The sequence below is a fragment of the Hibiscus syriacus genome, unplaced genomic scaffold (assembly GCF_006381635.1).
Source record: "Hibiscus syriacus cultivar Baekdansim isolate YM2019G1 unplaced genomic scaffold, ASM638163v2 tig00110532_pilon, whole genome shotgun sequence".
NCBI lineage: Eukaryota > Viridiplantae > Streptophyta > Magnoliopsida > Malvales > Malvaceae > Hibiscus > Hibiscus syriacus.
Genome location: NW_024062771.1, coordinates 869,798 through 941,886, shown reverse-complemented (window position 1 = coordinate 941,886; position 72,089 = coordinate 869,798). Strand labels below are relative to the sequence as shown.

The following is a 72,089-nucleotide window of genomic DNA, read 5'->3' as shown; positions in this document are numbered from 1 at the left end:
ATTTAGAACATAAAGAATGAATTACCTAACTTGTATGATGTCGTTGACGGAATTCGTTACGCAAGTTGGAGACTTCATCACACAATGATAAAATATCGGCTCGCATTTTCCTGAGATGGTAATTAATGTGCCCCACACGAGAATCAAAATGCCCCTAGAAATTAACCATGTACTCCATCACTGACTTCATTATAATATCCTCTTCAACCCTAGCGTCATTCATCGGTTGTTGGTCGTCATTGTCAATGGGGTCCAATTGCTCTTTCTCTTTTTCTACTCCAATGCCATCTTTTTTACTCCAACTGACATTTTTAATAAATTAGTATCCAACTTTAGTCATGGATAACATGTCAATCTTTCGGGATAAAGTGAATAGGGTAGTAAAGTGAAATATCCACTTCATTCTTCTTCAACATATGGGAAATGACACATCCATATAGCAGTGAAGTTATAATAGATTCACCCTTTCTCACTAAATTAACAAGTGTCCCAAATATTAGTTGTTCAATGTTTGAAGCAGTTTTTGAGTTATACTTCACTAACCACCAATAATCGATATCTCGAATTATGGAAACATTTCCACCAGAAGGCCAAATAAACAAAGTGAGAATTTTGTGAAACACTCTGGCCTCCACATCTAGGAGAATGGGGTTGTTACTATCCACACGTTAATTGTAGGATCTAAATCAGTTTCAACGGAATACCCTTTATTCTCGACACCTATACCCATAACAATAGATTCTGGAGATATATATTTATATTCTTCCCCATTACATGAGTATTAATTCTGATGATGTTGTTCCTATTAGGCTCATGGTGGAATGAAGCATTATTATAGAACACTCAAACATGGTTTGGGAAATATTTTGGTTCTACTACACCAAGAAATTCAAGCCAACCCCAATATAAATATATGTTTAAAATCAAATTTATATTTTTCATCGAATAAGAAATCCATGTCAATAACACATTAGGTACGAATCTTTCTTGCTTCCAAATGTCGATAAAATTTTTCTTTCTCTTCATCGATTCTAAAGTTGTTTATACGAAACAACCTGATTTGGTCAGAAGCCCTTACTTGAGAAGAAGAGCTTGGTTGAGAAGAAGGTTTTGGTTCACAAGAACCGCATCTCAGATGTTTTAGATCCATTTTTAAGAGTGGATATAGAGGTTGTTACATGGAACACAAACACATTAAAAAAACATACTATTAATTCTCTAAATCACTAGAACCCTAATTTAGGGAAATTTTTTAATAAATTTACCTACAAATCTTATTGTAATAGTTTCAAGAAATGTGCCCAGTGAAAGGGATATTTTAGGGGGATTTTCAGGAAGCTTGATTGGTGCAATTTTTCTGAATGGTGGTATTCGTCAGAGTGGCAGAGATCACTTTTGCCTTTTGGGGAAGCGACGTTTCGATTACAAGTATGGAGGATAGATACTTTTTTAAATAAATAAGATGAAAAAACACGCCTAGTGAATAAAAAAGAGGCGCGACCTAATATTTGAACATCGATATCGGTTTGTTTATAGGTTAATAGTATTGTAACCTGTAAAATATTGTTAACCTAACCGGTTAATTGGTTTAATATCGATAATTGTGTTGAAAGTATCAGTTTTTTATATCGAAAGTATCGATATCTATACAAAAAGTATCGATACTTTATGTTTACGCCTATTATCATTAAATCGGTAGATTTTTACCGTTTACATTGTAAATTTACCTATTACTTTAAAGTAATAGGTTTTGAAATTAACAGTATCGATACTTATGATACGTGTATCGATACTTTCTGGGTGTAAATTGTTTGCAAAGCATACTGGACTAAAAGTAGCGATACTATACATTTACGCCTATTATCATTAAACCGGTAGACTTTTACCGTTGACATTGTAAATTTACCTATAACTTTAAAGTAATCGTTTCAAAATTATAAGTATTGATACTTGTTATACATGTATCGAAACTTTGTCCATGCAAATTGTTGAGAAGCATACTGGACTAAAAGTATCGATACATGTACAAATCGTATCAATACTTTATGTTTACGCCTATTATCATTAAACCGATAAATTTTTACCGTTTACATTGTAAATTTACCTATTACTTTAAAGTAATAGGTTTCAAAATTATAAGTATTGATACTTGTGATACGTGTATCGATACTTTTCCGTGCAAATTGTTTGTGCTGAATATTGGAATACAAGTATCGATACTTATATAATAAGTATCGATACATTATGTTTACACATATTATCATTAAACCGATAGATTTTTTATCATTTTCATTGTAAATTTACCTTTTTCTTTAAAGAAATAGGTTTCAAAATTATAAGTATTGATACCTGCTATACGTGTATCGATACTTTTTGTGTGCAAATGGTTTGAGATGCATATTGGATTAAAAGTATCGATACATATTTATATGTATCGATACTTTATTTTTACGCCTATTATTATTCAACCGGTAGATTTTTACGTTATGAACATATATTTACCTATTATTTTAAAGTAATAGGTTTCAAAATTACAAGTATCGATACTTTATATATGGGTATAGATACTTTGTTGTGGGCAAATTTTTTTATATCCATATTAGAATAAAAGTATCGATGCATATATCAAAAGTATCAAAATTGGACATTTTCATACTTTGCATACATTGTTTTGAAATTATAAAAATTGATACTTTAATAATTGTATAAAATACTTACAAGCATACTGTAATAAAAGTATCGATATCGGCACAAGTATCCATACTTACAGAAAACATGTATAAACTTATAATCAAAGTATCGATATTTACATTAGTGGTATCGATACGTCCAATTTAATTTATTGAATTTGGTACTTATTAATTTATAGACCTAAATATGTCCTAAGAAATAAATGTTGTACCCACCCTTCAACTACCACCTCCTAATATAATTGAGCATATTTTCCTAAAACAAGCATACTTTTTTCATACTTTTGAACCATTATTTATGAACCATACTGCATCAGACGATGTTAAGCCAAGAAAGGAATGCCATGAAGTACTTATTGTTGATGAATCTGAAAGATTGGTTTGTTAGCTCTTCTCTTCATATGAGGAAGATTGGGACTTCTACAAGGAATACACATGGAATCATGGTTTTAGTGCACATCGGGGAATAACACGCCTTGATAGAGAAGGGAAAGTGAAGACACAAGAATTTGTTTGTTCAAAAGAAAGGTTTTGGTTATCCAAAGTCAATATTATTGATCGTCAACGTGCTTATAAGCTAGTCACAAGAACCGGATACAAGGCAAAAGTCTTGATGACAGCAACAAATACAAACGATCAATTGGTTCTAAGTAAGTCTTTTCATGAACATAATCATGCGTTGTGCACAACTTTTACGACACCATTTATGTGTTCAAATAGAGTTGTGAGTAAGGATGATGTGGATGTGGAAACAACATTTAAAGATGTTTGTTTTGGGACATCACAAGTAGTGAATTATTTCACACATCAGGCAGGGGGTTATCACAATGTTGGATTTACACATAATGACTTCTACAATGCACTTCAAAGAGGTAAAGCAAAGGAAATTATCAATGGGGATGTCAATGTACTAATTGCTTACTTTGATTATAAGAAACATTATGATCCTAGGTTTTTTATGACATACTCAGTAGATGAATCAGGGGCATTGTATAATCTTATTTGGGCTGATTCAACATCGAGATCAGATTACACGTGCTTCGGTGATGTAATTGTGTTCGACACAACGTAAAAATATAATTTGTATGATCGACCAATTATGCCTATTATCGGTGTCAATAATCACCATAGTACAATAATATTTGTTACTTCCATCATCGCTGATGAAACGTCCCAATCTTTTGAGTTGGTGCTGAATTTTTTACAAGCCATGATGAATAAAACACTTATTTGAGTTTCACCGATGGAGATAGGGAAATGCAGAGGGCTATCAAATATATTATCCCTTTTACTAAGCACAGCTTATGTTCTTGCATCTGTCTTGCAATTCACAAGCTAAGGTTGGTGATCACAAATTTACAACAACATTTTCTACATGCATGGCTTCCTGGTGGACAACAGAAGAATTTGATATTCAATGGTGTTCAATTGTTTCAGAATTCAATGTCAAAAAACATCCATGGGTGATTGAGAAGGGAAATACTCGGCACTTATGGGTACAAGCCTTTTTCCAATATTCGCTCTACACAAAGGTGAGAGTCTATGAATGTTTCACTCCCGATTGCACTGAAAAATATGAAGACATATTTAGATGTTGTTCGTGCAATTGAAGAAGGAATTAGTAAAATATGTATCAACAAGTTGAAAGCGGATTACTTAAGTTCCCATACAAAGCCCTTTCAAGTCACAAAATTAATTGACCTAGAAAGCCATGCTTCTTAAATTTATATGCGTGAATCATTTCGTTCCATGAAGAACTTCATTGGGAGACCTTGTATGACTTTAGGAACAGATTCAGTCATTATCAAATGAATGTCAAAATTATATTTTGACAAAGTACAAAGAAAAACAAGAGATTTGAAATTAGTTTTGATGTCGGTACGGAAATCCTAACATGCTTGTATAAAAAATTTGAGACTGTGGAATTTCATGTCGCCATCAACTTCACGTTTTGAAGAACTTGGATTACACATCTATTCCCAAGTCTTTGATTCTAAGTAGGTGGACTAAGTATGTGAAGGCTTGTGCACCAAGTTTTATTGACTTCAATGTATCTCCAGAATTTATGCAAATAGTACGGTTCACTTATCTACGTGCAATATCAAGTTGTTATACTACATTGCATCAAAGAGATATGTGTCTTTCATAACCGTAAGAGATGAGATGAAAAGACTAACGACTAAATTTGAATACTCATTTGGTTTGAAAGATTCAGTCAACCAAAGCAATGTAGTAAACAACATTCGACCCTAAAAGAAAACAAGGAAAGCGAAAAGAAGTACAAAAGAATAAGGTCGACAAAAAAAATTAGGTGATGTGGGTTTTGCAACGGTGAAGGGCATAACAAACTAACATGTCCTCAAGTAAAGCTCAGTTTGGAAACAAGCACAGATCCTACATCAACAGATGTTTTTGAAGACGGAATGGAATGGTAATACGGTCCCGCAAATGATGATAATGATATGAGTTACTATGACTATTTTACTATAATGTCTTAAATTTTCCATGATTTGTTTATAATTTCAATCTGTATATTACGTCTCAGGAAAACGAGGACATTTAGAAAATTGCAAGTACCAATCTACATATATTGTAAATATCATAACACCGCGTATGTATAACAAACATGTACAACAACCTATTGCTAACTTTGCTCATCACATACATAATTTCATTCACATACAAAATTTGGCTTACATCATCACATATGTTTTTCCATTTGTCTCATGCAAGCAATTGCCAACGCATATCTCCTTTTATTTTGATATTGACTTATGAGATCGTTTAATATTCTTACACGATCTCAATCCCAACAAACTATATTCAAATTCTAAGTATGTTAACCACATCATTCAATCTACGATTTTTAACATTTTAACCGCAAAGTAATTTTTATTCCACTTATAAAATCATCTATTGACCCTCTAGCAACGATCTCTTCCATCCACATCATCATATAAATGTTTCAATAATGTCTATTAAAAAAATTGAATACCACAAATATCAAATATTAAACCCTTATAAATTGTGCATTCAATTTACGCTCAAATTCCATAACCATTCAATTGTGTATTCATTTAATGCTCCACAAAGTTGAAACCTTTCAATGGGACCTTCAGCTTCCCACGTTCATTTACAAATATCTCATCCTTATTATATTTATCTATTACAGTTATCTGTGTGAAAAAATTTCAAGTTATATTACAAACAAATTATGCATTATAAATTATTGTTTCCTTGCATACATACCAATTTCCTCACATCTTGGACTCCCTTTTTGGCCCTTGGCATTCTAAATAGACTATCATAAACCATTACAACACGAGAAACCATATCCAACACCAACAGATACCAATGGCTCTGACTGTCATTTATTGTAATAAAGATCTACAATAAATGTCACACCCAATTTAACAAAATTCAACATTTCTTTATAAATATTTAAATACAAAACACCATTTGCAAATCATATGGTATCTTATCGAGTCATAATTGGTTAATTTCGAATAGTCTTTCAATATACACTCCAAAAACCCCTCAACATCATCAACATTTGGCTTGTGTTCTAACACCATTGTCTACATTTCCTCAACAATCATTATTAATTGACCATTCATAACACTATTTTCAACATTTATTAATTTAACTCACCGCAAAATTGTATGGAAGGTAGGCAATATTTCGCTTCCTCGGTATCTTCTTCAAATCGTTAACCAACACTCAGCTGACCAAATCAATAAACTAACAAAATTAATTACACAATTACAACGTATTCACTAGGTTTAAACAATTTATACTTTCTACTTACCACACCGCTAACCCATGACATAGGTTTTAACGTTGCAACGTCGGATACTGCGGCGAATTGATTTCCCAATTCGATTACAATATCGTTGTATAATAAATTTGGATTAATATTTTATCATGAAATATTTAAATATCACTCATAAAGCAATATATATTACTGACCTCAATGGTAACCCACTATTTCATACATATTCCACTTTCAAATGCACCAATTTCTTTTGGTATTTTCACTTTTTCAACCTATAATTTTGATTACAAATATTAGTCACAACACAATAATAAAAAATCAAATTCAATTTTCTCTTATTCATCTTATCTTTTGCTTCTTCTTAGGTGCAGGACATTCTGAATCCAGTTCAACATCGATTACATTCTCTGGTGTCCGCATAACATTAACATCCTTCCTCTTTACTGCATCCAACTTTTCTTCTTCATCTTTTTTAAATTCATCATATTTGTTCTCCACATAAGTCTTCATATCTTTTATTTAGCCTTTATTTTCCCCCTTCATCGATATTTTTAACCTCTCTCATCACCCCCTTAAATTCACCCCTCAATTCCACCACTTCTTTCACCACTCCATCAATTTTTCCACCCACTTCCCCCTTAAGGCTCCCAATTGCATCTTCAATTTTGGATTGTCTTTGTAAATAATCATAAATGACTTTTTTTAGCTACACTAACTCAGACATCAAAATGTAAATTTACTTGAACTACCTTGACCATAATCCCCTACTACATTCTCTTATACCTTCTCTTCTTCCTCATCTTTCTCTTCTTTCTCCTCTACCTCCTTGCCAATAACCTTCAAAATTAAATTACAATATTAATACATTTTTTATATTCTTAATATTATATAATTACTTTTATTACCCTTTCTTGCTTGCTCGATCTTTCCAACTTCAATTTTTCCATCACTCGAAGTACTTCTTCCTTCCCCATACACGGATGCGTGCCACTCCGGTTCTTTGGAATGCCGTCACACTTGCACAATCAAACCAAAAATCAAACAATACAACCTGCATTTGTAATGAGATTTATCATTTTCTATAATAACTATACTTAAAAGTTTTCTAACCCAACACAACCTTCAACTCATTTACCTCTAAGATTGCTATGCCCTTTGAGGTATGTCTGGCTTTGGCCCTTCTGAAAGCTAATTATTGATTCAATCAAACTTTCATGGACATATTCAGCCCAATTCAATTCACTTTCAACCCTTCATCTCAAATCAACTTGATATTGTCCTTGTTCAGGGATTTATAACCCGTTGGACAAAGAAAGATTCCGACAAGGTACAATAATACTCGGGCCTTTATTTCTTCGCAAGTATTTTCCAGTTCTTCGTCTTAATGACTTCTTCAATACTATTGCCTTTATCTTCTATCCCTAATACGGCTATAACACATGGGACCCCCTAGAGGAAATGAATAATCACCATATTGAACTTTACATTTTTCTACATCAAATTCCTCCATCAATGATCGACATGATTCCCTCTGAATTGGTTGATCCCTCACTTTGATCGAAGATCCAAACCCCATTTCTTCTAGCACATGACCTTTATTCTTCTCATCCAGGTGTTCAATTATGGAGTTCACTCTTTTGATGCTAAACCTTATCGATACTTCCTACATTTTTTAAAAATATCTAATGTTAGTGTTATTATATATCATTTTATCACAGTATTCACAAGTTTAATGAATACCTTCTTTTCATGTGCTTCCTCCAAGGTTTATATTAGTGTCTATCCTTTTTGGACAGTGTCAGATACGGTTCCTTTTCATCATCACTCATCGACTTCATTTCTCCAAAACCTCATGTTTCACCTGAAATTAAGCATAAATGTTTCTTAATCAATAAATTGACACTAAATAATACTCAATGTCAATTTCAGTTTACATACCAAATCGATGTTGTAATTATCAGCTTCCTTCATCCTTTGGCTTCAGTCATACTATCAAGATTTGAAATTTGTAATCAATTTAAAGTTCTTAAATACTTTAATATAATTACCATTTCAACAACAATTACACAAATACAATGATACTTACTAGAAGTACATATATCCACCCAGTGGTTTTTTTCGATTTACTTCATTGTTGATACTCTCGGGCTCTATTTCAATGTCATCTTCGCGAACAACAATTGCAAGATCCATTGACTTCATTTTTCCTTCATATATCAGTTTATGAACATTCAAGAATTAAATTAACTCAAATCAAATCAAATACAAGTTACATATTTATTCAATATATAAGTATCGATAATTAATCTATAGTAACCGAGTTTCCTTCAAAGGAATGGGAATACTCTCTACTACAAGTATTGGTACCTTTATACAACCTACAAATCATTTTCTACCTATAATATTATATATAAGTATCGATATTTATTTTCTACCTATAATATCACTTCCTACTGTAATCGATTCGAATCCTTCTTTACTTCGAAAACCCCAAACCCATAAACCTAATCCCTATTTTTTAATACTGTAATACTAAAAAACTAGGGTTTCGACAGCATACCTTTCAATTCGATTGCAGCAACAAACAGACAACTGCGCATTAAAAACGCCTTGCTTCTATTTCGCATCAACGAATACGCTTCGATTTCAAAAACTACGGTCGTCTTCTATTTATTTCTCTGTAGCAATGCCTTTGATATTTTAATCGGTTATGTTATTTATATTTAATTGATACCATTACCCAAGTCTCGATACTTTTGTGTAAGGTATCGGTACTTTCAATATGTTTTCATTTTTTTTCATTTTTTTCAATTCCTAAAGTATCGATACTATGATACATATACTTATAAAAGTATTGATACCGTCAACATATCCGGTAGCGCTTTACCGGTTTTGTCAAATTTTAACCTGTTATATTGTCATATATCGATACATGTGCCTAAGGATCAATACTTTATAGGGGCTATTATTGCAATTCTTTTAAATTCCTAAAGTACCTATACTTTAATGCATATACTTATAAAAGTATCGATACAAATGTCAACCATTCTGGTATCTCTTTACCGGTTTGTCAAACTAAAACCGTTTTGTCAAACTTCAACTGTTATATTTTCATGTATCGATACATTGTGTAAGCTATCGATACTTTCGAGACATTTTCCTTTTTTCATTTCTTTTAAATTCCTATAGTACCGATACTTTGGTACATATACTTATACACGTATCGATACAAATTTCAATAATTCTGATAGCTCTTTACCGATTTTCTCAAATTGAAACCGTTTTGTCAATTTCCAATCAAGTTTGTCAAATTCGTTACTTGTTTTGTCAAATTGAAATCGGATTTGTCAAATTTCAACATGTTATATTATCATGTATCAATTCATGTGTGTAAGGTATCGAAACTTTATAGGCACTTTTATTGCAATTCTTTTAAATCACTAAAGTACTGATACTTTTTATACATATACATATACATATAAAGATATCGATACATGTCTACTTTTAACCAGTTTTCATCACTTTCTTATATATTACTATATATATCGATACTTTTGTGCACGGTATCGATACCTACCGATAAGCTAAGTTTGCCGATTGTCAAATTTTTTTAATATTTCTTCATGTTTTCCACTTACAACATTATTATTACTCAACATTTCCGGTAGCGCTAAACCAACTTTGTTAAGTATCTTATTAAATTTCCGGTCACGCCGTTTCTTAGCCGTTTCTTAATCCACCTTTCGTGAGACAATCCCTCTTTTACGACAAAAATAGTTCAACCAAAAGAAAATGATTTTGAGTTCGAAAGCTTTAGGACAAAAGTTAAATTTGAATTTCAAGTTACGAACAATATAGGTAGTATAGCTAAGGTACTTCTTTCGCGGAAAAGGTTGTTATTAGAAGAATATTTTTTTTTCAGAATTACATATACACATTTGATTTAAGAATATTTTCTTCAGAGATAATGGAGTATTTTTTACTATGTCGCTTTTTTAGGTTCTTCCCGGGAATATTATTCTCCTATATTCTTTAAGTATTTAACAATTCTCATCAATTTAGATAAAATTACCTTAAAACAAAGGAATTATTTTAAAGTCAGCTATCTATTTATTCTTTAAACCCTAAGCTTTCAAAATTATGATAAATGTTCTAGGCTTTCAAGAAATGATTTCATCCCGCTGCTCCCTCATGTGTTAAAATGTTATGATATTAAATTACAACTCCATATATAAAGTTTGATAATGACTTTAAAAGTTTACTAATTTGATGCATATAATAAAAAAACTTTTTAAATTATATTTTTTATGTAATTTTGTAAAATAATTATATATAATATCTCGTTTTAGAACTCATACATATAACATAAATAAAATAAAAAATGTAGCACTAAATGTATGCTTACGGTACTTAAAAATAAATATATAACTATATTAGTGAAAGCATGTTTCTTTATTTTTAAAGAAATAAAAAAATTAAAATAATAAAAAATATATATTAAGTTATTTGTGTATAATTTTATTAAAATATATTTAAATTTAAAATATGAAAAAACTATATTTTTTATGAGTTTTCATGTAAATATTTTAACTTTAATATTGAGAATTTAACTTATCCAAAAATAATATACCTCCAAAACAATTTACTAAAATATATATTTTTATTTTATATTCTTTTAATTAAATATATAATCTTACATTATTATTGAACAAACCAAACAAAATAATATTATATTTTTAATAATACATTAAATAATATAACATTTCAATATCCGTATTATTAACAATAATTTTATATTCCGCCATATTGATGTACGTTATAAATTGATACTCCCAGTGGTCCAACAACACATCAACCCACCATGTGCACATGTTGGAACTTTCAAATAAAAAAAAATAAGGGTAAAGTGTAGTAATGATCATTAAACTTTTCTAAAGCTTTCATTTAGGTCCTCCAACTTTTAAAACTTACAATACAGTCCCCCAATATTTAGTCTGTTTGCAATATGATCCCCCAACATTTAGTCCATTTGCAATATGGTCCCCGACCATTTGACGCCGTTATACTGCAGTTAGTACGTTTGCAACATGGTCACTAAACTTTTCAGGCGATTGCTTTATATCCCCCAACTTTTAAAACTTGCAACACAGTCCTCAATTTCATTCTAAACCCCACTTTTCGATCTCGAATTTCCTTTTTCTCTTCTCTCTTCTCATTTCAGCGCAACTTTTCAATCGGGGATGCATGGAAAATTCTAATCTAACTTTGAATTATGTGGAGGTGTTGACTTGAATAAGGTCCATTGAGAGAAGATCCGACCAAGGGACTATCGGGACCATCAATGATTCAAGGTGTAATGTTAGATACATGTCATCTCAGGTGAAGCGTAGATGTTCGATGAAATGCTTGTGAGAAAAAAATGGGATTAGAAATGTAGAGTTGACAAATACTACTAAGATGAACTAAGTATCATTGTTGAAAGTCATCAACAAAGCTGGAATTATTTTGTATAAATGACATATAATAATTTCTTCGTTTAATCCTTGTGGTTAAAGATTTTTCAACAGATGATCAAATATAATGAAATCTCAAACAGCGCATTCACCTCTCAATCTCTTTCGCAACTCGAAAGGCATCATGACAGGGTCAAGTTCCAAATATACTACCCTGTCAAGATGCCTTTCGAGTTGCGTGCATGCAGAATTATCTTCTAAAGCTATAATTCAATACAATTCAACTGTAAAATTTCCAAAACATGTAAAAAAATCCAATTCGTTCACGATATATCAGTCTCATAATCAAATGAACTTATTAAAAAGAATACGAGCTCACATGACGCCAAAAACCACAGGTCAGATCAATATAATTCCCAGTAAACTAGTACCAGTAGTCTCTTGGATTGAGCTTGGCGATTTCACTATGTCGACACTCAACCAATTCTCTGATTTAAACAAAAACCAAACAAGAAAATAAAATAAAAATTTTCCTATGACCCTATTTCACTTCTATTCTGATGGACTGAATATATTTCATAAGGAGTACTAAAAGTTTTGATTAAGAAGAAAGAAAGAAAATTAGATGGTTTTGGTTCAAAACTAACACCGAATATCTAGATCATTGACATTAAGTTCCAGAAACATAAAAATTTCAACAAAAAACACACAATGCGAGCTGAAAATAGGAAAGTGCGAAAGAGAAAAATCTTACTTCTAGATAGCCCAAAAGAGAAAATAAATACCTTCTTGCAAGTGAGGGAAGAGGCTAAGAAATAAACACAATCGTGTTGCATTCCAGCAATTCTTCCTCCATTTTTTCTTTGTAAATAAAAAGCTGAAAGACAGATCACAGCTTGGGTTTACAATTTTACATGGAGGAAAATTGAAGAACAAAAACCAAACGAGAGTGCATGTGAGTGAAAGAGACTGAGAGGTGAATGTGCTGTTTGGGATTTCATTATATTTGATCATCTGAGTGAAAGAGACTGAGAGGTGAATGTGCTGTTTGGGATTTCATAATTTTTGATCATCTGTTCGAAAATCTTTAACACAAGAAATTATTATATGTCATTTATACAAAATAATTTCAGCTTTATTGGTGACTTTCAACAATGATATTTAGTCCATCTTAGTAGTATTTGTCAACTCTGCATTTCTAAACCCATTTTTTCTCACAAGTATTTCATCGAACATCTATGCTTCACCTGAGATGATTTGTATCTAACATTACACCTTGAATCGTTGATGGTCCCGATAGTCCCTTGGTTGGGTTTCTCTCAATGGACCCTTATTCAAGTCAACACCTCCACATAATTCAAAGTTATATTAGAATTTTCCATGCATCCCCGACTGAAAAGTTACGCTGGAAATGAGAAACGTGAAGCGAAAAAGGAAATTCGAGATCGGAAATGAATTTGAGGTTTAGAATGAAATTGAGGACTGTGCTGCAAGTTTTAAAAGTTGGGGGACCTAAAAGCAAGTGCCTGAAAAGTTCAGTGATCATATTACAAATGTACAAATGGCAGTGTAACGGCGTCAAACGGCCGGGGAGCATATTGCAAACAGACTAAATGTTGGGGGACCATATTGCAAACGAACTAAATATTGGGGCTTGTATTGTAAGTTTTAAAAGTTGGGGACCTAAATGAAAGCTTTAGATAAATTAGTGACCATTACTATACTTTACCCTAAAAATATTTTTTAATACTTTGTTTAAATAGAATAAGACAAACTATTATTTTTCAGTCCGACGATGGAAAATAACCATCTCCTATTACATTCCTCCCCTCCCCATGAAAATAGAGAATTTTGAAAGTGCTAATGCCCCTACCGGGACTTCGATAGATAACCTCGACGAAGAGTAAAAACAAAGAAAATTACTTATGGTTTCACATAATTAGTTTGGATCCATGCAATAAGGCTATCTTTACTGCCACTTCCCCCTATCAACCAAGAAGAAGAACCTACAACTTATTCCAAACCCCTAAGCTAATGCCAAAACTGCCATAATTTAACTTATATTTTATCAAAATATCACAAAATGTTTTGCTTAATTCAATGGTGGGATGTTATTCACAAACACACACCCCTAGAAGATTTTGAGTTAGAAATCCAGCCAAAACCAGACATCATGCTCATCCTCTACATTTTTTATATAGTCAAACGAATTAATATTATTTCAAGCAGAATGAATCACTTTGTAAAAATCAAGAAAAAACTTACAAGAATGGTTTATCTAACTTCGCTCATCCGATTTTCTGTCAAAATACAATTAAACAATTTCATTTCATTTCTTTACTTTAATTATTTGTTTAATTTGCTTCGTTGGATTATATAATAATATTTGTTTATTATTATTATTTTATGTCTTGGATTAATATTTTGCCTAACAATTTTAAGACATAATTCTTTTTTATATATTTTTTTAATCCGAGATTAAGCGTGGTATGGTGTTGGCTATGCGTTTGGGCAAAGCTCTCTTTTCACATGTCCATCAACTTGCTATGAAAGGGTAAAAATGGTGTTCCAAATGGACTGCAACAGACGTGCTTTCCAATTTAATGGATGGCAACGTGGCTTGTAATCCTGTGCAAAGGCTCTAATATGCATCTCCTTATCCCTATGCGTTTCGATAAGGTCATGCAACTCGTATTAGGGTTTGATTTATTTTCTGGTTCGATATTCCTGTTCGATTCAATAAATAAAATAATCTGTAATTTAGTGTTTACTGTTATTTTATATATTCTAGGATTACTAATAATTGGTGGAGTTGCAGAGTTTATTTTTTATTTTAATCCGAGACGAACAGTAACTAAAGTGGATTGTGTTTACTGTTTCAGGAATTTGTTCCTACCGTTTAACAGAATTTAACTTGTTTTGATTTTCAAATAGAACTACTGAATAATTCTATTTCAGAATTTAATTAAAATCTTTTAATCTCAACCGAAATTAGTTGATTAATTCTGTTTCAGGATTCAATTCGACTTTCTAAGCTCAAACGGAGATGAATTGGATATTCTGTTTCATAACAGAATCTATCGATTATTTGTTCGTAACAGAAATCGTTTGAATGTAACTCAATTGTTATTGAGTATCGATTGTGATTCTGTGAAACAGAATTATTCTACTGTTTAACATAATCGAATGATAAAAATACATTAAATGATGTTTACATAGATACGAACCAAGATTCAACTGAGCATTTGGGTCAAAAAGAAAGCGTCGGAATTGTTTTACAATATGCGTGAAATATCCAGGGGGCAGAAACAAACATGGAATGGCTGCCCGGCATGTTCAATTCAAACTTCAATTCCGTCATTCCTTGTTTTTATAAAGGAAAATCTTTTTCCTTACGTTTGTGTTTTATAATGCACTTAATGAAAAGTGGAAATTCGTACTTCGATACGTGGCACTTCGGTGCAGTACTCTGGTACATCCTGACACTTCGGTTACTTTGGTACATTGAGACACTTCGATTCTTTACTAAAAACTTTCGATGCTAGTGGCAATGAATCAATCCTGAAAGATGATCCTCCTAAAGTTAAAGGGAATGAGGTAGATGTTACTACCGTCTTGAAATTGAATGATGACCTCTTATGGTTAGAGAAGATCCTTTCACTGTTGCTGAGGCATAAAAAAATCTTTGAATTTTATGTCGTAATTACATTCTTAATGTCTTAATTTGATACATGATCTGAAGTGTACAAAATTAAGAAAACTGCCAAAGAATGTGGGGTCTTTGGACCATAAATATAAAATTAAAGATGTTGGTATTAAGAAATTCTTAGTTACCAATGGTTGAGAATTAGAAACTTCAATTAATCATTCACGATATTCTCACAGAAGGGATGTTTACTAGTGAATCTTTTCAGGTGGCAATAATTTGAAAATAAGATGAGGCATATGACATTTGATTGTAGGCCTCAAAAGAGAGACATAACAAATAGGTAAATTTTGTGGTTTCTGAAGTCAACATGGTTGACTTAAAACCAAGAGAATAGTGGCTTGATATTGGTGCCACATGACACTTTTGTTGTGTTAAAGACTATTTAGTCGAGTTGGTTTCTTGTGAGAACAAAAAGAAGTTTTGGGTTGTCACAGGACATGTGGGGAAAGTCTTATGAGTTAATTACCTTTTAAATAAGGTGTCCAACAAGACAACAGACAAGACTCCATATGAATTATGGAAAGGTAGAAAACTTTCAAACAAAATGTGAGGTGTCTTGCAAAGTTTGTGCATAAAATATGAATATATTTTGAAGCATTCTCTGAATGACTAAAGTATGTGCCCAAAATATGTATATATTGTGATAACCAAGCAACATTTGATAGAGCACAAAATGTAATGTATAATGACAAGTCGAGATATACATCGTCGACACAATACTATTAGACAACTGCTCTAAATTGAAGTTATCTCTATCGATTTGTAAAATCAAAAGATAAAATTACGGATCCGCTAACCAAAGGGTTGAATCAAGATCAAGTTAATAAAATATCTAAAGGAATGTGACTAAAACCTATTAATATATAAGGCTCTATACGAAGGAAAACCCAACTTAGTTGACTAGAGATCCCAATATCTAAGTTCAATGGGAAAACCTACTTGCATAGACCTTGTGAGGTCATTGTGGGGTTTCCTATCCCAAGTTCATTCCTATGATGAAAACAACGACTAAATATGGAAAAGGTTAAGCAATGCTTTTAATGACCACTATGTGTTTCGTAACGTAAGTCACATATGTGAGAGTGAAGTGGAGCCACTTCAAGGAGACTATTGGGGCATAGTTCTCTAAGCTCTTGCAGAACCAGAAGATGGCCGCGACTATATGGACATAACCATGAGAACCAAATTCTTGTCAGGGAGATATTTGTATGAGGTATGCCATCGCTTAAACAACGGTAGGACAATTCAAGGACATCACGTCTACTGGACAGCCAGTAAGGTAAACATATTTTTACAATGTAAGGTTCAAAGGGGGACGTCTACCTATCCTATGCAAATAACAAATATAGAATCTATCACAACATCAAGTCAATGTTTGAAATCATCAATTTCATTCATGTGGGGGATTGTTGGAAAAATTAAATTAATTGAATAAAATTGATGTTATTTTATAATAAGTCATGTCCATTCATTTATACCTATTAGTTTTTCAACAAATACCTTCATCAAAAGGTCTTAAGTCTTCATCGAAATGTAATACCCCAAACATCAGGTCAGTTACTAAAATGTAAAGATTTAAAATTTAGAGGTTAAATTTGATAAATTGAAAAGTTCAAGGACTAATTCTATAAATTTTTATCTAGGACTTATTATCAAAGATTGAATAGTGGAAGGGCATTATGGTATTTTAGCAAGAAAAGAATTTAAAATTCATTTTAAAGGATATTAAAGCATGTGGGAAATAAAGATAAGGAAAAGTCTGAAAACTTTGATTATCTTCTCTTCTTTCTCCCACCGTGACTTCATTGCTAAGGTGAGATATGTTTCAAGTTGGTTGTTTCTTGAATTATTGTGTTGGTTTTGAACCTTTGGTTGGTATAGAAGATTAAAGAAGCTTAAAGATGAAGAGAAACTAAGTGATTAAATGAATTAATGGTGAATTAATAAAATGGGTTTTTGAGTGAATGGATGAAATTTGGTTAGTAATTAGATTCTAAAGGCATATTTGACTTGTCAAAGGTCTGATTAAGGTATTTGAAGTATTAAAAATTATTGAGAACATGTTTGAATATTTGGTATGATTTTAGTTTTAAGTGTTCCATAGAGAAATTTGGATGTTAAAAGGTAATTAATGGATAGAAGTTGGTTGTGATAAATGTTAGTAAGTTTAAGGGTTTGATTGGAGCTAAGAGTATGAGATTTAGGTGAATTGTGGGGAAAATTCGAAGTGAAATAGGTAAATTTTGGGCAAGGGTATCGGTACTGGAAGAACAGTACCGATACTATAAGGTTAAATTGAAGGAAACAGTATGAATCGGATGAACAATATCGATACTGATTGAAGTAGTATCGATATTGATGTGGAGGTATCGATACAAGGTTGAGGTATCAAGACTATAATTGAAGATGAAATTCCAGAATGACAAAATGGTATAGATACTAAAGTGGGTATCGATACCATAGAAGAAAAGTATCGGTAATGTAGGAAGGGTACCGATACTATTCAGTTTGAAATTTAAATTAGGAGTTTTCATTCCATTTATATAAGTGGTAATTGGTTACCCGTTAATGGAAATTCGATATTGATATTGGACATGTTGATGTGTAGATTTGGATTGAAAGCGTATCAGACAAATCAACGTAGTAAGAGATTGAACGAAAGTTAAAAACGATTTTGTTTAGGACTTACGTGAGGAAAAGGGGAGTGCAATTTATTTCTTTTATATTAGATATAAGGAATGTAATACCCCAAATATCAGGTCGGTGAACATAGTGAAAGGATTTAAATTTAGTGGGTTAACTTGAATAAATTGAAAAGTTTAGGGAATGATTTAGGAAATTGTGTTTGAGATTTATTAATGAGTATGAAAGAATAAAGGGGCATTATGGTCCTTTAATAGGGAAATGAATTTAATATTCATTTTATTAATGATTAAGTAAGGAAAAAGAGGATAAGTCTCGAATAGTTCTCTGCTCTTCTTCTTCTTCCCCTTGTCCCGTGCCCTCCATAGTTAAGGTAAGGATTCTTCAATGTTGGTTTTTCCTTTTGTTTTCGGGTTTTTTGAAACTTTAAGTGATATAGATGCTTAAGAAAAATTAAAACTAAGAGACAAAGGTTTTATGTGAGATTTAATAAAATGTGTTTTTAAATGATTTGATGAAATATGGTTAGTTATGGAAGTTTAAAGGCATTTTTAACTTGTCAAAGAAGTGAATAAGAGATTTAGAGCCTTAGAAGTGATTAAAAACATGTTTGAAAAATTGATGTGATTCTTAGTTTTGAGTGTTCTTTGGAGATTTTAGATGTTATAAGAAGATTTATGGATGTAAGTTGGTTGGATTAAGTAATGATGTGTTTAATGGTATGGTTGGGAATAAAAATAAGTGATTTAGGCAAAAATGTGCTAAAATTCGCAGTGAAATATGTAAATTCTGGGTAAAGGTATCTGTATTAGAAGAATAGTACCGATACTATAGTGTTAAATTTGAGGAAAGAGGATGAACACGATGAACAATATCGATACTTATGCAAGTAGTATCGGTACTGAAGTGGGGTATCGATACCAAGAGAAAGGTATCGATACTATTATTGAGAAATAGATTCCAGAATACAAAAATTGTATCGATACTGAATGGAGTATCGGTACCATAGTATAGAATTATCGATACCATAGAAGGGGTACCAATACTAATCAGCATGGAATTTAAAGTTAGGATAAACTTTAATAGAATTCGAGAATAATAGTACTTTTGAGTATTATTATTTTGTATAAGTGTTTGAAAGTATACTAACATTTGTATTGTAAGTGTGATTATGGATTCTTGTGTAGATCGTAGTCAAGCTCCTGAAACAAGCAAACAAAAAGGCAAGGATAAAGTTGTCGAATAGTCGGACATTTAGTAAGGCATAATAGTGAGGCTTACCAGGTGAGTGCATTTATTATGTACTTATATGTTATGATAGTTATAAATGCATATTGATTAATATATATGTTGTAAATTTTTGTATTGGCACTATGTGTGCAACCTCACGAAATTCATAATGAGTTTATGAATTTCCATATTGGCACTATATGTGCAACCTCACGAAATTCATAATGATTTTATGAATTTTCGTATTGGCATTATGTGTACAAAACCATGGAAATTATAATGAGTTGTAATATTCAAATTTTATTTGGATAGTTATGAAATACTTATGTTTAAAAATTCACCTCATTATTATTATGCCTCACTAAGTGATTACTTAGCGTGTGTTGATTTCACGCGTAGGTATTAGTACGAGCGGAGTAAGGAGTGTATCTGACATCACCAATCAAATGTCACCTCATCAGTAACTTACGACAAATATGTATACTTTTGATGTTATTAACTAGCATGTAATATACTTATGATAATGCCCTGAACAGTATTGGACTTAGAATGTTGTAATATTTTACATTTTCAAACTCTAAGAATTTCTTACATATTAGAAATTAATGAATGTTTTAGTATTATAAAATAAAACATTTTATAAATAGGAGCAAATTTTTTTACTGGTTTTTCACAAAAGTGAAATGTTTTAAAAGTTATGTGACATTTGTGACTTGTGTACAGAAACTTATACGGGAAACATGTGTTACATTTATTGGTATCAAAATTACAGATTTAGCCAATTCTTGGCTGAAACTAGGTGTATTTACTTTTAAAAGAGTTTACATGCCACTAATATGTCAAGGTTACTTATATGGTATAGTTAGAATGTGGTTGATGTCACTCCTTATTAACTTGATGTTAGTATTATGTATGTTCTATAGATGTCAGATTCTACGAATTCGAGAAGAGCGACTGATCAAGAAGTTAGAGAAGGGTCAGGTAGCGAGAGCTATGAAGCTAATAGTGAGCATCCGATTCCACCAAAAAATGCTAGTGCACAGGAACATTAGGGTATGTCCAGTGCCAGAGTTTGAAGCTTTAATGCAGGCTCTCGATGCCATCCTGACTCGGTTTCAACATCCTCCGCTTCCCCCTACTCCTCTAGCACAGCGGATGTTAATCCCAAAAGAGTTCAAAAGTTTGGGGCTCTTGAATTCCGGGAGAAGAGGATGAAGGTCCAATGGATGTTGATTTATGGTTAAACGATGTTATGGTGATGCTGGAAAGTCTTTAATGCTCAGATTCTAAAAAGTTGGGAGGAGTTGTATCTCTACTTTGAGGATCAGCTCGAGTGTGATGGATAAACACTATGATGTATGCACCACATGAGCAAGTGACCTAGAAATTCTTTCAAGATGAGTTTAAGAACAAGTATATCGGGGAACAGTTTATGTAGGCGATGTTGCTGAATTTTCTTAATCTAAAACAAGGTGCTAGAGCAGTACATGAGTACGAGTCTGAGTATAACAAGATGAGTCATTTTGCTACTAGGTAGTTCTCAATGATAAAGCCTTACGTGATTGGTTCATCGATGGTTTGAGGCCAAAGTTAAAAGAGAAGATATTGGCTTTAAATTTGCCTAGCTTGCAAGAAGTTATAAACCAATCTAAGGCCATTGAAAGAGCTCAAGAAGAGACTCTAGCAGTATAGCAGGGTATGCATACGGGAAAAAGAGTTGGAATGTCTTTAACTTCCCATCATGCTAAGAGAGGCAAGGGTTCGAGTTCTCGATATAATAATAGAGATGGTTCTGCTAAGCTTCACAGAAGAATAATCAATCATAGTCTTTTGCTGCTAGCTCGGGTAAAGCGTTTGGAGAATGAAATAATCCATGTCAAACATGTGGAAAATCGCATTGGGGAGTATTAGATTGCTCTCTGGCGCTTGTTTTCATTGTGGTGAAACTGGTTACTACGCTTGAAATTGTCCAAAGAGATCTGGAGATAGATCAGTTCAAACTGAGAGATCAGTTCAAACTGAGAGATCAGTTCAAACTGAGAGATCAGTAGCAGCATCTAATAGAAGTATAGGAAGATGAAGATTTGGGGAAATATCTAAGTCCAACTAGAGACAAGAGACTTAGGGAGTGACCTGAATTTATAATATTAAAACTAATGAGGATTGGGATAACCCATAGATTTTAACAGGTATATTCCATCTTTTTTATGAACATGTATTTGTTTTGGTTGACCTGGTTCTACTCACTCTTATATTAGTACAAGGTTGGTTAGAGCTAGAGGAATTCTTGTAGAACCAATCTTTAGTGAGATAATAGCGGTAAACCCTATGGGTCATAGTGCAAGGGTAATTCGAGTATATAGAAAGTGCCCGATAAAGATTCAAGGGGTTGTGTTCCCGGAAAATTTGATAGAATTGCCTTTCAACGAATTTGAAATTATTTTGTACATGGATTAGTTGTCTCTACATCATGGATGAGTTGATTTTCACAAGAAGCGGTTATTTTTTAAGGATGCAGAATGTTCAGAAGTCATAGTAATCGGTGAAAAGAGAAATCACCATCCAATGTGATATCAGCAACGACATGAAGGAAAATAAAGTCGGAAGGATGTAATTTCTGGCTAACGTGATAGACACTCGAATTTCGAAGTGATATTAGTTGATATTCCAATAGTTAGGGAGTTTTCGGATGTTTTTTTGGAAGAATTACAGGGCTTACCTCCAGACTATGAGGTGGAATTCCATATTGAAGTTTACTCGGGTACTGAACCTATTTCTATGGCTCCATATCAAATGGCTCCAACTGAGTTAAGAGAATTAAAGGCCCAATTGCAGGAGCTGCTAGATAGGGGATTTATCAGACCCAATATTTCTCCTTGGGGTGTACCTGTTCTTTTTGTGAGAAAGAAGGATGGGTCTATGCGATTATGCATAGATTATCGACAGCTAAATAAGGTAACAATAAAGAATAAGTATCCTCTTCCGATGATTGATGATCTGTTTGATCAACTGAAAGGCGCAGTCATGTTCACTATGATAGACCTTCGGGTTGACTCGTTGTAGACATTACGAATTTGTGGTGATGCCATTCGGGTTTACTAATGCTCTGTAGCATTTATGGATTTGATGAGTCAAGTATTTTAACCATACCTAGATCAATTTGTGGTGGTATTTATCGATGATATTTTGGCATATTCAAAGTCAAGAGAGGAACATGATGTTCATCTTCGTGTTGTTCTTCAGACACTTTGAGAGAAGAAGCTGTATGCCAAAATATCCAAGTGTGAATTCTAGTTAGCTGAGGTTGCTTTCCTTTTCCATATAGTCTCTGCATAAGCATAAGAGTCAATCCCAAAAAGATTCAAGCTATAGTGGATTAGAAACCCCCAAAGAGTGTTTTGAAGTTCAAAGTTTCTTGGGGCTTGTTGGATATTATAGACGGGTTGTGAAGAACTTTTCAATGTTAGCTTTGCCTCTAACTAAGTTGTTATGGAAATATATTCCTTTTGTTTGGTCGGAGAAATGCAAAGAAAGTTTTGAAATGTTAAAGAGGATAGTAACCGAGGCAACAATGCTTGTTCAACCTGAGTCGGATAAATATTATGTAGTTTTTAGTGATGCATCTCATAATGGATTATGAAAGAATTGAACATGAGGCAGAGAAGGTGGATCAAGCTTTTAAAAGATTATGATGTGATCATCGATTATCATCCAGGGAAGGCTAATGTGGTAGCTGATGCACTTAGCCGAAAGACTTTTGCAGATTTAAGAGCTTTAGATGCATGCATGTCGTTAAAGGAAGATGGTGCCTTGATTACTGAGCTTAAGTTAAAGCCAATGCTTTTAGATCAGATAAAAGAGCTGCAAGGACAATATGAAAAATATTTGGCAAGAGTTGCACAGATAGGAAAATGTGAGACCAATGATTTCAAAATTAGGATTGATGGATGTTTATATTATCGTGGAAGATTTTGCATTCCAGATAATGAAGAATTGAAGAAAAATATTCTTTCTGAGGCACATTATAGTCCTTGACAATGCATCCAGGGGGAATAAGATGTATCAAGATATAAAGAGTCGTTATTGGTGGCCTGGCATGAAAACAATTATATCCGAGTTTGTTGCAAGATGCCTGACATGTCAGCAAGTGAAAGGTGAACATCAAATGCCTTCCGGATTACTACACCCAATATCTATTCCCGAATGGAAGTGGAACGAGTTACAATGGATTTTGTTTCAGGGCTACCTTTGACACCAGTAAAAAAGACTTAATATGTGTAATTGTGAACAAATTAACCAAGACGGATCATTTCCAATTTGAGTGGAATACTCGATGGATAAATTTGTAGAATTGTATATAAGAGAGATAGTTTGACTGCATAAAGTACCTTTATCAATAGTATTCGATCGAGACCCAAGGTTTACTTCAAGATTCTGGAAGTCCTTGCATGAGGCATTGGGTACTCCATTAAATTTCAGCACAACTTTTCATCCGCAGACAGATGGGTAATCAGAGTGAACTATTAAGGTATTAGAGGATATGCTAAGGGCATGCGTGATTGAATTTAAAGGATCATGGGAGAAATATTTGCCTTTAGTGGAATTACTTATAATAACAATTATCAATCGAGTATTAAGATGGCCCCCTATGAAGCCTTGTATAGGAGAAAATACCGAACACCATTAAATTGGTTTGAGCTAAAAGCCCGAGATCTAGTTGGCTCTGATTTAATGAAATAAATGGAGGATAAAGTGAAAGTTATCCAAGATAATCTTAAGATAGCTTCTGATCGAAAAAAGTCTTATGTTGATCTAAAAGAAAAGAGATTGAGTATCAAATGGGAGATAAGATATTTCTGAAAGTATCGCCTTGGAAGAAAGTATTCAGTTTGGGCACAAAGGAAAGCTGAGTCCAAGATTTATTGGACCTTATGAGATTTTAAAAAGGGTTTGCCCAGTAGCTTATCAATTAGCTTTGCCTCCCGATATGGACAAGATCCATAATGTTTTTTATGTGTCGATGCTCATGAAGTACTGATCGGATCCATCGCATATTATCACACCAAATGAAATAGAGATCCAAATAGATATGACTGACGAGGAAGAACCAGTGCAGATCTTGGCACGAGAAAACAAAGAACTACGTAACAACAAGATTCCTCTAGTTAAAGTACTTCGGCATAATCATAAAGTCAAGGAAGCTACATGGGAAAGAGAGGAGGACACGATGAAGCAATTTCCATACCTCTTCGCATCAGGTATGTCTTAAAATTTGAGGATGAATTTTCTTAAGGGGGAGAATTGTAATACCCCAAATATCGGGTCGACGACCATAGTGAAAAGATTTAAATTTGGTGGGTTAATTTGAATAAATTGAAAAGTTTAGGGAATGATTAAGGAAATTGTATTTGAGATTTATTAATAAGTATGAAAGAATGAAGGGGCATTATGGTCCTTTAAAAGGGAAATGAATTTAATATTCATTTTATTAATGGTTAAGTAAGGAAAAAGAGGATAAGTCTCGGAATAGTTCTCTACTCTTCTTCTTCTTCCCCTTGTCCCGTGCTCTCCATAGTTAAGGTAAGGATTCTTCAATGTTGGTATTTTCATTCATTTTTGGGTTGGTTTTGAAACCTTAAGTGATATAGATACTTAAGGAAAGTTCAAGGAGGATTAAAACTAAGAGATGAAGGTTTTATGTGAGATTTAATAAAATAGGTTTATAAATGATTTGATGAAATATGGTTAGTTATGGAAATTTAAAGGCATTTTTTACTTGTCAAAGAAGTGAAAAAGAGATTTGGAGCCTTAGAAGTGACTGCAATAAATATTTGGAAGATCTAAAGAAAAATAAGGTTGGTGAAACCAACTCTTCAGGTATTTATGTTATACATGTTAATTTTTCTCTTATAAGTTCTTGGGTATTAGATACTGGATGTGGAACCCACATTTGTACAAATTTTGATGGGATCAAAAATGAATAGACAATTGAAAAAAGGTGAGGGTGACCAATGAGTAGGTAATATAGCAAGAGTTTATGCTTTAGCTATAAAAGTTAAGAAGTTACATTTCCAGTGGGTTTTGTGTTTTGAACAATTGTTATTATGTTCCTACTATAAGTAGGAATCTCATTTCAGTTTCTTGTTTGGATAACGATAGTTTTTTTCTTTATTATTAAGGATAATAATTGTTCCATTTACTATAAAGACATTCTATGCAAATTCTGATTTACAAGATGGTCTTTATGTTTTGAGTCTTAAAAAATCTAACGATACTTCGATATATAACATAAGTAAAAATATATCTAAGTCTAATGATTTAAATCCAACTTATCTTTGCATTGTCGCTTTGGCCATATAAATGAAAAATAGATTTCAAAACTTTATTAAGATGGACTTTTAAATTCTTTTGATTTTGAATCATATGATACTTATGAATCTTGTTTATTAGGTAAGATGACAAATGACCCATTTACTAGAAATAGTAAAATAGCCATGAGTTATTAGGCCTAATACATATAGTTGTATGTGGACCTTTAACTTCAATTGCTAGAGGATGTTACAAGTACTTCATTACATTTAGTAGATATGGTTATGTTTACCTAATAAAACATAAATCTGAATCATATAAGTGTTCAAATCTATTCAAAATGAACTACATAATCAACATGGAAAATAATAAAGGTTATTCGATCTGATCGATGTAAAGAATATTTGAGCCAAGAATTCGATAACCATATTAAAAATTGTGGAATCATTCACAATTAACTCCTCTTGGAACACCACAATGGAATGGTGTTTCAGAAATGAGGAATCAAACTTTATTACATATTGTTCAATTATGATGGTTTAATAGATCGTTCGCTTACCTTTCGGGGTCTTGCTCTTGAAATAAATGCTTTCACACTAAATCGAGTTCCTTCTAAAATAGTAAAAAAAGATGTCATATGAGATGTAGACTGGTCAGAAGTTTAACTTGTCTTTTATTTAAATTTAGGGTTGTGAGACTTGTATGAAACATTTAGTTTCTATAAGTTAGAACCAAAATCCGACAAATATCTTTTTGTGGGGTATCCTAAGAAAACTAAATGATAATATTTTTTATAATCCCACTAAGAACAAAGTGTTTGTTGCTATAAATGGTTTATTCTTAGGAAAGATAGTGGGAGGAAGATATAACTCGAAGAAGTTCAAGAACCAAAAGTAACATTAAATTGGCTTTGGATAGTCAAAATCAATAAACTGTTGTTGACATACCTCTAGTAGCACAAGTTCTACATAAATCTGATAGAGTACGTCATGAGCCTAAGAGATATGGATTTCTTATGAGTGATAATCATGATGTATTGTTAGTGGATCAGAATGAACACGTTACCTATCAAAAGGCTATTTCAGATCCAGACTCTGAGAAATGGTTGGAGGCCCTGAAGTCTGAAATGCAATCCATGTATAACAATCAAGTTCAGACCTTGATTGATCCACTTAAAGGTACTAAAAGCGTTGTATAAAAATGGTCGTTCAATAAGAAAATTGACATGGATGGAAAAATGCATACCTATAAAGTAAGGCTAGTTGCGAAAGGTTTTACACAAACTCATGGTATAAACTATGATGAGACGTATTCACTTGTAGCCATGTAAAATTAAACTACTCATTACTACTAAAAATAAGGATATCCTACACAAATGGATACCTAAGGGGACTAGGATTTTGGAAACTAATGAATATGGACCCAAAAGAATTTGGGTACCAAAAATTAGAAATTAATCTATGTTTGTAGGAAAAGAGCATTGCAACAAGGCACGGGAAACAAATTCAAACTCATGGTACCTTGATAGTGGATGCTCAAGACACATGACCAGAGACAAAAGCCGGTTCTTAGAGCTTTACGCCAAAAATGGAGGAGAAGTGACTTTTGGTGATAATTCAAAAGGTCACATTGAAGGTATAGGTACAATAGGTAATACCTCTTCCATACAAATTAGAAATGTTTTATATGTGAATTGATTAAAGCATTATCTTTTGAGCATTAGTCAATTTTGTGATAAAGGATTCAATGTCATGTTTGAAACTAATGGTTATAAAGTTATTGACATTGCATCTAATCGGATTATGCTTGTTGGTCATAGAATAGGAAACATATACATGGTGAATTTAGACTCTATAGAAATGACTAATTTATGCCTAGTTTCTAAGGATGAGCATGATAGTTGGTTATGGCATAGGAGACTAGGACATGCTAGTATGAGTGTTTTGCAATGTTTAGTTCAAGGATATTTAGTTCGAGGGCTGCCTAAACTAAAATTTGATAATGATAAAATTTGTGATGCTTGTGCTAAAGGAAAACAAAAGAGAATTTCTTTTAAATCCATTAATGACGTATCCACTAGTTGAGTATTACAATTGATTCATTTAGATCTTTTTGGGCCATATAGAACTACTAGCTTGGGTGGAAAACAATATGCATTTGTATTGGTAGATGATTATTCTAGATATACTTGGGTTCTATTCTTAAGTACTAAAGATGAAGCATTAGAAAAATTTATCACGTTTTCAAAAGTAATCCAAAACGAAAAAGGTTACTCTATAACTAGTGTTAGGAGTGATCATAGAACTGAATATGAAAATCTTGGATTTACTAAATTTTGTAATTCTAATGGTATTAGCCATAATTTTTCAGCACCTAGAACCCCTCAACAAAATGGAGTTGTTGAGAGGAAAAATCAAACTTTAGAAGAAATTGCTATAACCATGCTTTGTGAAAACAATTTGCCAAAATAGTTTTGGGCGGAAGCCACAAATACCTCTTGTTATGTTATTAATCGAGCAATGATTAGGCCTATTTTGAAGAAAACTTCATATGAACTTTTTAAAAATAAAAAGCCTAACATTAGCTATTTTCATCCTTTTGGATTTAAATGTTTTGTTTTAAACAACGAAAAGACAATCTTGGCAAATTTAATGTTAAAAGTGATGAAGGAATTTTTTTGGGTTATTCCTTAAATTCTAAAGCTTATCGAGTATTTAATAAAAGAACTTTAGTTGTAGAAGAATCTATACATGTTGTTTTCGATGATAATCTCCTTCCGAGGAAGGATTCTTGTGTGAATGATTATGTAGGCATTATAAATATAAATGACGTTGGATATGACGTTGGAGAACCATCATCAAAATAAGAAACGAAAGATGAGGAAACTCATGATCTTCTTGAGAATCCAACCATTGAAGAAAGGGAAGTATCTTATCCAAGAGAGTACAACTATGTCAAGGATGGTGAAATTATAGGTGATCCATCCAAAGGGGTAACAACTCGATCTTCTCTTAGAAATATTTGTAATTATGTTGCATTTATCTCATGCTTAGAGCCTAAGAATATTAAAGAAACATTAAATGATGAACATTGGATTCTAGCTATGCAAGGAGAGTTAAATCAATTTGAGAGAAGTAAAGTATGGACATTAGTTGAAAGGCCTAGTAATAAATCTACTGTAGGTACTAGATGGGTATTTAGGAATAAGCTTGATGAAAGTGGTAATATAGTGAGAAACAAGGCTAGACTTGTTGCTCAAGGGTACACTCAAGAAGAGGGCATAGACTATGATGAAACATATGCTCCGTAGCTAGGATGGAAGCAATTAGAATGTTATTAGAATTTGCATGTTTTCATGAATTTAAATTATATCAAATGGATGTTAAAAGTGCATTTTTAAATGGTTTTATAAAGGAAGAAGTGTATGTGGAACAACCTCCTGGTTTTGAAGATTTAAAATTTCCAAATCATGTTATTAAATTGACAAAAGCACTTTATGGTTTAAAACAAGCCACTAGAGCTTGGTATGAAAGATTGTCAAATTTTTTAATTGAAAAAGGTTTTTTAAAAGGGAAGGTTGACACTACATTGTTTTTAAAGCATAAAGGTAAAGATTTATTAATAGTTCAAATCTATGATGATGATATAATATTTGGTTCTACTAATGATGTTCTTTGCCAAGAATTTTCTAAGCTAATGCAAAGTGAATTCGAGATGAGCATGATGGGGGAGCTCTCATTTTTCTTGGGACTCCAAATCAAGGAAAGAAAAGATGGCATCTTCATCGCGTCAAAGATATGCTCAAGAAATTTGGACTGGAAAATGGGAAACCTCATGACACTCCAATGAGCTCATCAACAAAGCTTGACATAGATGAATGAGGTAAATGGGTGGATGTTAAATTATATAGATCAATGATTGGCTCTTTGCTTTATCTAACTGCAAGTAGACCGGACATTATGTTTAGTGTTTTCTTATGTGCTAGATTTCAATCATGCCCTAAGGAATCACATTTACTAGCTATTAAGAGAATCTTTAGATACCTTAAGGACACTCCTAGTTTAGGAATTTGGTATCCTAGAGACTATAGCTTTAGCTTGCATGCCTTTTCTGATGCGGATTATGGAGGATGCAAATTAGATAGGAAAAGCACCTCCGGTACTTGCCAATTCCTTGGAAATATGTTGATTTCATGGTTTTCAAAGAAACAAATTTGTGTTGCATTATCTACCACTGAAGCGGAATACATTTCAGCCGGTAGTTGTTGTGCACAAACAACAACTTTTTGATTATGGAATTGAAGTAGGTACAATTCCTATCAAGTGTTACAATACTAGTGCTATTTGTCTCACTAAAAATCCCATCCAACACTCTAGAACTAAGCATGTTGAAATTAGACATCACCTCATTAGAGACCATGTCGCTAAGGAAGATGTAGTTCTAGAATTTGTTGATACTTTGCATCAATTAGCGGATATCTTTACAAAGCCTTTAGACAAGGAAAGATTTTGGACACTTAGAAGAGAATTAGGTTTAGCTGACCTATCTTCACTTAGTGTTTAAATAATTTTTAGCACTTTTAAGAACAAATGAAAAATGCTTATAATAAATTTTGATTGCATTCTTTGCTATTAGTTAGGGGGAGTTTATGATTCTTTGTGAAAAATTGATTATATGTTCAAATAATTTTTAATGAGAGATTTGATTGATTGAACATAGTTAATTTTTTGTAATATGAGTTGCTAATACCACTAGAGCAAATTAATTTAGCATTTTGAGTGTTTAAAATCAAATTTTAGCATTTTTGGTGCAGAGGGAACCAATTCCCCTTTGAGGGGAACCGATTCCCCCTGTAGGGGAATCGATACCCCCTGAGGGTTCTGTTATATCACGCCCAAAAACCCTCTCTCTCAAAACCTCTCTTCTTTCTCTTTGCCACCATTCACTCTCTCCATATTTCTAAATCTCCACATTGCTTCAAAACACCATTTTTAATCGGAATTACTCAAATATCATCTCCTAAACTTGTTTGAATAATCAAACTAGTGCAAAAATAATCACATTCTCACAAAATCCAAAAATCTTCAAGGTATTTTTCTAAAACTTCTATTTTATCAATTTTTGAACATATAACTAGTTTTAATTAGTTCTAGATTGAAATAGTGATTGGGCATTGATTGTTTAGTGTTTAGAAACTAGATTTTACAACTAATTTCATCAAAATCTCACAATTTTTCAATTAATTCTTGAATTTTCGAAATATAAAAAAAACAATTTAATTAATTTCAAATTGTTGTGTTTTGATTTAATTATGTTGTTAGTATGAAAACTATACGTATATTGATTTTCAAAACTTTATTTTTCAATAGTTTTCAAAAACTTTGCCCATTAGGATTGGTTTAGAGAACCTTGAGATATTGAGGACTCAATTGAGTTTTGGGATTGATTTTATTGCATACATGTGTTTTAAAATTGCATGTTATTCTTTCCATTCTGATTACCTTAAATCATGTCTCACAAACGTTCTAGACCTTCCTCTAGTCGTTCTAGCCAACCTCCAAACTCACCTCCAAATCCTCCATCTATCCAACAAATTCCTAATCCTAATCCCGATGATCCAAACATGACCATTCACAATTCTTTCTTTAATGAACCCGGTCGTAGACAAAATCTCTTCTTTAGGTTTTGTCAATACTTTGAGTCTTACAAAATCCGGGAAGAACGAATCCCATCTCTTCAAGCCATGTTAGACATCAAATTTTCACATCTTCCTACTCTTCAAGAGTGAAAATTTGATAAACTCTTCGAGCATGAACCTATAGTCTACCACCAACTCATTCGTATCTTCTACTCTAATGTTGTTTGCATTCAAAACCGGAGAAAACCTTAAGCATAAGAATTCGATCCTATCTTCTAGGACGATTCTTTCATCTTGACCCAGAATACATTGCCAAAGCATTAAGATTAGATAATGAAGGGTTAGACAATGAAAAACTTACGGTAGGATCTCAATATAAATGAAGGGATAGTGCGAGTGTTCTAGATCTTCATGACCGTTTTCTTCATCTCATGATCTCTTGGTGGTTTCGACATCCGGAGGCCGTTACTCTACTCTCCGAGCCATGGATTTATTTTGGCTACATTGTGTCCAAAATAATCTTAAAAGCAACCTTCCACAGATTACTTTGTTGAACTTTTCTAAACTGTAAGTCTTGTTTCCAATAAGAAATTATGTTCATCTTTAGTTTACGGCTGTATTCTAAGTAATCTGTTCAAAAAGGTCGGGCTTAGGGTGCTCTTGATGCTTCATTCCCTCTCAAAAACCAAATCAACCTCTTCTCTTTAACTAAATCAGGATGGAAGTTCAATGAAGAGACTGGTCTTTGGGTTCGTACTCATGAACAATCTCCGGAAGCCGACGACTCCGACGATGAGCAAGAATAGCACGAGGAACAAGCATAACCAGAGGAACAAGTATGACCAGAGGATCAAATGCCTCCATACTTTCAATCCTTTATGGAGACATTCGATTTCCGGTATGCATCCATGGATTCTCGCTTCACTTCCATAGAGTCTCATTTATCCACAATGGGAGCTCAACAATTGGAGATTCTCCGGGAGATGCGCGTGAACAACGCTTCTATGAATGAACACATTAATGCTCTCTCACATGATATGGCCGCTATGCGAGCTTATTTTCCTCCTCCCGACCCTCCTACGGATGCTTGATTCTTTGTCATGCCTTAGTACTTTGAAATAGAACTTAGAGATTATTGTTTCAACATTTTGAATGACTTTGGATTATTTTTTTTGGTTGTTGGATATTTGAACTTATTTGATGGTTTATGGATGTTTGAACTTATATTTCTATATATTTGGTTTGGTTAAATTTATTCATTACTACATTATTTACATCATATATGACCAATTTTGTCATGCCACATTGTTTATGAATATTGATTATGAAACTAATGGCTAACATTTCTCTTGATTGTGATCTTAGCAGCTTACGCTATATTTATTTATAATCAATTGGCTCAAAAACTTGTTTAAAATCTTGTAAAGGTCTTTTTGATTTAACAAAAAGGGGGAGAAATGTTAAAGTATTTTTAAAGGGGAGAAGTGTTAGAGTAAGGGAGAGTAATTTCAAAACTTAATTTCAAAATCTTAAAATTACTAAAATGTTTTGTTTTATCAAAAAGGGGAGATTGTTGAAAACATTTTGATATTTCGATATAACAAATTAAGATAAATGAATTTTAAGATTTTCCAAAAGATTTTCTAAGCATATTCGATATAATTATTCGAATATCAAAATATTAACTCCAAATCTTTCAAATGTCATTTTTAATCCTTACTCAAGTGTAAAATTAAGTTTTAATCTTAAAATAATTTCAAAATAATTTTACAAAGTATTTCGAACCGTTTCAAAGCAAAAAATTCCAGATTGTCCAGAGGGAACTGATTCCCCCCTGAATGGTTTGGCTCCGAGAAAAACAGAATGCTCGGAGGGAACCGATTCCCCCCCAAGGGGGTACCGATTCCCCCCTGATCAACAGTCGAAATATTTGAATTTTACACTTTGGAAATCGATTCCCTATGAGGGGGTACCGATTCCCCCCACGCTCCAAGCTGTTTTATTAATTGATTTCACACTAAAACGACTCCATTAACTCCACTAATCATCCCCAACGTTCAGAATCAATTGAAGGAGTATTTAAACAATCTTAGAAGCCATTGATCAATAACAAGAAACAACAATCAACAAGAATCAAGAGAGAATCAAAGAGAAAGCATCAAACCTCAAATTTGAGCATTTTCAAGCCTATTTCATTCAATATTCATTTTTTCTTTCAAGAACACTTATTGTGCTCAATTGTATTATTCTTGAGTGTTCTTTCTTTATTCTAGAATTGTGCAAACATCTTGCCTTGTGAGGATTTTCTTGTAAGTCTGCAAAATTTGTATTGTTCTCTTTGGGAGAGAGTGTTCTCAACAATTTGGGGTATAATTCTTGAGGGATTTGTAAGGTTACTCTTTATCCTCAAAAGAAAGACAAATTAGTGAATTTGTGGAAAATCCTTAGTGTGGATAGCTAAGGTAGTGGACGTAGACTTTGGTTGAGAAAGTCAAACCACTCTAAATCACTGTGCAATTACTTTCAATTTTCTGCAAAGCTTCGATCGAAATTTTTATTTGCCAATTCACCCCCCTCTTGGAAAATTCCATCGATCGATTAACTCAACAAAATAATATTTTATTAGGATTTGAAAGAATTTGAATTCCTTATTCGATAAGAGATACACTTTATATTATTATTTATTTAAACGTATTTTAGAAAATAATAATTATTTGATTATTAAATTTAAAAGAGTTTTAAATTAAGTATAATAGAAAACAAATGATTAATTAAACACTAATTAAGTCATATATATATATATATATATAGGGTAAATAGGTTTAATCTTCTTCAGCTCAAAATCCAAAAAAAATATAGTTTTCAGAAGAGAGGAACTAACATTCTATTAATCATTCTTGATTCGATCACGTATGGATACTTGTAATGGTCGTCTTTCAAAAAGGCAACACTTTTAAAGATCAAAGAAAGTCAGAGCAATGCAAAAGGATTTTTCGAACCAAAGATTAAGGTAATCTCACGACTTTATTTTACCGTAGTTAGTATGATATGCATGAGATCCTAGGATTAATCAAGGTTATTTAATTTTTTGTTGGGTTTTCCTTGCCTCAATTTCCAACACAGACCATAGGAGCGATTGCATGATCATTTAATAGCATGTTCATATATTTTCTAGCTTTTCTAAGAAAAGAATCGATCCTTTTCTAGAAAGGAGTAGTCCCTTTAGGTAAAGAATTGATCCCTTCACTAATGGATCGATCTCCTAATGAGAAATTTAACTACTGGATTGCAAAAGATCAGTCCCCATGAAAAGAAATTGATCTTTGAAGTTAAAATCAAGGAAAAATGAGAAAATTGCATTCATTAGATACTTATAATGTTCTCTAAGTCCTAGGATGGCCCCTAAGCCTAAAAATGTATTCAAATTGATCCAAAACTTTATTTCTTAATTAAACCTTGGGTTTAAGTCAGATTTGTATGAGATTTGTTTTGTCACCCTTCAATAAAACTAATTACATAATGAGTTATTCAATTTTGCATTTGTTGTCGAAATACATGTTTTAAAATGTTTACTTTTTATTCCCTAAGATTTGCATGTTCAATTGAGTGTTTAATTGATGTTCGTTTTCACTAAAAAATTAAACCATGATTAATTCAAACCTGATAAAGTTTAATGATCTAATTTATTCTAAAAATATACGTGGACTTTCCTGCATGTGTTGTAAAATAACTATTTTGCCCTTATATGGTTAAATTGTTAATTCAATTGTTTTGAAGGCATGATTATGTTGTAGTTAATTTCGTATGATGTATGTTGTGTCCGCTGCTTGTATAAGAATTATTGTTTTGTTTAAATTCTTTGTTTGTCACTTATTATGCATAATTAGGATTTCGTACGTGACTGATTCGTTTCCACGTCTAATCTGGCATTCATATTATTTGGGTCATTCGTCGTGACCATATATATAATGTTATAGATGCTACCACGATGATACAACGACAATGATAACCTTTGGCTTTCACAAAAAAGTAAACGATGATTATGAAATATTACGGCCAAGGGAAATTTTGTGAGTCTTTTGGCACTAAGGGGTGTTTGGTTCAAGGATTGTGGGTGTTTGGTTGGCCGGGAATCTCATTCTCAATAATGTTTTATTATCAATAGTAGATTTTTGGGATATATTATCGGGAATGTCATTACTTCCCTTCCCTTAGGTATTGTAACATTACCGGCGTTTTGGACTAAAATGCCCTTAAATTTTTATTTTTTTTCAAAAATATCATTCTCTGTCATTGAATAATAAAAATTCTACGAAGGTTAAATTACAAATTTATCCTTAAATTATTTTAGATTTACAAAAAAAAATCTATAATTAAAATTTTATATGAAGTTAAGGGGTTAAATTTTTTTTACCATTTCATTAAACCTTTTTTCTATTTTTAATTTTGTAAAAAAATTATATAAATATTATGAATTTAATTTTTTAAAGAAAATATATAAATATTTTACAATTTGTAATATTATACAAATATATAATAAGGACAATTTGGTTAAATATACATTCCAATAATCTTTTATTCCTTTAACCAAACACGATAATCTTACATTCCTACTAAACCAACCAAACACAAAATACAACATTCTCAATAATCCTATTCCCTGGTAATCTTTTATTCCCACTGATAATCTTTTATTCGTATTGGTAATCTTATATTCCGTGAATCAAATGCACTCTAAAAGCTCATTGATTGGAGCAACGCAAATGATGACATACGACGGTTGAAAATGATCATTTAAAGGATAAAATGAACGTTGATAATGAATTTTGAAAAATTGTAGATAAAATAGTTGGGTTATAAAAAGTGATATTTATATCACTTATTTTAGGGTAAATTAAAAGGTACAACCCTAGACTTTTCAAAGTTCATAAATTTAGCCCTTATTTTTATTTTGTGTTCATTTCAATCCGTATTCAATTTTTTGTTCATTTCAACTGTAGACTTCTCGAAGTGGTTACATTATTTTGAATATATTCAATTTGATCACTAATAATTCCAATTTCCTTTCAATTAGGTCCCTTAACTTTACAATTATATAATCTAATCCTTAATAATCCTTAACTTCCAAATTATGATAAAGAAACCCCCTAAATTATACTTTCATTCAAATTATCGCTTCAAAATTCTCAATTATTTCAATTAAGACCTTTAAACCTTGTTTTTCTTCCAATTTAGTCCACTAGAGTCTAAATTCCACTTAAACAATTATATCAAACTTTTAACCCTAAAATCGGGATATGAAAAAAGTCATGTTAGTATTTTAACAAAAATATTTAACGATCTTAATTATTTGAATTGACCAATGACATTTTAAAAGTAGATGATCAAATTATGTTAAACTAAAGTACATTACTAAATTTCAAAATTAAACATAATAGAGGGACCAAAACTGGAATTGGACCAACATCATATACATGAATAAAATGAGAAAAAAAAGGTAGCGCCTCCTCATACCATATAAGAAATCTATTTGTTTTAATATATATATATATATATATATATATTTAAAAAAATTTGGGAGCGAGATCGCTAAATCTCTCAAAAACTCAAAAAATCCCTCAGTATGGCCTTTCACGTAGCTTGCCCAATTACATGGTACAATATCTTTTATTTTTTCGTACACTAAAACGGGGGCCTTCTCCCCCTTTTTAACTTGCTCTCCGAAGCTCATTGTGTTAATGTTTTCTTGGTTTCTCTTTGTTTTGTAGCCGACCAATTTGCTTTTGTTCGCTAGGGTTTCCTCCCAAACTCCAGTCTACCAGCTCCAAGCATGGCTTCTTGCATGAAGTGATTCAAGTCGAAGGCTTTTTGAAAGACCCCTGGGGCGTTAGGGTTTCTCGAGAGAGGACCGTCCAGGTCCCTGTACCTAAAGTCGCGCCGGTTCCTTCCGGAGATGGAGGAGGTGGCGGTGGTGCTGATTCCGTGTATGAGTCGGCCCAGGCCAAGCGCCCTGCGCTTCCGAGAAAGGCCGCTGCCGCAATGGTGGCGGCTGAGGATTATGCTAGGAGGGTTGAGTTGGGTGATATATTGGTAACATTCTTACGTTTGTATCTTAATTTTTGTTTTGGGTTCTTAGTTAATTGTAGTTGAGTGAATTTCGTTGTCATTTAGTTTCAAGTTTCAACTACACATGTTTTTATTGGTAAATTGACTTTTGGCCATGTGTAGTGCGCAAATTTCTATGCTTTATTTTGCAAAATTTTGGGTTGGATTATGCTTTCTGCGGTTTGCATTGTATGTATTCAGATGTACTGTCAAGACTATATATATTTGTCTTGTGTTGATATCTATATGTATAATCTGATTGATCCTCAATTTTGGTACCGTGAAGATGCATTGCTTAGTGAGCTTGTGAATACTACTATTGAATTCGAGCTAAATTGGAAAGACTGATTCAATAGTTGAATGTTTTAGTTGATTTTGGTTTCATTTTGGGTTGTTTACCTTCATTTTTTTACTGGAAATAGAACTTTGTAAAATAAAAACAGGAGAGGGAAAAGGAAGGTTCCCATGCCGAGATTGGTTACCATTTTATTTAGTATTCTTTTTTTCTTTGCTTTCTGAGAAGTGATGAGGTCCTTTTCCTTTTCAGGTTGCATCAAAAAGTTCTGCTGTAGATGAGCAGGGACATTCCAACACAAATGTGATGTGTCGCATGTGCTTTATGGGTGAAATTGAAGGAAGTGAGAGGGCAAGAAGGATGTTTTCTTGCCGAAATTGCGGCAAGAAGTATCACAGAAATTGCTTGAAATCTTGGGCTAAACATAGAGGTAATAAACATAGAGGCAGATAATTTACCTTGCTGTTATCTTATACTAGTACTGTGGTGCAGTCTTATACGTTTGGCATGATTGTAGATCTGTTCCATTGGAGTTCCTGGACATGCCCTTACTGTCGAACTTGTGAGGTAATTTATTTTTCATATTAATACTTGTTTCACAATTATGTTCAAATTTTTGGTTGCATCCATTGCTACTCATCTTATTTCTTTAGGTCTGCCGAAGTACTGGAGATCCAACAAGACTCATGTTCTGCAAAATGTGTGATGGTGCATACCATTGCTACTGCCAACATCCATCACATAAGGTTTGATACGTATTGCTTGTGCTTAGTTTTTTTATATTGATTACGAATAGAATGGCTCCAATAATCCCTGGATATGCAGAATGTTTCTTCTGGGCCATATTTGTGCCCAAAACATACAAGGTGTCACAGCTGTGGATCCAATGTCCCTGGAAATGGTTTAAGTGTGCGGTATGATTAGTAATCAATAGAAACGAAGCTTTTGCACCAAAAACGTTTACCTTTCTGTATAGTTTAATGCTTCATTTTTCTTTTCAACTATTGAAACTCTTTAATACTCATTTGTGTTTTTAGTGCTTGATAACTGATAGCTGATGAATTTTCCTGACCTTCTGCAGAAACATTTCTTTAGTATTAATATATATATCAATTTGTTTTATATATCTCACAGGTGGTTCTTGGGATACACTTGTTGTGATGCTTGTGGAAGGTTGTTTGCCAAGGGAAATTATTGCCCTGTTTGCTTGAAGGTAAATTCCATTTTTCCGATTATGAATGGTTTTTGGGTGGTTCAATTTTCGGTTAGCTTAGTGTCTTTTGAAAGAACTCCATTCCCTAATAGTTTTTCCTCAAACGAAAGAAAAGAAATACTGGTATTCCAAACTACTTTTATTTATTGATTTTAGAAACCATGTGAATTCTTTCATGCTTCATGATTTTCTAAAAAAGTCAACTTGATAGGCATTTTGGTACAACCTTACAGGTTTACAGGGACTCTGAGTCGACACCCATGGTCTGTTGTGATGTTTGCCAGCGCTGGGTGCACTGCCACTGTGATGGCATCAGGTTCCTTGCTACCTTTTTACTTTTAAAGAACCACTGATATAATTCTGCTGTCTTATTGTTTATTGGATGTTTTTGAAGAGGGCAGCTGCTGTCATATTATGATGTCGAGTTTGATATAAACAGAGTTTTATGAATTTGTGTTGCATATTTTTTAATAGATCAATAGGTAGTTGAGTTTCTCAAGATTTTTTGTGAAATGCCCTGCAATTGCTGTTTCCTTACAAAAGTTCTAGTACTCTGGTGAAAGAAGAAAGTTTGCCTTGTTTCAGCTTTACAACAGCCACACGAGTTTTGGATAATTTTTATTTATGAAAGAAATGTTTTTGCAGTGATGAAAAATATCTGCAGTTTCAAGTAGATGACAGTCTCCAGTATAAATGTGCAACATGTCGTGGAGAGTGCTACCAGGTAGCTTTGAATTGCAGCTTTCATTTCTCCCTCTTCTCTCTTTCTCAAAGGGAGATAGGAAAAGGATTCTTTTCAACTTATGACTGATTTCATAAATGTTTTACCAGGTTAATGATCTTGAGGATGCTGTTCGAGAGCTTTGGAAGAGAAGAGACATACCTGATCGAGATTTGATAGCTAGCCTGAGGGCTGCTGCTGGGCTGCCTACTCAAGAAGAAATATTTTCTCTCTCCATATTCAGATGTTGAGGAAAATGGTCCTATGATGCTAAAAAATGAATTTGGGCGTTCCCTGAAGTTCTCTCTTAAAGGACTTGCTGAAAAATCACCAAAGAAGAACAATGAATATGGAAAAAAATCTTCAAGTAAAAAACATTCGAAGAAAAAGGCACACCAAACATCTTTGATTGGAAAAGGAGAATCACGGCTGAGTTTTGAGGGGAATCAAGATATACACTCTCTAGGATACAGCTTGTGTGAGAACAGGAACAATGAAGTTGCATCTCAGACAGATGAAGAACAAGATATTTTTTCTCCTGTTGCTGGAATTTGTTCTACCTATCAGCCAGGGGTTTCGAAACACAAGCTGGTAGATGAGGTGATGGTTAGTGATGAAGATAGGACATCTCATGTTATTAAAACCAAAAGCAATAAGTCTCACGATTTAGATTGTGTTGATGACAATGGAAAACATAGTATCAAGTCGAAGACTGTGAAAGCTAAGAAATTAGTCATAACTCTTGGTGCACAAAAAATAAACGTTACCAACTCCCCAATGTCTGTTGCTTCAAGCTTTCAGAGAGATCAAGATGCGACTTCTTACAGTGGTATGTCTTCACTTACTCTGTTTATGATATAGCTTGCATTTGCATGGGCTCGCATATTTTGATAATATTTTCTTACAGTCCGACATCCATCATTTCCTCTGATGTGCTGTCAGTGAATACTCCTAGATCGCAACTTAATATTTCTAGCTGCACCAAATTACCTTTAGGTTTTTCTCTGGCCACTTTTTTTTTGTTAAGATTCTGTGTATAAAATGAACTAGGTAGAAGTCTAGTAGATGACATACAATAAAATGGTTTGTTATTATCTATAGTTTGAGTGTTAAGTCTAAAACTGCCGTGCCTTCAAGATGGAAATCAACATAAAATTGGTGACAAATTTCTGGATTGGCATGACAGTGCTGCTAAATTTGGTGGTGGCAATATAGCTATCATGATCCATTGCTTTGGTGTTAAAATGTTCCCTTTTTGTGCTGGAATTGGTTACTATGTAATGTGCTTGGTATTGGTGACTATTTGGGAGGTGTTTTTCTTTCAATGTTCTTCATGGTGACAATGCAAATGTTTTCTGTTTGTAGGAGATGGAGTTGATCGCTCCACCAGTCCAAGAGGTCTGAAAATCATGGGAAGAGAAGGGAGCTTTATAAAGATTGGCAAAATTAGGTCAGAAATTCCTGAATCGAGCGCCAAAGCCGGTGCAGCAAACAGTTCTGATGGATATGGAATTCGTCCTCTAGAACACACACATATTGCCTCAGGAAAAGGAAGCATAGATGGAAATAGGCTCGCTGTTGCATCTTCAGGTGATGTCTCCACGTCAAGAGGGGGAAAGGTGGTGTCAGGAAAGCAGTTGGAATACCGATATGATTTGTATGGCGAGAGTAGTGAAGATTATGCCCGCACACCTATCCTGAATTCTTTGCAAAAAGATCCCAAGCCATCTCTTAAGTTTAAATTGAAGAAGCATGTTCTTGACAATCAGAAATCTCAGGCTCATTATGATGAAAAGATTTCTTCTATAAAGGGCCAAAGATCAAAAAGAAAGAGGCCATCGCCCTTCATGGAAAAATCATTTTTTTAATGAAGATGAAGATTTTAATGTCACACAATCTCGTCAAGACAGTTTAATGGATGGCATGATGGATGCAAGTTGGATTTTAAAGAAGTTGGGTAAAAATGCAGTTGGAAAGAAAGTTGAAATTCATAAGGCCTCTGACAATTCGTGGTAAGATTTAGCTTCTCTTACCACAGAAAAAACCACGAGGCGAGATGTAAATTGTTGGCCTATGGCTTTCCAGATCTTTTGCACATGTTTGCTTCTGAATTTGAGCTCTAGAGTTAAAAAAAAAGGATTTGTATGCTTTAATAACTGTAGATTTTAGATTTTGAGGCATGTTCCGGAATTTAATAATTTGTTTTGAAATTGAACAAGCAGGCATAAGGGAGCCGTTACCAACAGTATTGAAGGCACATCTACATTATCTGTCAAGCTAGATGATGGTAGAGTGAAGACTTTGGAACTTGGGAAACAAGGCGTTCGGTTTGTTCTTAAAAAACAAAAGAGAAAACAAATTGAAGCTGGAACCCTAATTTATTATTAGTGAGTGGATTGTAGAGATTTTTGTTCCCCCAGTTTTCTAATCTGGTAGTTCTCTTATTTTGTACTGATGTTACTCAATAGCATAGTCATTTTGTTTCAGGCAGTTAATTTTTCTAGTGAAGAATCAAAGCCTGTCCAATGACACGCTTTTTATTAATAGAATCCTTTCCACTTTTTACTTGCACATCCCATCCCTATTCTGCATTTCTGATTTCACATTTGATTCCCACATCTCAGGTTCAGTTGTGTCTGGATTCTAAGTTTCAGATCTTTGCAAGTTTGGGTTTTTTGAGTTTCGTTCATTTATCGGGTTTTATAACTTTGCCGCAATTCGGGTTTGAGCGGGGTTGATTTCAGGAATTTTTGGGTTGGTCTAATTGCACAGCCATTTCCAGATTACTTTCAATCATGTTATACAAAAGGATCACCTCAAACTCAGAAAACATGTATCGAGCGATTTTGTTTTCCTTCCTGGTAGAACTTCAATTTTCATCTTTCAACAAATTTGAAATCTAAAGTTTTAAAAGTTATAATTGAGCCATATACGCCTCATGAATTATGAAAAATTGACAGCAAAAACTAATCGGCTATATTACTTGGAATCAAAATATAAGTAGCATGACATATATTGATTCATAATTATACAGGGGGTGGAGGCAAGTCCAGCAGGAGCCAGAAACCGACACAATCATCTGAATTCAAGTCCTCTTGGATGGCGAGGAAATGCAATCCTCCACATGCCTTCTTTGCTGCTTCCCATGCTTCAGCTTCACTTGTGGTTGTAGGAGTTTTCTTATATGTTGCATAAACGTACCGACTCGATATTCCAACAGATAGGATTAAGCAACCACGACCGGTGTCGGCATCTACGGAAGACACTTCTAAACCATTCATCCAAGCTGCACCAACACATTTTCATTGACCCTTAAACTTAGTTTTCAAGAAAACCTCATTGTTGAATTATGAATGTCATGATGAGGGAACAAGGTTTCAAGAGCTACAGCATAATCTGCATTGCATAAATGGTGTAAATGGGGAAATATCCAAGGAGATAGTAAACTGCCTGCTAATGGTTTTGCTCGTGAAGTAGCCACTGCAAGTCCAGGAATCAACGTATTGTCATCTACTTCAATTCCTAGTAAATCCAGATCTAAACCAGCGCCGAACACGAACCTTTCGTCCAAGGACGAAATCTCGTCTCGAACAGCTACAACAGAACCGAAGAACTATGTCAAAAGAGAGCATGTTGAACATGATACTACTAACATTTTAGTAGAGAGATGGATACACTTCCAGGGTCTGTAACATAATGTAGTACTATCTTCAACGCCATTAAATTTAAATATGAAAGATATACCTGAAAAAGGTAACTGAACAAATGCCCATTTTTCTCCAAATAAGTTCTCTGGAAGTTCCATTGGGAAAGGGTTATCTAATGCCAAAAGTGGCTTGGAACCTTTTTGGAAACCAGGATGGCGCTTATATATACTCTCATAACGTTCTTCCAACCAAAGTAGCAGGGACAGACACTAAAAAAAGGACGAGAACCATTGAACATAAGCATACAGTTATCATGTTTGTTATTTGAAGCTAAACAAACTCAACTTTATAGCTACAATTACGGGGTGAAAAAGCTCAACTCGATTTGAACTAACTCGACTCGAAAAAATTTCAAATTTGAATCGTTATAAAATAGAATTTGAATAATTTGAATAGTAACTTAAATAATTCAAATTTTTTAGTAATTAGGGTATTGATTTTCAAGTTAGAGTCAAGTATATATGTGTGTCTATATATATCACATGGAAAAACATGAAGAAATATAAATGTAATGTATATGGTTATAGATTTTTTTTTAAAATTAGAATAAAATAGTATCATAATATTATAAATATTTGTAATTAAATTTAAACAAAAACTCGAACAACTCGAATCGAATTTTATAAACTTGACTCGAAAAACTTAAAATAAAGTTTGAGTTATATAATATGACTTATCAACTCCAATAAATCGAATTTTTTTTAGTAAACTCAACTCACTGCAACACTCGCCCATAGCTATAATATGTAACTCGTAAGAAACCACAAGATGCTAAGCTCAAATTCTACCTACGTTGGAAATGAAAACAAACATGTATTTCCACCATGAAAAGATTCAGAAACTCACCCGTTTACTTGGAACTGGCTTTATGCCAAGCTCTTTACATGCCTTTGTAATTATGGTTTGCATTTGAGACCTACAAATCCAACCAAAAACGAAGCAATTAACCTAATCCATCATGCAATTTGTAAATGCTACAAGAATATTTGTAAAATTTACCTGAAAAACCGAACTTTTTCTGGTAAAGGGACACCTAAATCCTCACTTATGGTAACAATAGCATCTTTCAAAGTAATACTATTGATGACATTGTTGGGGAAATACTTGGTATACTGAAGTGAAAGCGAGCTGTCACACACTAGGAGTTCCCATATCTTCTTGCCTCTAATATCCAGAATCGGCCTCGAGCAAAAATCCAGCTCCCACTCAGTAACACTCGCGGGATCGGTCTCCGGGTCGAGGTAACTGAGCTCTGAAGTTGGGTCGTCTTCTTCATTGTCATCAAAAGCTTCTTTTGGCACCGACACTGAGCTTTCGGATACCGAGTTTGGTTTAAAATGGTGCGACTGCTGCTGGCTTTTTGATGACAAAAGGAATGATACGGTGTTGGGTTTTGCGTAAAACTGGGATTTTGAGATTGGTTTTAGAGGTTGGATAGATGGGGATGTGGAATTGAAGCACAGAGTTGCCATGGAAAGCAGTGTGAAAAATTATAAAACAAGTGAAGATGATGATGCGGGTTTTCAGTTGTTGAAAGAGCCTGAACCACACATATCTGTTGGCAGAGATGGACCTAGTTTTTGGATAGAACGGCCCGTTCCAAATCCCCCTTAACTTTTGGAAATATTTATTCCCTACGAAATTCATAGAGTTTTTGCAATATATCTCCTCAAACTACGACCCACGTTCTAAATTAATATTTAAAACTTCCTTGAATTATGACTAGTACCTAAAATTTTAACTATTCTGAATCCATCCTCAAACTATGACCATCATTCTATATTGATCCCCAAACTTTTGGATATCTAAATTTTATCCCCAAACTTTTGAATGATTTAGGGGGAATTATTGGAATGTTCAAAAGTTTGAGGACTAATCTAAAATGAGGGTTATATTTTTGGAATGAATTTGTAATATTCAAAAGTTTAAGGACCAATTTAAATGTTAGTCATAGTTTGAGAATGCATTAAAAATTTAAAAGTTTAAGGATTAATTTAAAATAAAAATCATACTTTGAGGGTATATAATGCAATTAAATCAAATTTATAGGGTTAATTGCATGATAATTCTCAAATCATTATTCAAATTCAAAATTTAAATGTATTGTAAAATCTTCAAAAATGTTGTAACATAGTTGTTAAAATATACTATTATTATTCTTATTATTAACAAATCAATTTAGTGAAACGAGATATTAAATTAGAAGTGTGTTTTTTATAATGAGTTTTTATAATATTTGATCTATATTATCCGATTAATAAATTAAATATTAATGACTAAAATATAGAGTAATTATTAGTTGGTGTAGTGAGATGGGATGTTAAATCTCATAAATAAAATTAAGAGTTTGAAGTGAATGGATTCAACTAAATTAAAAGAGTTGTATGTAGGTTGTAAATAAGACGAGACAGATCGCGAGCTATTCGAGATTGATTTCAAAGCTCGATAAATACTTGATTCGAATGAACTCGACTCGAGTTCTTAACGTGCCGAAACGAGCTAATTAAGACTCGACTCAAAAAGTTCGTAAGCAACTCAAAAATATAATATATTAGGATTTATTTTTTTTAAAAAATTATTAATTAACATTTAAGTGTTGATTTTTAAGAAAAATGCAATATAAGATTTTCATGATTTAAGGTTCAAATTCGAGTTTCAACTTTAAGATATTTTTTTCATTTCGAGCTTTTAGAAGCTCCAGTTCATGATTTCGAGTTTGATTAGAGCTTGAAAATTTTAGGTTTGCAAGTTTTCGAGTTAAGTCGAGTCGAGCTCAACAATAATCGAGCTCAACTCAGCTCGTTTATAGCCCTAGTTGTATGAATCCATCAAATAACCTTAGTAGTAAAATAAAATGTTGATATTTCTAGAGGTTTTCAGTTTGAGCAACGACGTTTGGTGTATGTGCGTTATCAATAGGTATAATTTTTTTTTGAACATATATTACTACATAATCACCTCAACTATTAAAATTTATAAAAAAATTCATCATTTATTATTAAAATAAACAATATTTTATTGTTAGAGGACCATTTGTGTAATCTCTTTAATAAGACATTTGGCGCTTAAGTTGATATGAAAATGATATCGATACTTTAAGGAGTTAGTTAAAACATTATGAGATTTAGATATCAATCTAAAATTCAGATAACAGTTTAAAGAAATAAAATGCAATTAATCTAATTAAAAGTAGAATGAAAGAAAGAAATAAAATGGATTTGAAAAGCCGCTGTTTCATATTGGGAGGATTGAAGTGAGGAGATCTGAAGTTAGGACAGGACACATTATCTTTTGAGAAAATAATCTCAGTGACCGAAAATATCTTATAATATACGATTTTAACCAATTTTTTTTGGATTTGTCAAAATGACCAACAAAATCGCAACGCGAACTCTAATTTTTCAACTCAATTTTCAAATTCGCAACGCGATTTTGAAAAATGTATTGCGATAGTTAAAATGTGTTGCGATAGTTAAAATGTGTTGCGAAAGTTTGAAAAACGTTTTGTTGCGATAGTAAAAAAGTGTTGCGATAGTGAAAAATCCAAAATAAATTTACATTTTAACTATTCTAAATTCACGTGGAGTTTGAAACAATAAAGAATGTGTTGCGATAGTGTAAAATATTTTCAAGTGTTTGCAATGCTCAATCCCACATAGTATTAGAAATACTATTGAGAATGTGTATTTAAGGCTTGGATTTCCCACTTCCTTGTTGAGTGGAAGAGAACACCTTCTTACGAATCTGGAAACTGATTTACAATACTGGAGATCGCGTTGCGATTTAGAGATCGCTTACGATTTTGTTGGTCATTTTGACAAATCGAAAAAAAATTGATCAAAATCGTATATTATAAAGCATTTTCGGTCACTGAGTTATTTTCTCTTATCTTTTTCCTCGGCTCCTCCCTCCCAGCAGCCGACTGTTCCCAAAACAACAAAACCCCATATCTCTTCTATGAACGTAAGCTTCTGTCTTTCAACACCTTCTTTTCGTTCCTGTTTAGTTTTGAGGCGGTTAACATTTGCCTGTGTTTTTCAACTGTTCCATCAAATGTCTCTGAGAAGCCTTTGTCTTCAAAAGTTACACATGTTCCCTCACACATCATTTGTTTCCTGTGAAATCAATGTGTCTATATTTGGTACTTCGTATATTTTCTTAATTTGGAGTTTTTGTTTATTTTTAATTTTAACATCATGTTTGTCGTTAAGTGAGCAGTAGCAAAAGTTTGTAGCTATTGCTGATATAATTTGAATGTATGATCTAGCTTCCTTTAATGGATAGGTACCTAAAGGAGCAGGATTTATTTTGTTAAAAGGATGGTGAAGCTTTCAGCTAATTCTTTGATGATTTCGTCATGTACACCTTTTTATTCTATTATCCTTAAAAAACCTAGCAGATTTTCTATAAATATACCTTTAAACCATTCAACTAAATCAAGGACCATTTCTTATTATCAAAACGTTCGAATACATAGAGAAGACGGGACGGGAGCGAGCCTCATCTCGAAACTTCTCGAAACATGATGGAATAGACTGATAATCATTATAGGACGCATGCTCACCTCATCTCGAAACATGCGTGGCTGTACACACAGATGCTTGCTGCTGAAACTATTGTTTATCAACAAGGGAGTCTGGTAAGTTTTTGAATGAAACAATTACTCTGTAGCATGATGCACATTGGGGAATCTTAAGTTGAAATCCCTTGGATAAATTAAGAACACATATAAAGATGGAAAGAAAGCAGTGGAAATCTTCGATGTATTTTGGATTTCTCTGGCTGTAATTGGTGAAATATTTTGATTCCCGAACTCAATTAAGCTTGCTAGTGCTGAACTATAAACGGTTAATCATTGCAGATTCTCTTGATCTTGACTTTTTTGCTTGCTCAGGACAAGTTCTTGGCATATGCTCCTGAACAGAATCCTATTGTCCTTCAAATTGGTAGAAGTAAATTAGAGAACTTGGCAAAAGCCACTGAACTTGCTAGTGCATACAACTATGATGAGATTAATTTCAAGTTGGTACCATTTTTTTAACATAATTTTATCCACTTCCATTTTGCTTTGCAATTTTCTGTGCTGATACATCTTTTCTTTGTTTTTCATTATTGTACCTGCCCTGAAACCAGTTGTGGGTGTCCTAGCCCAAGAGTTGCTGGGCATGGGTGCTTTGGTGTTCGGCTTATGCTTGATCCAAAAGTTTGATAGCAGTGCTTGTAAAGTTTAAAATAACAAGATGATTAGATAATGCTTTTCGTTTCCAATGTGCACCTACATGTTCATTTTTTACTTGCAAGGAAAGTTTGTTGGAGAGGCTATGTCAGTCATTGCTGCCAATACAAATGTTCCCGTCAGTATTAAATGCCGGATCGGTGTTGACGATCATGATTCATATAATGAGCTCTGTAAGTTATTTTTCCAATATTACTTGTTTAATCGAAACTAAATCAGATGATTGCTGTTGCTTTTCCATTTTGGTATTTAGGAAAGGATTGTTCCTATCGTTGTATTTAGTCATTGCTTTACCTTTTTTTGGGTTCAATTACTTCTTAAGTCCCTATTAGTTTTGGAATTAGGCAAATTAAGTTGTGATCCCCTTTTTTTGGATTAAATACCTCTTAGGTTCCAATCAATTTCAAAATCAGGCAAATTAGAACCCAATACCCCCAATTTTTTAAAATTTAAATTGGTGACTTAACAATTAGATCTTGACCGCCTTTTACTTCTATTTATATCCCCCCGCCACAACCCCCCCCCCCCCAATTTCATCCTGGTTTTGTCTGTAGTTAACGGCTTCATTGGATGCTATATTTTTCTTTCTCCATTTCAGGTGATTTTATCTACAAGGTCTCTAACCTGTCACCAACTAGGCATTTCATCATACGTTCACGGAAGGCTTTACTGAATGGCATTAGCTCAGCTGATAACCGAAGAATTCCCCCACTAAAGTATGTTTCCATATATGTTTATATCAAAGAGTTGTGATGCCTTTCCTGTTCATATGAATTGATATACAGCTATATCCAATAAGAGCTGTTTTAACTTGCTCCTCTGAATTCAGATATGAGTTCTGTTATGCACTCTTGCGTGACTTTCCAGACTTAACATTTACCATAAATGGAGCCATTAATTCTGTTGTTGAGGTAAACCTTTGTCAAAACCTTGACTCCTTAAAATAATTAGTGTTCTATATTGTTATTTGATAACCATAAATGTTATGATAGGATCATATTCTGTTATTTCTTACACTATGATTAGAATATTTTCCTCCATGGATTGAAGGGATTTTGCAATCTTTCTTTTGTGGATCTTATTGTTTTTTCATTCTACAGTTAGCAATTACCATTGAATGATAGATGTTGGATTTTGGAAAATTGAGCTTTATTTCTGCTAATTGATTTATCCTTTGAAAAACAGATGGGGAACAGAAAACTTCTGTTGAAACGAAAATGTTCTTTTGGGTGGCTTAGAATTCAATTTGCTTGGGGTCTTTAACAACGTCTGTATTCTTTTTGGCATTGCTCTCCCAACTCTTGTCAGAGCTCTGACATGTGCAATTTGTATCGTATTATTTATGAACATTTAAGATTGTAGGTAAATGCAGCACTAAGAGAAGGAGCTCATGGTGTTATGGTTGGACGAGCTGTGCATATCACAAGTATGTGTAATGCATTTCTTACTTTTTGCTTTCTATTAAGCATTTGACTGTTTTCTGTATTTACTAAGCCTTACTCTCTAATATTCTATGTTTTGCTAACTCACTATTAGCTGACTAAAAAAGTTGGTTATCTTAAACAGCCCTTGGCAAACCTTGGGACACGTTGATACTGCAATATATGGTGCACCAAGTGGTGGCATTACACGCCGCGAGGTTGATGGAAGATCGCTGCCCTTAGTTCATGTTTTTTTCTCAATTGTTATTAAGTTAAAATGGCTGTCCCTTGTTCCCATATGTAATGGGGTAAGGGGAAGGTAAGATAGTAGGCTGCCCTCAACACTAGGTTAAGAGCAACTTCCGTAAGAGACCTCCAAATTATGAAATACCCTCCATGGACTCGATCCCACGACCTCAAGGTTAAGAACCTTATACTCTACCAACTGAGCTGGATGGAAATAATAGACCTAGTGTTCGAGATGTGGCAAAAGTAGGCAGTTTTGTCAGTTCCACAACGTCATTGCCAAATTGATGCTGTTGGTGATAATCGCAGATGGTTTTCAAAACCTTCAAAAGCAGACCGATATTATCACCTGTATTGATGTTATTTATTTATTTATTTTTTAATTTTGGTTTGGTCATGTTTTTTTTATGGTTTATCTTTATTTTGTATAGCCTTTTCTCCCTTTACCCCTTTACCTTCACCTATAGTTTATCTTAGCAAATCTGCAGCCTCTAATCAACCTTTTTCACTCGGAGCCTTGAAACGGTCTGTGGAAGCGCAAAGCTGACTCTGCTTTCATGCATTGCAAGGTACGAAATGTGGATCCATAAATTTATGATTGGAATCCTTCAAATTTTATACTACTATTGCAATCTTAATGTCTGCCTGACACAGTTTTTGTTAACGCAGACAATGAAATCGTTCTTCGAGGAGACGCTCGTGGTGCTACCTGATTCGGTCTTGGATGCACCTATTGCTGGGGGGATACCATCTGGTCGTGAAGATCCTTTTGCCGATGTACATGATTTAATGCCACCCCCATTTAACGTGAGAGGAGAGGAAGCATTGTATGCTTAGATTTATAATGTCCTAAATCCCTCTGTTCCCATTGATCTTAGTCTCAAATTACAAATTCTTTTTAGGAATACAACCTAATTGGTGCCATGTATGCTGAATTCTATTTATATCAATAGTTAATTTATAAAATGACTTTTTTTTATAGAAAAAAAATCAGTCACAAGCAAGTCTTTTTGTTATCTTTTATCCTTTCTTCACTGGCCTGCCTTTCTTGAGAAGCAAAGGGTTATCTAGAGGGAGAGGCAGGATTTCTCTTAAATCTTGGACCCCAATCCATTTGTAGAAATGGATTCCACCCAAGGGATTTTAATGGTTACCATTAGATCTAGATAATACTAATGACGTGGCACTCAACTATTGTCCCAAAATCTTCTTCTGATAAGATCTCATATTTGGATGTTCTTCCCATCTCTCCTCATTTCACATGCTCCATATTCCCTGACTTCGAAATTTAAATCTTCCAAACCAGAAATCCCTTGGCATCTGCAGAAAACAAAAAATGGCTTCCATTACCATGACAGCACCATTCCTCAGCGCCACTAACTTCACAAAAGGTACCCCCAGAATTGGCCAGAGGAGACTTGTTGTGGTCGCCAATGCTGCTAAAAGAGATGAAGTGGAGGGTGTCCAGTTAAGTGAGACCTTACTTAATTGGATCCAAGCGAAGTGATGGCTCTCGACCTGGAAGGGACCTGCACGGCTGCCACCTTTACTTATTCTTATGCTGTCCATCTCTACCACAGGTGGTGGTGCCTATACCCTCGCTACTTGCTTTTCCATTCATAAGTTAGGAACTCCTAAGGAAGAGGGCCCCCCTCTGGAGAATAGTCTTTTCTGTTCCAGTAAGAGCAGCAGCTGCTGCTCTTTGCTCGGTTGCGAGGGTTGCGATCACCATGCCAACTGCTAGGATCTGTCGCAACTGAAACTGTGTATTGCTCGGCTAGTTTGGGACTGGCTAATGGGCCGAAGCTTGTAATTTAGAGTGTTTGTAATTCCTCATAATGAAGAAACTAAATTTAATTATGTGCTAAATATTAAGTGTGGTGATCACAATGGTGACGTGCAGGGATTGATATAGCCGTCGTGTTTTTTGTCGCATCGCGTTTGTCACAATTACGGACATAATGGGCGCTATTGCGAGGTTTGCGGGTATCGCGGTCATACAATAATGGTCGTGGAGGGCATCGCTACCGCATTTCGTGGTAACTAGGGCCGGCCCTGAGCATAGGCCAGGGGGCGACCGCCTAGGGCCTCAAGTTTGGAGGGGCCCATTTTTAAAAATATTTTTAAGTTTAATAATTAAAAAATATTTTTAAATATATTTTTTTATTTCAAACACTCGAAAATATGGTAATTCAGTGGGCCCTAATAATTAAAAAATATTTTTAAACATCATTTTTTATTAAAAGACTCGAAAATATTGTAATTCAGTGGGCCCCATTTTAATGATTGGAAGGGAAACTAAGTGTGAGCTCCCACTTATCTTCTTGTCATCACCTCTTGGCCTAGGGCCCTTAAAATGTCAGGACCGGGTCTGGCGGTAACGGAGCGCTATTTAAATCCCTGGTGACGTGTTGATTAGTTTCATTTTCCACTAGATTGTTTTATTTAGATCATTCTGATTTGGTTATGAAAACAACACTTAAAATAGAATAACTCTTCCATTTCAGGGGATAGCAGATTTGTAATGTTCCTTTTTATCCCAAACCATTAGGCCTTTCATTTTATGAAAGTGGTGTGTTAATAGGCATCACCAGTTTTGTTAATCTCATTCAGAATCTGCCCCTGCAAATGGAAATCTTGAACCATAATAGTTTTGTTAATCTCGTAGTGATAGCCTATAAATTCTTAATTTTCTTAGAAATAGATGGCAGGTTTCCCATAATCACCAAGTGCATGAACACACATTTCTTCATGTTATTATATGCAAAATGTATGTGCATAATAAATGAGATAGTGGTTTAAGATAGTAAACACGGTGAAAAACTTGATGGGCATATCAATCATTTGTGGCTCATCACAAGGCGTTTGGTTTGTGGAAAAGACTATTACCAAGAGGAATAATCATTTGTTTTTGGATCTTAGTAAATCCCAAACGGAAATCCATCGTTTTCTCTATTACTAACAAGGAACAGATCTGTTTTTTTTCTGCAGTTTGTTTCAACTTTTTTCAGATCTGTCTGGTCACTTTGTTCCCCGAGGTGTAGCCGTCCTGTCGTTGCCGTCATCTGCCATTCACCACCACATAATCTCTTTAAATAACTAAACACTTAAAATACATATAATTTTCGTAATATACTTCCATGTTTTATTTTCTTTGATATTTGATTCATCTAAGTATATATTTTTCTTGCTGATCTGCCACAACATTTCCCAGATTCATAATCTGCTATACTTATTTCCTTCAAAACCGAGTAAGTTATGTTTTTCTCATTTTACTTTTCAGCGTATTCTGCATATTTGTTGTTCCATTATACAATCTTGCAATTTTTTTTATCTTGTTTCAATAGATTTATTTGGTTACTGGAAGTTAATTGGAGTTTAACAAATTCTGTAGTTTTAGTATATATTCTGTTATTTTAAATATATTTATTTTAGGGCCTTTTTTGAGTTTTATGATCTAGTTCTGTAGGGATATTTGTTCGATCTAAATTATATTTGGTTTTGTTAAGCTGTTATTTTGTGAAAATCGGCAAAAATTGAGCTGATTTGGCTTTAGTTGCGATTATTACTGGAAAAAGTGAAAATTGCTTTTGTTTGATATGAACTTGAATTTTTGAGCTCTTTATGAACTTCTGATTTGTTATGTTTTAGTAATTTTTACGGAAATTTTGTATGATAGATTTTTTGTTATGTTTTTACACGTTAAGCTATTTTGTATGATTTTGGATACGAACTAATCATTGGTTTCTAGCTGTTGGCCTAAAGTTAAGTAAGATAGTGTTAATTTCTCCTAAAATTCTATTTAGTAACCAACTAGGCTCTTTAGTACCCCTCAATTCTCTAGCGTTTTATTAGTGCATCTTCTGTCTTCTTTGGATTCCTTTTTCATAGTTCCTCGTAGCTTCGGCTATAGATGATTACTTGAGGTCAAGTCCTTTTAGATGCCATAGGGCGTATAGGGGGAGGGCTCGACAGAGTTGTGTCAAGGAGACTAGACTTAGAGTTTGTTCGTTGAATGTAGGCACATTAAATGCTAGGCTGCTAGAGCTGACTGACGTACTTAGTAATAGGAAAATAGATTTTGCATGTATTCAGGAGACTAGGTGGAAAGGGGCTCGTGCCAGAGAGTGTAATGGGTACAAGTTGTGGTATTCAGGTGTAGATAGCACTAGAAATGGGGTGGGTATCTTGGTATCCTCTAGGCTCAAGGAAAATGTAGTTGAAGTTTGTAGATATCGGGATAAGATCACGATGATTAAGGTTATTATAGAAGCGAAAGTGGTGAATATCCTTTCAGTGTACTCCCCACATGTTGGCCTAGGGGAGGGAGAAAACGTTGTTTCTGGGATCAATTAGATGATGTACTTAGGAGTATTCCAGAGGACCAAAGAGTTTTCATAAGGGGATACTTCAATGGCCATATAGGTAGTGAAATCTACGGGTATGACGGTGTTCATGGGGGTTTCAGTTTTGGTAGTAGGAACGAGGAGGGGCGTACGCTGCTTGAATTTGCTACTGCATACGATATGGTGGTCACTAACTCATTCTTTAACAAGAGAGATGTGAACTTGATTACGTTCCATAGCGGGGGGACATTGTACCCAAATCGGCTATATCCTGGTTCGAAATCGGGATCGATGGGCTTGCATTGACTGTAAGGTGTTCCCTGAAGAGGCATGTGCATCACAACACAGATTGCTGGTTTTGGTGTTCTGCATACGTCACAGGCGGAGCACACATAGGAGGGCTAAACTTGGTAAACCTAGGATCCTTTGGAAGAACTTACATGGAACGACAGCTGATGACTTTAAGAGTAAGGTTTTGTTTAATACAGGTGTTGGAATTACAAACTCAAATAATACATATGTGTTATGGAAAAATATGGAAAATTCCATCAGAGAGGTGGGCAAAAACACCCTTGGGCTGTCGATAGGGAAGGTCAAGGAGCATAAAGAATCGTGGTGGTGGAACGACGAATTTCAAACTAAGGTGAAGACAAAGAAACTTGCTTCAAGGAGTTTCTACAATGCAATGATGACGAAGAAAGATCGAGAGCTAAACAAAGATCCAAGGAGGCAAAGCGGGAAGCCAAGAAAACGGTAGCTAAAGCAAAAGATAAGGCATACGAGGAAATGTACAAGAGATTAGACACCAAGGAAGGATAAAATGACATCTTCAGGCTTGCAAAATCCAGGGAGAATAGGAAAAAGGATCTAGGTAGCATTAGGTTTATTAAGGACAACAATGGTGTTCTTTTAGTGAAAGATCATGAAATTAAGAGGGTTTGTGATAGTTACTTCTTTGGATTATTTAATGATGGTGCCTCTCCCTGTAGAGATAGTACCATTGATGGATCAATCGACTATTATACTACAGCCAATGACTGCTCTACAAGTATGATTGGGTTTGAGGAAGTCAAAATGGCTCTTAGAAAGATGGGTAGGGACAAAGCTGTCGGTCCATATCAATTTCCTATCACTGTGTGGTTGGCCCTAGGAGAAGAGGAAGTTAAGTGGTTGACAAACATCTTTAATATTATTTTAGAGACTGCCAAGATGCCAGAGGAGTGGAGAGAGTCTACGGTGATACCAATCTATAAGAATAAAGGAGATCCCCAACGTTGTGGCAACTACAGAGGTATTAAACTACTCAGCCATACCATGAAGCTATGGGAAAGGGTTATAGAGGCTAGGTTGAGACATGTTACTAGGGTTTCAAAAAATCAATTTGGCTTTATGCCAGGCAGGTCTACTACGAAGGAGATTCATCTACTTCGACGGCTTATGGAGAAATATAGGGAAAAAAATAGAGATCTTCACATGGTGTTCATTGACCTTGAGAAGGCGTATGATAGCGTTCCCTACGAAACGATATGGAAGACCTTGGAAACGAGACAGATCCCAACTTCTTATATCCGGGCGATTCGTGATATGTACTATAGATCTACTATATACGTCAGGACTACAGTTGGCGACACCGAGGCTTTCCCGGTGGAAATCGGACTACACCAGGGGTCGGCACTTAGCCCTTACATCTTTGCCTTGATTATGGACGACATCTATTGTGCGACACTAGACGGTGTTCCATGGTGCATGCTTTTCGCTGACAACATTGTCCTAGTTGCTGAAACAAAAACTAAGCTGAATAGTAGACTGACTACCTGGAAGACTACCTTGGAAGAAAAAGGTCTAAGGATCAATAATGAAAAGATAGAGTATTTATGTTCAAACTTTAGTGGGAACCAATACGATGAAGATGTATAAGTATGCATAGAAGGACACGTTCTCCCCTCAAGGGATTGTTTCAAGTACCTAGGGTCTATGTTACGTAAAGATGGGGTGTAGATGATGACGTTACACACTGTATAAAGGTGAGATGGAAAAAGTGGAGGGCTGTTACTGGAGTTTTGTGTGACAAGAAGGTGCCTCTAAAACTTAAGGGAAAATTTTATAGAATGGAAATAAGACCAGCGCTGTTGTATGGATCAGAATGTTGGGCAATCAAGAAGGATCACATAAGGAGGATGGAGGCCGCAGAAATGAGAATGCTTCGATGGGCATGTGGTAAGACTCTGTGGGACATGACACCAAACTCTTATATTAGGATGTCCTTGGGGGCGATGCCTGTATCTGAAAAATTGAGGGAGGGAAGACTACGGTAGTTTGGGCTTGTCCTTAGGCGAAAACCGTCGGATGCGGTCAGGAGGGTAGAGTCGATCACAGTCGACGGTGCCAGAAGGAGAGGACGACCAAGGCGGAAGTGGGAAGACTGCTTGAGATCTGATTTGAAGGATTTAAACCTAACCGAGGACATGACTTCTGATAGGAAATTATGGAGACTCAAGACCAAGGTAGCCGAGTAGTGCAGGTCACATCCATAGGGTGTGTCATCTCTGCCTTCTTTTTATGCCTTTGCAATACTTTCCATGACTTCTACTTTTTATACGTTTCTGTCATTGGAATTTATGAAGGCTTAGAACTAGGAAAGAAGAGTAGTGTTGCCTTAGTTTATGGTCTTATCCCATTTGACTTTATTCCTTCTCGTAGCTTCCTATCGTGGACTACTATGTATTATTCTCTTCATGTTTCCTCCTTTTAAGTTTAGTCGGGTCTTACGTTTCTATTTATATTTAGAGATTTTTACGCAGGGATTTATTTGCAAGGAGTACTTCCCAGTAAAATCGCGCATATGAAGACTGCATATGAAAACTATTCAACTCTGTATTTTCTTTATTAATTCTCACATGCATTGCATTTTATCTTTATTTTAATTTTTTGACTGCCAGAGGTCTTCCACGGAAGCTTCTCTCAACCATACGTTGGGGGCAGCCTACTACCCTACCTCTCCCCTACCCCATTGCATATGGGAATAGGGTTTTGTTGTTGTTGTTGTTATATTTTTAATATTCAGTATATTAATTATTTATAATTTTATGAGGTAAAAAATATTGTGATTGTAAAAATATAATTATTTAAATAATCTCTAACTTGAAGTTATTAAAAAAATAGATCTTACACATTGAAAAATAATATCATTGTCCACTCGAGATGATAATGTTATTTTTTATTTTATATTATATTTTATATAAATAAATATGACACTTAAGAAAATTATTTAAAAATATAAGTTTAATACACTAATTATATATTAAATATATTTTTTCTCAAAAGTTAGATAGTATAACGATTAAAATATTTATATGAATTTTCATTCAAATATTTATAATTTAATATTAAAGTTGATTTAATAAAACATATACCACAAGAATAATTTGGTAAAATATATAGTCAAGTAATCTTATTTTCCTCCAACCAAACATTGTAATTTTACATTCCTACTAAACCAACCAACCAGGTAATACAACATTCCCATAGTAATATTACATTTTAGTATTGTTATTTCCAAAGGTAATCTTATATTCCGTGAACCAAACACCCCCTTAGTGGTAGTGGAGAGCCCAGATAGCTCAGGGTCTAAATTAAGGGATACAATGGAATGTCTCCAGATAGAGAAAAGTACTCTCTCTCATATATATATATGTGTGTAATTGTATGTATGTATATATGTATGAACATATGTATATGTAAAGATTATCAAAGGTCGATATATGTAATGAAACAAAAAAATATGTCAAACATTTTAGGGTAAACTATGCATTTAGTATCTAAACTATAAGTTTTGGTTCATTTTAGTATCTAAACTTTTAATTTTTTCAAAACCATACCTAACATTTATTTTTCATTTCATTTTAGTACCCCACTGTTAAAAACTTATCGCGTTTAGTACTTAACCAATCTGTTTTGGCCCGTTTTAGTACCTAAACTTTCAATCTTTTTCAAAACTTAACATTAAATTTTGAACGGGTACTAATATGAAACAAAAACTAAAGCTTTTAACGACAGGAGCACTAAAATGAAACAAAAACTAAGCTTTAGGTATAATTTTGAAAAATTAAAAGTTTAGATACTAAAACAAATCAAAACTAATAATTTAGATATTAAACACGTAATTTACTCTAAATTTTATCACAAAGTTGGTCAAATTCTCTCAAACTTTCTTAGCGTCGCTAGCTTCACTTTTTGTATTTGTTAACAGGCGGCACCAGACTTAGACTGGTTGCCGACAGTTGATTTTTTATTTTTTTAATTTATTTTTTAATTTATAATAAGTATGTTTTTATTATACATATTTCTCTTCTTTTGTAGTAAGTTTTTCTCTAGTTTTTTTTTTTAAATTTTCCTTTGATTGTTTGACCATTTTTTTCTGTTTAATTTTCTCAAGCTTGAATTTGACATCACCTCAACTAATCAAGACGATGCTTGTTTATTATCTTAATGCTTTGGAAAATTGGATTGGATTTGGATACACGGTTTGTGTGTTCGAAGATAGTTGTCTCACGACGCTCGCTTCTGATTTACGATTATAGATTATCTTTCAATAGTTTCATCCAATGTTTTGGTTCATTTGTCAATATAGTATGATATGTTCATATTGATCTTTTGTTCGAGTTCTTGGATGAGTTTGTAATCTTTTCCTTCTATGGTCGTTGTATGATCTCAAGAGGTTATTTCTTCTATAATGGTTATAGGAAAATATCCTAATTATTTGTTTAGTTTACACTTATGATTGTAAGACTTTCATTGTAATTTTGAATATTTTCTATTTTTTAATAAGACTAGCGACTTCTATTTACATACAAAATTATCATGATACATATGTTACACTCTAAATAATATATATGATCACATATTTTATAAAGTATAGTAAATGTACTGAAGGTTCCTAGTATTGTTGTCTTCATCACAACTATTATTGCAAGCATTATACTTTCATTGATAAAATCATTATGACTACATATAATGTTTATTCATAGCTTTTTTAATTTATTGATAATGTACACACATTCTGTATATAGAATTATCTAAACTCAAGATCTCTAGGGAGAATAACATTCTCTTTTATCACCGAGGCCACTTGATGTGATGTAGGCTGAATCAACACTCTTCAATGGAAGTGAATAGATAGCCTTATTGTTGTCCCGATCTAGGAATGACAAGTACTGATGTCCTTGAGTTATAAGTATGGTTGCAATAAAGATTATAAGAATGGTATTAGTAATGGAACACGAAATGGATAAATAATATAAGTAATGGAATGAAAGAGATGAAAAGAGATGGTTATGGAATTATAATGAAGTTGTTGGTGGCCTTGATGGAAGATAGTTGTTGGTGTGGATGTTGTATGGAAGATGGTGATGATGTTGTATCTCAAACTCACCAAAGAAGAAGATATGCTAGAGAGAACAACCCCGATCTTCACAAACTTGCTTGAGGGGTGATAATAGTGTTTTCAACCCACTAGATATAAAATCTAGGAATTTAGGAATCAAGGTGAAGGAATGACGCCACAAGTACAAGAAATATACTTGCTTAATCGATAAAGTTCTCAAAGAAATTTGAAGAGAGATTTAACTCACAAAGGTTTGTTTATATTATGAAATGAGATAAGTACAAATGAAAGCAAGCCTCTCAATTTATAGGAAATGAGAAGGCTTGGCCGAACAAGCACCTAATTATTCGGCTAGGTACATGACTCTAATGAAAGTAAATAACTAATTAAATGAATGGATGAGTCCCTTGGCTTGGTGATGGTTCGACTATCCCTTCCAATAAGACATGTTGGTTCGGCTAGGATAAAGATACATCTCCCTTGGTCGAATGGTGATATGCTTGTTCATTTTGGCGCCCAAAGCTCTCATGTGCAAGGCATGTGGATGGTGGCAGAATAGGCATGGTGCTTTGTCTCATGTCTCTTCATGATTTAGGGTACAATGGTCATTCATCTTTTATAAATACCATTAGTGATACCTTTTATCTCGTTAATGCGTCGTTATATACATTTTTGTTTGTGGCATTCTTTCATGTCGATAATGCACCATTATGCATTTTTTGTTTGTGGTATCTTTTCAAGTAGATAATTCACTGTTATGCATTTTCATTTGTGGCACCCTTCACTCTGATAATGCACCGTTATGCATTTATATTTGTGGTATCCTTTCATGCCGATTATGCATCGTTATGCATTTTAATTTTTGGCATCCTTTCATGTCGATAATGCACCATTATGCTTTTTCATTAATGGCATCCATTCATGCCGATAATGCACCGTTATGCATTTTTGTTTATGGCATCCTTTCACGCTGATAATGCACCATTATGCATTTTTATTTGTGGCATCCTTTCATGCATGTTATGCATTTTCGTTTGGGCATCCTTTAAATTCGATAATGCAATGTTATGCATTTTCATTTGTGTCATCCTTTCATGTCGATAATGCACTGTTATGCATTTTTATTTGTGGCATGCCGATAATTCACCGTTATGCATTTTTGTTTATGGCATCCTTTCATATCGATAATGCACCGTTATACATTTTCATTTGTGTCATTTTTCTTGCCGATAATGCACCCTTATGCATTTTCTTTTATGGCATCCTTCTATGCCGATAATGTACCGTTATGCATTTTCATTTGTGGGATCATTTCATGCTGATAATGCACTGTTATGCATTTGTGTTTGTTCATTCATTTTTGAGCAGATCATACTCCAAAAATTATTCATAATATCATTTCCAAACACATAATGAAAGTATATTAAATACTGTAAAAAATACATTATATCAAAAATATTCGAAGTTGACTCATTGTGAGTCTTCCTCATCTCATATAAATACAATAATGCACTCACTTGGTATACTGCAATGATGTCCAACTATTCGGTAACTTTATCCTTGCCCTTTTTGTCGCACGACTCTGTAGGTTGGTTATGATCTATACAAGCATCTATTATTACACATACCAAACAAATGTTAGTATACACTCTAACATTTATGCTTTAATAATACTTAAAAGTTCTATTATATTAAATTTCTATTAAAATTTATCCTATCTAAAATATTTAGGCTCGATAGTATGGATACCCCTAGTATTGTATCGATACTTCTAAACTATGGTGCCGATACTCCCTTCAGTATTGATACCATTTTTGTATTATGGAATTCATGGTTGTAATACCCTAAATATTAGGTCAGGGACTAAATTAAAAAGAATTAAAATTTGAAGATTTACTTGAATAATTGGTAAAAGATGACAAAATGTTTTGGAATAATGTTTTGAACTAAATTGTAGCAATAGATGAATTAAGAGGGCATTTTGGTTCTTTAAGGGGAAAAAGAATTTAAAATTCATTTTCTATAAAGTATTAAAGAAAAACGAAAAGGGAATTTAGGTTTTGTAAAGGCCATCTCTCTTTTCTTCTTCCCGTGGAAATAGCTCTCCCCCATAGCAAAGGTAAAATTTTAATTGGTTAGTGTTTCCTTTCGATTATGGTTGGTTCTTGCAAACTTAAGTGTTATGTAAGCTTAACAAAAGTTATATGAGATTAAAACTATGAAATGGAGGATATTTAGAGATTTAAGAAAATGGGGTTTTAAATGATATATTGATATATGAGTGCTTATTTATGTTTATTGGTAGAATTGACTTGTCAAAGAGGCAAATGAAAGATTAGAAGCATTGGATAGGATTAATAACATACTAGAAAAAGTGGTGTGATTCTTAGAATTGAATGTTCTTGGAAGATTTTAGATGTTTTAAGAAACTAAATGAAAGAAAGTTAGTATAGATAGGTAAATAAGAACTTAATAGCATTGTGTGGTGTAAACATACCGAAATTTGACTTGGGTGATAATTGGGCCGAAAATTGTAAATTCTGGGCACGAGTATCGATACTGATAGAACAATATCGATACTATAGGCTTGAAATCAATAGAATCTGTTGAGTAAGATCAATACTGATTCAAGTGGTATCCATACCAAGAAGAGAGTATCGATACCATGAGGATGGTATAGATACCATTGATCATAGAATGGAAGAATAGTATCGGTACCGTAAAAGAGTATCGATACCATAGTATAGTAGTATCGATACCATGGTGGGGGTATCGATACTAGTGAGCCAGAAATGTTAAAAATAAGTTGATATTGTTATAAAAAGTTAATAATATGTACTCTTAAATAACATTTGATTATAATTTTTATGAAATATACTAACAATTGATATTGTACGCGTCATTATTGGATACTTGAGTAGATTAAAATCAAGCTCCCGAGTCAAGCAAAACTAAAGACAAAGGCAAAGTATCGGAGTGATCAACTCTGCATTTTGGATATAATCGTGAGACAATCTAGGTGAGTGCATTTAATTATGTACATATATGTTATGGTAGTCATAGTTGTATGATTTATTAATGTAAGTATGGTGATTACCAAATTGTACTAAGCGTGCAAAAACTTAAGAAATCTGTACTAAGTGTATAAATTTTCGTATGGGCACTTTGTGTGAAAAACTAAGAAATTCGTACTAAGTGTTTGAATTTCCGTATGGACACTATGTGTGCAAAACTAAGAAATCCATACTAAGTGTATGAATTTTCGTATGGGCACTATGTGTGCAAAACTAAGAAATCTATACTAAGTATCAGAATTTTCGTATGGGAAATACATGTGAAATTATCAGAAGTTCATAATAAGAATGTTAATTATCGTATTTGTAAAGGGTGAATAAGCCACGTAATTTATAGTAAGATTTTAGGATTATTGCATGGGCATTATAGGTGAAAACCATAGAATGCATAATGATTGAAAGAGTTAATTGATATTATGAATAATTATTTTAGTAAAAATTGGTTTAAAATTAAACATTAATAGGCTTAACTGTGCATTTGACAGAAATGTGTCAATTATGCTAGTTAGATGAACGGTTAAAGACTGTTGCGTAAAAGATAAAGGGCCTAGTTCTGCATTTGGCAGAAAGGTGTAAATTATGCCAGTTAGATGAATGGTTAAAGATCGTCGAGTAAAAGATAAATGGCCTAGTTGTGCACTTGGCAGAAAGGTGCGAATTATGCCAGTTAGATAAACGGTTAAAGACCATCGAGTAAAAGATAAATGGCCTAGCTGTGCACTTGGCAGAAAGGTGTCAATTATGTCAGTTAGATGAACGGCTAAAGACTGTTGAGTAAAAGATAAATGGCCTAGTTGTGCACTTGGCAAAAAGGTGTTAGTTATGCCAGTTAGATGAATGGTTAAAGACCATTGAGTAAAAGATAAATGGCCTAGTTGTGCACTTAGCAAAAGAGGTGTCAATTATGCCAGTTAGATGAATAGTTAAAGACCGTTGTGTAAAAGATAAATGGCCTAGTTGTGCATTTGGCAGAAAGGTGTCAATTATGTCAGTTAGATGAACGGTTAAAGATCGTTGAGTAAAAGACAAATGACCTAGCTGTTTATTTGGTAGAAAGGTGCCAATTATGCAGTTAGATGAACAGTTAAAGACCGTTGAGTAAAAGATAAATGGCCTAGCTGTGCATTTGGCAGAAAGTTTTCAATTATGCCAGTTAAGATGAACGGTTAAAAACCGTTGAGTAAAAGATAAATGACCTAGCTGTGCATTTGGCATAATGGTGCCAATTATGCCAAATAGATGAACGGTTAAAGACCGTTGAGTAAAAGATAAATGGTCTAGTTGTGCATTTGGCAGAAAAGTGTCAATCATGCAAGTTAGATGAAATGTTAAATGCCTTTGGGTAAAAGACTAAAGGAATTATAATGCATTTGGATATAAATGGTGCATAAGTGGTATGAAAGGATGTCATATAGATATAAAATGTACAACAATACATTATTGGTAAGAATGGAAGTCATAAAGGGGAAAATGTAAAAGTGCATAATGGGTATGAAATGATGCCCAAATGAAAATAAAAAATGGTGTGTTAACAATAGTTAAGGTGCTGCCCATAATGATTATAAATGATACATGATCAATTGGCACGTTGGTGCCATACATTTATAGTACGTTCTAATTTAATGTACACAGAGTAAATAAAGAATAATTGGGGAAAATTATATAGAAGGATAGATAGGTTGGGCCTCTTAAGAATAATTTAGATGACTTTGAAAGAATTATGGTGTGACTAAGAAGGGCTTATCTGGTCCTTATGGATTTTTAAATTTAAAATTGTTATTCAGTATTCATAAGATAATTATATATAAAGTTTGATACCTTTTCAGTATTTTGTCTCACTAAATAAATACATAACATGTGTTGATTTTACGTGTAGGTAAAGGCAAAGATTAGTTGCGTAAGGAGTGCAGTAGTAGCAACAACAATCATCAATTAAGGTTGACCCGTCAGTAACGTTAGGAATATCTTATTCTTTTTGAAAACTTAGTTGGCATGTAATGGAACTACATTAAATATTTTGTAATGTATTTAAATTGGTAGTTTTAGTATTTTTCTTATATGAATACCATACTTTGAGGTTGATAAAAATTGAAAAAAAAATTACGATTTTTCAAATAGTAAAATATTTTAAAAGCGTGATGTGACATTTGTATCTCGTGTACGGGAAGGTATATGAGAGATTGGCGTTACATTTATTGGTATCGGAGCTACAAGTTTAGTCGATTCTTGGTCGAAACTGAGTTTAATCGAAATGAGAAAAAGAAATTACATGCCATTAACATTGTCAATGTTACTGATTTGGTGTCAGTAGAGTGTAATTGATGACACTCCTTACTAACTGTAATTTTATTGATATGTATGTTCAAATAGATTTTAGAATCCTTGAACTCGCGTAGAGCGGGGGAACAAAAGATAAGAAATGGGACTGATAACGAAAATACGAAGCTAATAGTGAGCAATCGGTTCCATCTGAAAATGCTAGTGTCCCTGCACATCAAGGGATGTCGGTACCGGAGTATGGAGCTTTTATGCAAGCTCTCAATGCTATGTTGACCCGTTTTCAACCTCCTCCGCCTCCCCCTGCTCCTCCAATACCGAGAATGTTGATCCCAAAAGGGTTAAAGGGCTTAGGAGCTCCTGAGTTTCGAGGAGAAGTGGGTGAAGGTCCTATGGAGGCCGACTTATGGTTAAATGATGTTATAATAATGCTTGAAAATCTTCACTTTTGGATCCGAAAAATTTGGATGGAGCTGTATCTTTACTTAGAGGATCAGCTCGAGTATGGTAGTCAAATACTATGATGTATACACCACCAGAACAAATGACCTGGCAATTCTTCCTGGAAGAATTTAAGAACCTCTATAGGTGTATGAAGTGATCATCGATTATATTACAAAGGAAAGAAGAAAAATTTATGAATAAGAATGTTATAAGTAGAATATGAAGAAATTAAGGATTTTTGGAGCTCAGGTTCGACAGATGTTCGTAGTATTGTGGGAGACTTTATATGTCTCACGCACTATTAGAGGAAAAGTTGAACATCAAGTATTTTCTAAATTGTTTCAATCAGTCTTGAATCATGAATAGAAAAATGGGTCATAGGGAAAATAGAGATTCAATTAGAATTGAATTATGAAAAAGAACCAATACAAATCTATATTAGAGAAATCCATAAAACGCATAATAAAACGATTCATATGGTTGAGGTATTGTGGTAAATGCATAAAGTATTTAAATTCGAGGACGAATTTTCCTATGGGGGAGAATTGTAATACCCTAAATATTAGGTTAGGGACAAAATTGAAAATAATTAAAATTTGAAGATTTATTTGAATAATTGGTAAAAGATGAGAAAATGTTTTGGAATAGTGTTTTGAATTAAATTGTAGCAATAGATGAATTAAGAGGGCATTTTGGTCCTTTAAGGGGAAAATGAATTTAATTTTCCCTAAAGTATTAAAAAGGGGGGAAGGAAATTTAGGTTATGAAAAGGCCATCTCTCTTTTCTTCTTCCCGTGGAAATAGCTCTCCCCCATAGCAAAGGTAAAATTTTAATTGGTCAGTGTTTCCTTTCGATTATGGTTGGTTCTTGCAAACTTAAGTGTTATGTAAGCTTAAGAAAAGGTTATATGAGATTAAAACTACGAAATAGAGGAAATATTATAGATTTAAGAAAATGAGTTTTTAAATGATATGTTGATATATGAGTGTTTATTGATGTTTATTGGTAGAATTGAATTGTCAAAGAGGTAAATGAAAGATTAGAATTATTGGATAGGATTAATAACATACTAGAAAAAGTGGTGTTATTCTTAGAATTGAATGTTCTCTGAAGATTTTAAATGTTTTAAGAAACTAAATGAAAGAAAGCTAGTATGGATTGGTAAACAAAAGCTTAATAGTATTGTACAGTGTAAACATACCAAAATTTGACCCCATTTGGGTGATAATCGGACGAAAAACTGGAAATTATGGGCATGAGAATCGGTACTGATAGAACAATAACGATACTATATATAATACCCCAAAAATTTAGATAATGACCAAAATACAAATTTTGAAAGTTTGATGGTTAAAGTAGAAAATTGGGAAAAGTTTATGGAATTAAGTGGTAATTTTCCCAAAAAGAAAGTTATTCCATAAATGGATTTAGTGAGTGACCAAATTATAAATTTTTAAAGTTTGGTGACCAAAGTATAAACTTTGAAAGTTTAGGGACCAAAATGGTAATTTTAAAAGTTACAATTAGCTTTGAAAATATATATTATTTTCACATTTTTAAATGTTGGAAAATAATATAAATCTTTGGATTTGAATATTTAATTTCATGTTTAATTTGGACCTTTGGATTAAAATGGCAAGATTATTATTTTTGGAAAAAGGCAAGGGAAAACCGGTAAACTGAGATATTATTTGTTCATATTGGACTTATGGATGAAAATAAGGTTCAGTTGTTATTATGTGGAAGATGATAAGGTTGAGGTGTATAGGTTTAAAGGCAATTATGAAGTTTTATTAAGGGTATATGGGTATTTTCCCAATTTAATGAATTTAATTCATTAAATGATAATTTAAAGGTAGATAAGCATGAAAAATATTTGAAATTTCATGCCAAATTCGTTCATCTCTTCTCCATGTACGTAAGCTATACCAAGGTAAGGGAAAAATATTTTTTTCCCATTTTTGAGTCAATTCCTTTGGAATTCGAGTTATGCCATGAAAAAGGAAAGTGATCTACGCAAAAAAAGCTATCGATTGGTACAAATATTTCTTTCTAATCTTGCTCGAATTCAAAGATCCCAAATCTAAGGGTTTATTTTCATGATAGGATTCATGAAATTGATGATAAATCTTGATGATTTAGAGGTTGTAAATTCATTTTCAAGCTTCCATGATAATTAAAACATGTTCAATCTTTGTGTTCTAAGGTTGATTATAAGTTGGAAAAACTTTGTGCTCTAATGAGAGTTGATAAGGGATTTGATTGTAGAGATGTTATAAGGTTGATTGAAAGTTGATTTCATGCTTGAATCGAATCAAAATCGAGTAAAAACATGAAAACATAGTTTTAAAGGATAAGGAATTCGGATATGATGTATTTGAGTGAGAAAATTTATGGAATAATTATATAAGGTCTGGAAATGATGTATAAAGTATTCTACAAGCCTTAGAAAATTCAGGACCATTTTTTAATTTTTGAAAACTTTAGGGATGAATTTGGTAATTTTGGAAAAGTTGTAAATTATTGTATAATTGTTTAATAGTTAATGTACTATGCTGGAAAATGATGTTTTGAATTGAAATGAGTGTTTAGATGTGAAATGTGACTATTTTGGATGTTTGAAAAGATTGGGGACAATATTAACATAGTTGGGGTACTTAAATGTAATTATGCCTTTGTAAAAGCACTTGGTTGGTAATAATTTCAGTACTGAAATTTTTGGTATTAAAAATTTAAGTGATAAAATGGTGAATCAAGTCAAGTATAAAAGGGTTTATTGTGCATCATAGTGAGGCACATATTTTGGAATATATAAAGTGTCAAGGTGAGTGCAATACATGCATGGCATTGTACATAGATGTTTTACACATCACGTACATAGATGTTTTATACATCATCAGGAAGACTTGCGACAAGTAGACCTTGTTTATATCATCATGATATTATGTCCATTTTATAACTTTGATATGACATTGATATGTCATAGTGTGAAATTATAATGCATTGATTACGAATAATGTGATATTTTACCATAAATGTTATTTCGGGTATAAATTACCCAATGTTAAATTACGATAATATACTTTTCCATGGATGGATTGAATAAAATAAACTATACACCCAAGTAAGTCATTGAGGGACAGGGTATATTTGGCAGGCCATAGAGTATAACATCTGTAGGTTTATAATATCACTATAGTGTGTAAGGGCATTAAGTGCAGGAAGGTGGATACGACCTTAAGTATCATGTCCGGATTAGCACTAGAGTGTAAACCTAGTGTAGGTAGTGGGTACGACCTTATGTGTCATATCCGGATTAGCACTATGGCATAAGCTTAGTGAAGGTTTAGCACTAAGGTGCAGGTATTTTACTCGAATACCCAAGGTCCTCAGGGTTTTATATTGGGTTATTATTTATTGTTTGTGGTTTATGGTTTATTGGTTAATGAATGATAAATATACAAATAAGCTTACGAGATTATGGGATAAATGGCAAGTATATTGGTAAGAAAATTTATCTTCGGTTATATTATTTTGATCATGGTAAAATATTGGATATGCAAGTAACATGATTTTATGGCATTTTTATTTTGACATTGAAATTCATGCATGAGTTGTATTGCATTGTTTATTGTTTTTAATTGTCTCACTAAATATATACTTAGTGTGTGATGATTTTCACGCGTAAGTAAAAACCCAAGAGTAGAGTAAAGAGTACAGAGCATTCCAGACATCAAGGAATATACTACAGTATCAGTAAGACATCATATGATGTGATTTTGACTTAGTTAGTGGCATGTACTTATCAATGTCCTAGTTGCTCTGTTAAATTATTTTGCAACTGGTTTGTAATGACTAAACTAAACTATTTTTCTCTATTTCAATATGGATAGCATAAATCCATATTAATATATGTTTTAAATAGTATGTGATAGTTTGATGTGATATGATATTTTTATAATATCAGTACCATTTTAAGAAAATAAATTTTCAATCAATTTTGAATTGGAAAATGTTTTTAGAAATTCAGGTGACATCTATAATTTGTACACGTATAATTATACAGGTTATGGGTGTTACATTTATTGGCATCAGAGCTACAGGTTTAGCCGATTCTAGTACTAAACCGAGTTTGTTTTGAGTTAAAAAGTGTATACATGCCACTAGGATATCCAAAATTACTGATAGTTGTATAAATATTGTGACGATTCTTATTGGGAGTAAAGTTACTCTTTATTAATGTAAGATGATTTTTACTATGTTCAGATGTTGGAAACTAAAAACAAAGGTAAGAAAGTCGAAAATGTTGAAAAGAATGTCTAAATTGAAGTCGCAAAAAGGAACCCAACATGACTTCAGAATCACGTATTAGAAAAGTTGTAGATGTTAGGGATTTTCCTCCATTTTGTGGAAGAAATACCCCAGCTTTTAACGAAGTTTCTGAAATGGAAGAATCCCTAAAAAGTTTGAATGACTTATAAGAAAAGTCGAATCGGATGAGAATCAAGAGGAGATTTCTGAGTAAGCGGTAATAAGTTGTCAACTAAAAGTTTCAGAAAGCTGAGTTATTATTGAATCAAATGATTATGAGTTGGATTGAGAATAGATATCAAGTCCATAAAACTATATAGAGTTACCTTGTGAAGGTAAATTTGTGAATTGGATTGTCGAACCATTCCATGCTACAATTAATTATTGTTTAGATCGAGATTGATTCTCAAGAACTTGAAAAGTTTCAAGTTCGTAGTGAGAGGAAAAATCGTAAATTTGCTTGATAGTGTGATTTTAGCATTAACTACTATGAAGTTATTGCTACAAATTTATCAAGTTTTCTTATTAAACGATGTGGACATTTAGACTTTCATTTGATATGGAAAATGTTTCAACTGTTCGGAAATATGATCTTTGAATCTGGAAAAGTTATACATATTTCCTTGAGAATGAAATAAGGAATTATAAAGTATAGATATTCAATTTGATAAAAAAAGTGTTATTATGGAGGAAGACCTATGGGTCGTGATACAAGTGTTAGACGGACAAATAATAAATGTCCGATAAAGATTCAGGAGCTTATACTACCGGTGAATATTATGAGATTATCATTAACAAGTTTTAGACTGTTTTGATCATGAGTTGGTTGTCTCTACATTAAGGTTGGGTTAATGGTCGCAAGAAGATATTAATTTAGAAAAATGCGAAGAAATTAAAATTTTTAATGATTGATGAAAAAGTGAAATCATCACTAACGTGATATCAACAATGGTTATGATTAAGATGATGTAATAACAATGCATAGCTTTTCTAGCTAAGGTGATAGATACTCAAGTATCTGAAATAAGATCATATTATATTTCCATAACTCGGGAATTTCCCTATGTCTTTTTAGATTTATTCTTTGGGTTACCTCTAGATTGAGAGGTGAAATTCAATATTAATGGTTATCAAGGCATTAATCCTGTATATATGGGTTCGTATCAAATGGTTGCAATTGAGTTAAGAGAATAAAGAACCAATTACAAGAACTGCTAGATTGAGGATGAATTGGAATGAATATTTTATCTTGGGGTGCACCGGTGTTGTTTGTGGAAAAGAAAGATGAATCTATGCGATTATGTATAGATTATCGACAGTTAAACAAAGTAACTACCAAGAATAAATATCCTATTCTAAGGATTGATGACTTGTTTGATTAGCTTAAAAGGAACAATAATTTTCTCTAAAAAAATTAATATTTGAATAGGATATCACTAGCTTAAAGATTAAAGATAGTTTTCAGAACACGGTATGGACACTACGAGTTCGTAGTAATGTTGTTTGGTTTGAAAAATACTCTGGCAGCATTCATGGATTTGATGAATTGAGTGTTTCAATTTTACTTGGATTAATTTGAGGTGGTATGTATTGATGACATTCTGGTATGCTCAAAGACAAAGATAGAGCATTATGCTTATCTTCGTACTGTGCTCGAGATACTTGAGGGTAAAAAGTTATATGCCAAACTGTCAATGTGTGAGTTTTGGCTGTCAGGAGTTGCTTTTCTTAGTCATGTTGCCTTTTCAGAAGGCATAAGAAATTAAAAAAGAAAGAAGGAAAAAAAGGAAAAAAAAAGAAGAAGAATAAAAAGGAAAAGAAAAAGAAAAAAACAAAGAAAAAAGATGAGAGATGCTAAAAAA

General features: G+C 33.3%; 1 protein-coding gene and 2 pseudogenes across 1 annotated transcript; 2 read left to right on the top strand and 1 right to left on the bottom strand.

Annotated features, from left to right (window-relative positions):
* The first annotated feature begins 37,031 nt into the window (after positions 1-37,031).
* On the top strand, positions 37,032-42,317 carry LOC120130254 (annotated as a pseudogene).
* A 398-nt stretch (positions 42,318-42,715) lies between these two features.
* Positions 42,716-45,055, bottom strand: LOC120130255 (protein TAB2 homolog, chloroplastic-like). The gene is made up of 5 exons (XM_039147522.1): positions 44,488-45,055; positions 44,335-44,404; positions 43,526-43,697; positions 43,232-43,375; positions 42,716-43,067 (listed from the first exon to the last, which is right to left on the bottom strand). Exons 1-5 carry the CDS (start codon positions 44,958-44,960, stop codon positions 42,808-42,810), a joined length of 1,119 nt encoding a protein of 372 aa, XP_039003453.1. The 5' UTR covers positions 44,961-45,055; the 3' UTR covers positions 42,716-42,807.
* A 2,445-nt stretch (positions 45,056-47,500) lies between these two features.
* LOC120130253 lies at positions 47,501-51,352 on the top strand (annotated as a pseudogene).
* Positions 51,353-72,089: the final 20,737 nt, after the last annotated feature.

Bases quoted from the DNA above. Each gene is read 5' to 3' on its own strand.
- LOC120130255 (XM_039147522.1), bottom strand. From the start codon at position 44,960: ATGGCAACTCTGTGCTTCAATTCCACATCCCCATCTATCCAACCTCTA. The intron at 43,376-43,525 runs GTATATCTTTCA...GTTCTGTTGTAG, and splicing joins TGTTCAGTTACCTTTTTCAG to CTGTTCGAGACGAGATTTCG. The intron at 43,068-43,231 runs GCAGTTTACTAT...GTGTTGGTGCAG, and splicing joins ACGAGCAAAACCATTAGCAG to CTTGGATGAATGGTTTAGAA.